General features: G+C 41.4%; 2 protein-coding genes, 1 long non-coding RNA gene and 1 pseudogene across 3 annotated transcripts; 1 reads left to right on the forward strand and 3 right to left on the reverse strand.

Annotated features, from left to right (window-relative positions):
* Positions 1-7,912: 7,912 nt before the first annotated feature.
* LOC101419975 (histone H2B 7-like) lies at positions 7,913-8,494 on the reverse strand. The gene has a single exon (XM_058291115.1). It carries the CDS (start codon positions 8,492-8,494, stop codon positions 7,913-7,915), a length of 582 nt encoding a protein of 193 aa, XP_058147098.1.
* A 10,054-nt stretch (positions 8,495-18,548) lies between these two features.
* Positions 18,549-19,220, reverse strand: LOC131277131 (rRNA-processing protein FCF1 homolog pseudogene; annotated as a pseudogene).
* A 4,622-nt stretch (positions 19,221-23,842) lies between these two features.
* On the forward strand, positions 23,843-24,424 carry LOC131277132 (histone H2B 7-like). Its single transcript, XM_058291116.1, has one exon. It carries the CDS (start codon positions 23,843-23,845, stop codon positions 24,422-24,424), a length of 582 nt encoding a protein of 193 aa, XP_058147099.1.
* A 22,810-nt stretch (positions 24,425-47,234) lies between these two features.
* On the reverse strand, positions 47,235-60,670 carry LOC139438202 (uncharacterized). Its single transcript, XR_011648013.1, has 3 exons — positions 60,643-60,670; positions 59,051-59,155; positions 47,235-47,358 (listed from the first exon to the last, which is right to left on the reverse strand). It is a non-coding gene; the product is annotated as an uncharacterized lncRNA (long non-coding RNA).
* Positions 60,671-60,948: the final 278 nt, after the last annotated feature.

Here is a 60,948-nt window from a genome sequence, read left to right on the forward strand (position 1 = left end):
TTCTATCATGCTAACAGTTGCTGCTTCAAATGGCCCCTGTTTAACAATATGCCAGTGAAATCTTTGCTCAAGGTTATTCTTACATGTTGGTGATCATATATTGTACTATGTGGGAAGTCATTTTAACATATCAAGGCCATTAGGACAGTTACAGTGTGAAGTGGTTGTTTGCATTTTCAAATTCAGAAAGCAAATAGAAGCATTAGTAAAACAAGAGTAACCAAGGTGAATGCATGAAAACTTCACTGTGGAATGAAGACTGTGCGTGCAAGGCATGTGAGACCTAAGAAAACTGGGCTGGACAGAGGACAGTTGGATCTTGATGTTGAAGACTAGAAAGGGAAATTAGTACTTCTGATTATTCACACAGCAGTGAATGAGAAAGACAGACAGTAAGTGAGCAGTACTGACCTAAATGGCGTGTTTGACAGAATAAGCAATATCACCGTTGTAAATGAAAAATTACAAGCAACACCAGCGAGGATTCAGAATGGAGAGAACAAACATACCTTAAACAAACTTCATCCAGTCTGATCCATATTAAGGAATTCGTGGATATATGTAACAGAGGACCCAACACACAGGACAGAAGTAGCTAAAACTGAAATGTCAATAAACCATATCTATCCACAGACTGTGAAAATACTATTCAAATTCATTTAAATTTAGGTAAGTGTACTCTTTTCCAGGCTATCACTTTTTGTATTTTTGGCGTGCAACCCTTCAGAAATGGCGATTATGTTTATCACTCGGATGCTGGGAACGACCAATGAGAGAAGGCCTTGCCCCTCTGGCTCAGCCAATGAAGGACCTGCAGCCAACATTCAACGCAATTGGACCAAAATGGGGAAAGGTATATCGGGCGGAGCCAATGAGGGCTGTTCTGTGCCATTCCGACTTGGAGCCAGAGAAGAAAGGTGGTTTGGGTCTTTGCCCGTTTTTTGTGGGGTTTTTTTCCAATCTGTTACTTTAAACTGTGGGGGTTTCAGGTTACAGATTCAGAGCTAGGAGTGGGCGTGTCGCTTGTCTCTTCCATCAAATTAAGAGTGTGGTGGTGATCTACTAAGAATAAAGTTAATTACCTGTGCATTTTGCTCAGCCTGTTTAGCTATTGATTTATTTTAGCTTTTCACATCCAAGCTCACGTGCCTGACAAAATGAAGCCGATCGCCCTTTCACCTGCCATAGCGATAACTCCGTCCCCTGTACAATGGCCAACAAAATGGGAAGGGACTTTTCTCCGTACCATCATCACACCCCTCCTCTTTGACCATGGATTGTCATCGGGCATAAGAGATGTTTAAAGGGTGTACAAGGAGAGGAAGCTTGGAAATGTGGCTATGTATTCTTTTTCCTTATTAGAAGGGATTTTGAAAAATACATAATTTTATTTAAAAAAAAAAGATATTTAGATTGCATAAATGTTACATAAAAATATAGGGGATTCCCATATGATAGAAGGGATTTTTTTTTTTTAATCTAGGAGCATGGGCGTGACACGATGGCCCCTGTGGCAGGCACTGGAGAAGCAGGAGGGTATCAGGACTCTTCTCCATGGGGTCATCAATACAGATTTTGCCTCTGCTGCCAAGCATCCCTCTGAGGGTTGTCACACGGGCAGTTCTGACACTCAAGACCTTTGCTGTTGCCACATGATTGCTCTGAAACCCTGAAACCTGCCCATGATTTTACTCAGCTTCAAGGTCTTCCTACACAGGGTTTATTGTGAATAACTTCGGCCTTTGTAAGTCGCAGTAAGGGAGGGACCGTATCTCCTTGGGAGGAAATCCCAATTGACCAGGTTTTCTGACCTGTACCACTGGGAACTTTGTTTAAGAATTAATAATATGGCTGGTTATCATGTTGTTGAGATAAGTAAACTGGCATCATGAATTCTATCCTTTCGAGAAACGGACAGAACTTTCCCAGAAGGGATCCAAGAGGTGACAGACCTTGTCCATGTCAGATCTGACATCCAGACCCAGGCAGGTCTACTGACTCTTGCTCATTTGTCTGGTCCATCAGTCGTGGTACTAGTCTTTGAGCTTGTGGGCCTGTCATTGGATGGAAAGCCCCATGTGTCTCTGCATTAAACTGCATGGTGAGAAATACGTTAAAATAAAAGGAACCACAGTGTTGATTTCTTTCCTGGACCTCAGTTTCCACTGGCCAAATTAATTCAAAGGAAAATGCATAAGCATGTTATTTACTTAACCAAACACTAACCGCTGGGGGTGGCCGATATGGTGGGGGCTGCTTCTCCTTTTCAACCTCGTAAATTCTTTCTGTGGCCTCAAGCCTTCCCCGTTTATTATGTTGCGGGTACAAACGTTTGTAGGTACGAGGGAGAGGGACGGTTGACAATTGAAGGCTTGGTGTAAGGGACCCTGAAAGAAGAGGACCGTGAGGAATAGGTGAAAGCTCAGTGGCCTTAATCAAGAAACTCAGATATGGGAGCAGGTCCTGGCCCAGTTCAGTCCCTACATTCTCCTTTCTGCCTACTGACGTGTCTGTTTGTCTGTGTCCAGAAACCGACCCCTGGGAGAAGATGACGGTAACGGTTAGAAATGTCATGCCACTTCAAGCTTGATGGCTCTGGTGTACAGAATAAGGACCATCGAAATGGAGGAGTCACCGTCCTAGGGATAAGGCAAGCCTAAAGCCGGTCCCCAAAATCTACCACTCCAGCCTAGAAAAGAAACGACTTGTCTGTCTGGATAAACCTTGCGCCTGGCACACAGCAGGATTTGCTGCAATGCACTTTGCAGTAGAATAAGGAAGGCTGTTCATTCTTGGGCCCTCCTCTGATCAAGGGATCGTGTCTGTTTCACCCACCGATTCATCTTGATTATTTTTGTTAGAGAAGTTGTGGGTCTGCAGAACAATCATGCATAAGATACAGGAATCCCGTATACCACCTTATTATTGACACCTTGCATTGGTGTGGAATTTTTGTAACAAAGGATGAAAGCTCATCTTTGTCATTGCACTCTTAACTATAGTCCATGGTTTAGCATTCGGATCGAGTTTGTGCAGTTCCGTGCATTTATATTTAAATTTTCTTCTATTACCGTTATACAACCTAATATTTCCCCTCTAACCACATTCTCCCCATTCTCTTTTTTTTTTTTTCTTAGTTTTTATTATTTTATTTTTTTCTTCTTTATTTTCTTTTAAATGTTATATTCAATACATATGAGGTCCCCATATACCCCCCACCCCCCTCACCCCACTCCTCCCACATCAACAACCTCTTCCATCATCGTGGCACATTCACGGCACCTGGTGAATAGATTTTGGAGCACTGCTGCACCACATGGACAGTGGTCTGCATTGTAGTCTACACTCTCCCCCAGTCCCCCAAGTGGGCCATGGCAGGACACACAATGTCCAGCATCTGTCCCTGCAGCACAACTCCAGGACAACTCCAGGGGGACTGGACATAACCATCCCCATTCTCTTAAATCCGAGCTGGTCTGTCACTCTTTGACCAATGGAGTATGGTGAATGTCACATTATGCCAATTCTGCACCTGATCTTGAAGAGGCCTGGTGCTTTCTGACTTGCTGCTGGAGATCCCTGAGATGCCTATCCTGCTGGAGAGACCATGTGGAGATGCTCTGAGACTTTTCAGGGAGGGAGAGTGGCCCATCTGAGCCCAGCCCTGCAATGAGCTCCCCCAAGGCACCTGGCCTGTGAATGGAAGTTGTCTGGGAGCTTCCTGAGTAAGCCCCAAGTCTGCTGGATACCACTGAATGACCCTAGACTGGTTTATATTTCTCAAGGGGCACTTACTACGCTTATTGGGAAGAGTAACCTGTGGAATAGATCATGTGAAAACTCTCCCTTTCCAATCATATGGAAAACAATGGCAAGAATACAATTAAGTATTTATTTAAATGTTTAGCTGAGCTTGGAACGTATCAGAAAATAATAGAGAACTGAGGCCTTTGTATACACCCTGGAAGGACCCTGGAAGGACGACTCCCTCAGTGAAAGGGAAGACCTTTCCCCTCTGGGACAGGGAGATGACAAGGAAACATGAATCCTTTGGCCTTGGCTCTGGATGGGGGACACAGTGAGGTCTCCCTGGAGAATTTATAGTCACAAGCCTGCCCACATGTGGCTTTGGAGTTCAAATGAACACTTTTCAGCATGGCCCAACGGAGAGCAAGTGTAGCTTAGTGGTTTGAGCATCTGCTTCCCATACACGAGGTCCAGGGTTCAATTCCCAGTACCTCCTTTGAAAAATAGAAAATAAAGTACCTCCAATTCCTGGTAGTAAACCCAGACTTGTGGGCAAAAGCAAACCTACTGAAAGCTAGAGGGTGAAACCTGGGGTCGTACGACATATAGTAATCCTCTTTTGGACGATGACTCTGGTTAATAGCACAAATCTAAGAACGTTTTTTCATGCACCGTGACAAATGTGAGTCACTCTTGCAAAGCGTTAATAATAGGGTGCTTTATGGTTTAAAAACAAATACACATAATGCAAACTATGGACTACTCTTAATAATAATACATATTTTTAGTTGGGCCAGTAGGTTATTGAGAAATGGGAGAAAAGAAGAGAATGGGAGGAAAGAACAGTTTATTGAGAAATGTGGGAAAAGAACAGAATTACAGATCTAAACTGTAGATGCTGGCTCCTCTAGGGAGAGAAAGCCACAATAATAGTTCAATATTCTTTCATCACTTGTAACAAAGGTACCACGCGAATGCTAAATGCCAACAATTAGGAGGGTACGTGGGAATGCTCCTAATTGTGGGGTATTTTCCCCACGAGTTTATGTAAACCTAAAACTTCCCCAAATTAAATAAACTTACAATAATTTTTTTAAAAACCCACAGTGCTAAATGGAAGAAAGACAATGTACTACCTGTGGTATGATTTCATTTGTACAAAAGGTAAATATATAAATCTATAAAGACAGATATAGATTCGTGGTTATGTAGGGCTGGGGAAAGATAAGAGGGATTGAGAGGTGCCTGCTCAGGAGCATGAGGTTTTACTTTCTGGAGAAATAAATAGTTCTAACATTGATTGTGGTGATGACGGCACAGCTCTGTGATCATACTACAAGCCGTTGATTGTACTCTTTGGATGGAAAGTATGGTATGTGAATATATCTCCATAAAACTGCTTAAAAGATAATGGAAAAAAAGCAAATATATGCCTTTCTGGGGGTCCTACCTCTAAATGAGGCTTAAGAAATATTCCCACAGATAAAGCCCGCCCAAGCACGCAAATAATCCCCAAACAAGCCACCGTCAGCACAAGCAACAAACCACAGCCACAGACCTTCAAAGACTGTCAGTTGCAAACTATTTAAAAATGTGTTGAACAGGTTTAAATGTATGAGCCAAAAAGTGCTGATTATTTTTAAAAGCAAATAGAATTTCTAGAAATAAACAACAGAAACTAAACAGATTAATACAATTTTAGAGAATTAGTGAACTGTAAGACAGATGAAAGAAATTGCACAGAATGCTTCAGAGAGATAACAAGAAAACGGGATAAAAGAGAGGGGAAGAGAAATAAGGAATGAAGTAAGAAGAAATAACGTACATCTCACAGATGCACCAGAAAGAGAAAATACCGTGGACTGGGGATAAATAATATTCGAAGAAAACGGCTGGTAATTTTCCAGAATTAAGGAAATATGTGAGTCCCTAGATTCAGAAAATACAACTAGGTATATCACAGCAGAGCTACAGAACAATGAAATCAAAGTGATCTGATAAGCAGACAAAAGGACCGGATTGCTTACAAAGAAACAACGAATAGATTGAGAGCAGTCCTCTCTCTGTCAACAAATGGAAGCCAAAAGCAAATATGAGAGACTGTAACTGTCAATTTCAAGTTGCATACCTAGCCAGGACCTCATTTAAGAATGAGGGAGGGATGGACATGAAGGTGGGACCCCTCCCACCTCCCCTGCCCCCCACCGACACAGATCCATCTGCTTCAGCTGTTGGGAGTGCAGTCAGCAGGCAGTAGGCAGCCCTTAGTCCCTTCAGGTATTACCTGAGCTGCAGAGAGCTGCCCGCCCAAGGTCACACACTTCCTGAGATGACCCACAACAGTCACTGATGGAGGAAGGCCTGTGAAGGTCTGGCTATTTTGCTCCAGTGTGCAATATCTCTGAGGGGGTCGTTTTACCTACAGAGCTCCCCATGGATGCCATCCAGGCTTTCACTGAGCCTGCATTACAGCTCACTGTCTCCCTTTTCCCACACCTCCCTCCTGCTCATCCCTTTCCACAGGTGTTGATCCTGAGTAAACGCCCTGAACACTAAATTCCATCTCAGAGTCAGTTTCCTGAAGAGCCTAATCTGAAGGTAAAAACATTTTCAGACAAACAAAAAACAGACAGCGTGTACTCCAATAGAAACCACTTTAGGGAACTTGTAAAATATATGCTTTAGGAAGATGGCAAATGATCACAGAAAGATGATCTGAGATGCAAGAAGGAGCGGTAATAGAAGAAAATACCAAGCATGGGCACATAAAGACAAATAATGATTGCATAATCACCTAAGAATGACGACGGTTACTTTGGGGTATAAAATAAGCAAGATAGAACTAAATACTGGACAATAATAATGCATAAGGTGGGGGTGGGTCAGCATTAAAATATTTTAAAGTCCCTGAAATGTTTGGGTGTAGAGCAGAGGTGCTGTTTGAACATAGATTTGTGTTAAGCATGCTTGTCAAAAGATTGATGATGTCCCGAAAAGAGAACAAATATAATTTCAGTGTCCAAACTGGCATGGCAGTGTGTGTGTGTGTGTGTGTGTGTGTGAGAGTGTATGTGTGTGTGCACGCACATGTGTTAGGGGACAGAAACTGAACAAAAGAATCAATGGATTCAAAAGAGTGTATGAAATGAGAACAGAGAAGACCCCCCAAAAAGTACAACAAGCAGGAAATGAAACATAAGAAGAGACAGGTTACACCCCAAAATAATACCGCCTTTAACAATTGCATTTGGCTTACACTCAACAAGTAAAAGGCAGATATTGTCAGGGGCCAAAACTGTGACAAGAAATCTGTCAATCAGCAAAGATTATATGACAGTCCTCACAAATATTAGGCAATGAATTTTTAATTAGAGTTTACCCACTGAAAACGAGGGTAATATCAGTTGATTTGATTCCACTGCAAATGAGTAAATTTCTAGACGGTTTTGGTTCAGGGCAACGTTATACTTTTATAAAGTTAATAGCAACTCAAAGGAACAGCTATCATGTGGGTAATATCTCAATATTTAGGGAATAAAATAGTAGAACAGAATTTCAAATATCTTAATTTTTTAATTCATTTTAAAATCACAGTACATATTTATTTCATCATGTTAACATGAGTTACAAATTCAAAGGAGAAACTTCTTTCCTACAAAAAGTAGGGAGGACGCTGGCACTGTTTCAGATATTTGAAAACCTCGTAATGAATACCTGGCCTAACAGAAGTCGGCTGAACTCGTCTACGTCTTTCCGCACGAGATCTCTTGCCAGAGCGCGTGTAATAAACGTCTGGAAAATCCCACCAGTCACACGTGAGAGCATGTGAGTGGAAAAGCATTTTTACCACAGGTTTTTGACCTTCCTGACCCCCATAAAGGCTGACGTAGAACAATAACTAACAGAAACGACCGTTTAGTAAAGTGGTGCAACGCCAGGTGCTTGAACAAAACCCACTGCTTTCTTTGGAACGAACTGCACTACAGCTATAGTAACGCCGAGCTGCTATTTAGTTCACGGTCAAAACACCTTAAAAGTCGGCAGAGTGCCGTGAGCCCTACGCTCAAGCAGCACAAACTTTAGCGGGCCACCGCTCTTTTAGTGAAAACTTCGGTGGCTCTGAAAAGAGCCTTTGGTTTCGATGCTCAGGTCCTCCTGAGGAAGCTCACTTGTGGCTGGTGTACCTGATGACGGCCTTGGTGCCCTCAGACACGGCATGCTTGCCTATCTCCCCCGGCAGCAGCAGGCGCACGGCGGTCTGGATCTCTCTGGAGGTGATGGTTGAGCGCCCGGTGTAACGAGCCAGGCGAGCGGCCTCGTCCGCGATGCGCTCGAAGATGTCGTTAACGAAAGAATCCATGACGCTCAAGGCCTGGCGTGAAATGGCCAGGTCATCGTGAACCTGCTTCAAAACCTTGCTGATGTAGACGGAGAAACTCTCTTGGCGGCATCGCTTTCGCCTCTTCTGCTTCTTGGTCTTAGCGTCGACTTTCTCAGGATGGGGATCGGCCTCCTCAGGATCAGGATCGGCCTCCTCAGAATCAGGATCGGCCTCCTCAGGAGCAGAATCAGCCTCCTCAGGATCCGGATCTGCCTCCTCAGGCTCGGTATCGGCCTCCTCAGGATCCGGGTCGGCCTGCCGAGCATCAGGATCGGCCTCCTGAGCTTCGGGAACAGCCATCTCGGGATCGGGATCCGCCTTCGCAGGGGTGTTTCGGCAGAGGTAAACCTCAGAAGGTTCAGCCATGGCAGAGGAAGACTCGCCGTGCCGTCGAACCAAAGAAAATGGCTGAATGCCACACACTGTTGGCCCCTTTTATACCCTGTGTTCGCTGCGGGCAAGGGTAACCTCGGTATCTGATTGGATATGATGCAATGCCGCAACGCCTGTCAAAAGCCGCAGCGCGTGAAATGTGATTGGGTGGTCCCATCAACCAATCAGAAAGCAATTATTTCAAGTCCTGAAAGCCGCCTGTGGCCTCACTATTTCAGGGACAAAACGATTCAGAAACCTGATGACATATGAAGATACACACAGGTAGGACAGATAGGCTTACATATACACACACACACCCTCCGCGCGTGCACACACACGCGCACACACACACACAGCCTGCCCCAAATATACCAAGCATTTGGTAAGAATGTATACTGAGAAAACGAAGAATTTCAGTTAAAAACTTCAGTAAGTCCGGAGCAGGCCCCCTTCCTTTGTATTTTAGTAAAACTCCATAGGTAAGTCTGATGTGCATCTGCAATGGAACACCACTGGTCTAAACAATACTAAATTAAAGAAGTATGGTGGTAGCAAAGTTAACATTTAAAATAATGACTGCAACTATGATTCAGAACTGCATACTTCATGCTTAATAGTCTCATGTAAAACTCCACCAGATTTCTGATAAGTGGGAACATCATGGGAGGGAGAGAATGGAGAAATCTCTAAGCACTTCCCATATAGTGAGCAATTTCTGACATATTTATATGAATAACATTTTGCCCATGCTCATTTAATCTAGGGAAGGCTGGCCATTCCTTTGAATTAAGTCTTACCTTGCAACTCCTTGATAGGAACATATCAAGTAAACCTAAGTTTTCTAGCACCTCTCTTTTTATAAGGTGAAGACTAATCTTTGTGATTTTATAGGGGGCTGTGTGGGAAACCTCATAGAGAGTTTTAGGGTCAAAGGATGTCCCTGGGGGAAGGAAAATGGCCTAATCCAGGAAAAGCACAGGATCTGTGGGTAGAGTGGAAGATAGGACACTAGAAGGGAGACCTGCCTCCCCTTCATACCACTACCAGTTCCCCAGCTCACCTCAATTTCTGTGTTGGCTAATACACATAATGGCTTTACAGGCCACATGTAAGTCAATGTGGTGTCCTTTTCCTGAGACCCACAATCACTAGCCTCCTCCTTTTGGATGTGTTTTCAGAATGAGTAGGAAGGAGATAGAGACCTGGTAAACTTAGGAAACAGCATTAGCTAAGACAGAGGCAGAATCAGCAGGAAGGCTAGTAAACTAGGTGACAAACCGTACCAGTTTGCCTAGGACTGAGGGTACTCCTGGAATGCAGGGCTTTCATATATAAAATCAGGCCTGTCTCTGTTTGCTTGGGACTAATGAAGTTTCCCAAGATTTGGGTATGTCTGTACTAAAACCAGAGAAGTCATAGGCAAACCAGGAGGGTTTCAGTTTCCTGTACAGTTCTCTCATTTGCTGGAACTTAAAATGTGAGGCAGGAAGCAATGGCAGATGAGACTGGGGAGAAAAGAAGGACTAGATCATGGAGGGCCTCGCATGCCAAAGTAAGGACTTCATACATTTTTCTGTAGGCACTGGGTTTTAAGCAGGGATGTAACACTGTCAGATTTAAATTTTTAGTTAGATCACTCAGACAGTAAGATACTGGCTGGACTTGAAGGGGTCAAGACCGGAGCCAGGAAGTGGTGGCTACAATTTGGGTAAAGATGATGAAGGCCTGGAATAAAATATAGGCAGTAATGATGGAGCGGAGGTAAAAAATTCAGGACCTACTGAGGAGGTAAAATTGGCAAAGTGATGGACTGAATGTGGGTAGTGAAGAGACAGCAGCATTCACAAGTATTGTTCCAATTTATAAAACATTATGCAATTATACAACGTTCAGTGGAAATTTAGGAGGAATGTAGTACATATATTTTACCTCCTTTCTTTCTTTGCAAGTGCTTAAACAGAAATATTTCAAAATATGAATAAAGAGCTGTGAGTGGATCTGTCATCTCATTTTTACATTAAATTAAGAGAAAGGGGAGTGGATGTAGCTCATGTAGTCGAGTGCCTACTTTCCATATACAAGGTGACAGGTGCGATTCCCGGTACCTCTATATATCTTTAAAAAAAAAGATGATTAAAAAATTGGGGAAAAATTTTTAATGTAACATTTTTTGTTATCTCTGTATCTTTAAAAAAAAAAGACAAGGCTGCACTCAACACTTCCATCATCTGAGTTATGTTTAAATGCGGGTAATGCAGTTTTGTGTTTAAAAAAACAATGATAGTCCAGAAAACAGTAGAATCTGATAAATTTGAATGAATTAAAATAGTATTTCAGAATCCAGGGAGATTTTTTTTCTTTAAAATACACTGTTGGGTTTTTATTCTTCACTTAATTCCTCATTCACCCACTGAGTGATTAATACAATGTACTCGTTTTCCCTTTCAGTCTTCAATATTAAGTCCCCATATTCTTCTGTCTATCCTGGACTTTATCTGTCTCAATCGCCCTGCATTCCCAGTCTTCATTCCATAGCTCAATTACTGTGAATTTAACTTGCTTGATTAATGGTTATATTTGCTTTCTGAATTTACAAATGCAAAAAAATACCAAAAAAAACCCCACTGAAAATATTCTCAGGAATTCCATATGTTAAAATAACTCCTCACACATTACAGTATGTAGGAGACTGACATGCAAGAATAACTTTGAAAATATATTTATATGGCATATTGACAAGCACTGGATATTTGAAGGAACAACAATTAGCAGAATATACATTGAGTACTGAAATACAGCTTTTTGGAGCTTGCGCACAGCTTTTTCTCTAAACTGGTCATGGCTCTGAAAAGATCTTTTGGCTTCCAAAAATGTTCTTCCAGATTTGTAAGAAAATCACATGGCACCCCACAGGTGGATTTACCTGTTGTTGACTTTGTAGTATGTTTTTTGGTTTCCTTGGTCAGCATATCATTCTTCTCAAATCCTTTTATAAGATTTTTCTTATTTTCCAGAATAGTAATGACTGATAATACTGATGATGAAGCTCCTTTCTCCTATATGCTGACTGTAATGATCCCGTGGTAGCCCTGGAGGCAAAATGGCCTATCAAAGCATTCTGCTTTGGACTGAAATAGCCAGACATTTACCCCCTCATTGATCAGTCATCCTCCTGGTATTCTTTCCTGCCCCAATCTTTCTCTTTAATTTGTGATGCCCTGCCAGAGGTGAAGCCCTCTGTGTGTTCAGGTTCTCCTAGAGCTGCTTTATACTTTTTTATGATACTGTGAAGAACAGTTATGATTTTTACAGATTGTCTAGCCAGTTTCTGATGGTTAGGCTAAGTGTCACATATTTACAGGTTTCTGCAAATTATTCAGTAAGGGAATTTCCAAATTATTTTAAACATTCACGGGAATCACCTAACACAATTTATAAAATATTGGGAATTAAAGTAAGTTTCTACAAATTTTCAAGTATTCAAATCACAGAGTTGGTGCTCTCCCCAGGAGGAAACTCTGGCTTGGAAATTAAGGAACCTATTTACAGGAAAACAAACAGAAAATTATTGAGCCTACAAAAACTATAGAGACATTAGAAATTATTAACATCAATATTAACATGAACCTTGAAATAACTTCACCAAATCGAAGGGGGGACGTCATCTTCATTTTCAGAATTTGTCACCATCCTTATTTTAATCCAAAAGAGAGAACACATACCCACTCTAACCTCTGTTTTCATATTTTGAAATCCCCACAATTAAAACAAGACAACAAAGAAAAAACACTCGGTGAAACACACCATAGTCCTCCTTGATATCCATGACTGAACATTCCAGAAAGGTTCTTATTGGCTCAGCCCAACATAACTTTGAATATGTTGGGCCAATGGATGTGGCTTAGGGACTGTAGGTACATGATTGGCTGAGAGAATGGCATGTGGAGCAGGGCCTGCTCTTATTGGTCGCACCCAGCATCCAAGTGATTAACATAATCACCAGTTTTGAAGGTTTGCATTTCAAAAACAAATGGCTCTTGCCTGGAAAAGAGTACAATCAGATAAATGTAAATGAATTAGAGTCCAAGGAGCTTGCATAGATATGGTTTATAACACTGTAGCTTTAGGTATTTCTGTCCTGTGTTTTGGGTCCTCACATATATCCACGAATTCCTTAATTTGGGTCATACTGAAGGAAGTTTGATTAGGCTGTGTTTGTTTCATTAATTCTGAATCACTGGGTGGTGCTTATAGTTTTTCATTTACAACACTACATCTCTTTCCCTTGTATTGCTTTTTCTGTCAAACACACCATTTAGATCAAGATTTCTCACTGCCTATCTTCCTCATTCACTGCTGTGTGAATAATCAGATGTACTAATTTCTCCTTTCAGTCTTCAACATCAAGCCCCAATTTCCTTCTGTTCCTCCCATATTTCACGACTCAATCATCCTTCATTCCAGTTCCTCATTCCACAGCCCAATTATCATGTATTTTACACAAACTCGTATTTGCCTTCCTGAATTTACAATTGCAAAACACCCCAAATCACTTAAATTCCCTAATGGATTTGATATGCTAAAATGTCTTTTCGTATCATATAATATGTATAAGACCAGCTTGCAAAATTAGCTTTGATAATATCTTTGTATTGTGTATTGACAAAAGCTGGTAATTTGAAGGGGCAGCAGTTATGATAGAAATTAAGCCAATGGTGAAATGCATTTCCCAGTCTTTCTCTTGAATATGTAGAATTTTGTAAATTTGAATATATGTCCATGGTTGGGTCTTTCCTGGGTCGGTCTTAATCTTCTTATGGTTGGATCAAGATGGTTATGATTGTTGTAGGTTTTCTACCCTTTGTCTGTTAAACTCACAATGGCTTATTTACAGATTTTTACAACCTAGTCAATAAAGGAATTCCTGAATTATTTTAAAAGTACAAATATAATACCTAACAAAATTGACCAAATACTGCATTTTTTAAAAAGAAAAATATTTCTGCCAATTCTTTATGGCTGTTTAAAAAGCTTCTGTGGGGAATGGAGTCCAGAACTTCTCACTACTCCATCTTGGTTGGGGTGGGCCTAGTCTGGTTAGGTTTTTAAAAAAATCAATTTTATCGAAACATAGTCATAAAGTATACAGTCCATTCAATGTGTACACTCAGTGGTATTTGGTATAATCACATAGTTGTGCATTCATCACTTTAATCATTATTAGAGCATTTTCATTACTCCACTAATAATAATAATAACAAAAAACAGGCAAACTACTCCTTAATAATCATCTCTCAATCTCTATCCTTCCCCTGCCATGCATAGCTGCTATTCGGTTTCCGTCTCTCTAATTTATTGTATTCGTATTTTGTATAGATGGAGTCAAACAATATGCATTGCCTTTTGTATAGTTTCTTTAACTTAGTATATTTCCTTTTTTTACTCTTAATGGAAAATTATTAGTATATTAATATACACTACTATCTATAGTTTGCTTTGGTTGTATTTTTGCCTGATGCTAACATCTTGTAACATTAATATACATTTGTTTGTTCTCAAAGAAAAACAGTCTTATATATGCAATATTACCCAAACTCATATTACACATGAGGTTTCACTATGCTATATAGTACCACGTTTCATTTTTTAGCTTTCCCTCTAGTAATATACATGACCTTAGATTTTCCCTTATAATCACCATCATACCCATAAATGAGCACAGCTAGTTACAAAAACCATGATGTGCTTTCACCATGTCTTAATAAATATCAAATGTTTGAAATGGAGAGTATTGTTCTCTCTCAACAGAGGAAGCTAGAAATCAAAAAGAAAAAATCAACTGGAAATCTTCAATATAACTGTAATATATTCAATATTCAATATAACCGAAATATTCAATATAACTAAATATTCAATTGGAAATTAAGCAATACACACTAGACAACATTAACAATTACATTCAAATTTGCATGTTCAAAATGAATGAAAAATCATCTGCATTCTCACTGATTATGATCCTTTTATTAATTTGATAGAATGAAAGGAGCGATGCCTACTGTCAGATCTAATTTCCTATTTTGAAATCTCCAGGATTAATACAAAACAATAAAGAAAGAACACACAATGAAACACAGCACATTTCTCCTTAATCTCCTTGTTTGAACATCCTAGAAACACTCTTACTGGTTCAGCCAGGTATACCATAGCATACATTTGACCGATAGTTGTAGCTCAGCATTGTAATACTTCATTGGCTGACCCAGTGGAGCATGTCACTGCTCTCTTTGGATGCTCCCAGCATCCAAGTGATACACAATTCCAGGTTTTGAAGGTTTGTGTTTTAAAACACAAAAGTTTATATCCTGGGAAAGAGGAGAATTTGGTAAGTCTGAGTGAATTAGAACAGCATTTTCAGAAACTAGGGAGCTTCAAAGATTGTTTTTTGAATTTTTTGTTTTAGCTATTTCTGTACTTTTGTTTCCTCTTTTTATTTCAGTGAATTTCTTGAATGGGTCATGTTGAAAGAAGTTTGTTTGTTCTATTAATACTGATTCTAGGGAAGTGAATGTGGCTCAAGCGATTGAGTTCCCGCCTAACACATGGTAGGTCTATTGTTCAGTTCCCAGTGCCTCCTACAGAAGACAGCAAGCTGGCATGATAGGCAGACACAGCAAGCTGACACAACAAGATGCACAACAAGAGACACAAGAAGAAAAAAGAATGTAATGAGAGACACAACAAAGCAGGGAGCAGAGGTTCCTGGTGCCTCCTAAAGAAGACGAGCAAGGACAGCGGACTTGGCCCAGTGGTTAGGGCATCCGTCTACCACATGGGAGGTCTGGGGTTCAAATCTGAGGCCTCCTTGACCCATGTGGAGCTGGCTCATGCGCAGTGCTGATGCGCACAAGGAATGCCATGCCACCCAGGGGTGCCCCCCCCGTAGGGGAGCCCCACACGCAAGCAGTGCGCCCCGTAAGGAGAGCCGCCCAGGGTGAAAGAAAGTGCAGCCTGCCCAGGAATGGTGCCGCACACATGGAGAACTGATACAACAAGATGACGCAACAAAAAAGAAACACAGATTCCCGTGCCGCTGACAAAAACAGAAGCAGACAAAGAAGATGCAGCAAATAGACACAGAGAACAGACAACCGGGGTGGGGAGGGAGAAATAAATAAATAAATAAATCTTTTAAAAAAAAAAGACGAACAAGACAGTGAGCTGATGTGACAAGCAGGTGCTGCAAGTTGATGCAGCAAGAGACACAAGAAGGAAAAACATAATGAGAGATACAACAAAGCAGGGAACAGAGGTGGCTCAAGCAATTAGGCGCTTCCCTCCCACATTGGATGTCCCAGGTTCAGTTCCCAGTGCCTTCTAAAGAAACAAAGACAGCAGACACAGCAAGTGCAAAACAACAAGGGGTGGGAAGAAACATATAAAATAAATCTTTTTTAAAAATACCGATTCCACTGATTTAGTGCGTATAATTTTTCCTTTATAGCAGTAAAACTGTTTCCCTTATATCACATTTTTTGTAAAGCACATTGAGATCAAGATTGCTCACTTACTCCGTTTTTATCATTCACCCACTGAGCGAATAATCAGATGTAATAATTCCCCTTCCAGACTTCAAAATCAAGCCCCAGTTTTACTCTCCCCATTCCAGAATTCATGTTTTCCTCTCCCTGCATAGCAGTTTGTTCTACAGCCCATTTATCCTATACTTTAATGTTGCTTTACTAATGCTTTTATTTGCTTTCCAAAATTACAATATAAAACACCCAAAGCACATTCTAGATGTCCAAATGTTTTCAACATATTAAAATGACTTCTCAGATAATACAATATGTTTGAGAACAGAATTCAACAATAACTTTGGTAAAAACATCTGTTTGGCATTTGATTAACACTGGCAACATGAATCAAGAACAAGTAGCAGGAGAGAAATTAATAGCAACATGTAGTTTTTTTGGTGTTTTTGCTTTTTTAAACTTGTCTACAGTTTGTTCTTTTCCTGAACAGGCTCAAGGCTCACAAATGAGGCTTCGTATTACAAAAAGTTTGGTCTGGATTTTTTTTTTAATTTTAAAATTTTTATTAGAGAAGTTGTGAGCTTAGAAAGCAATCATGGATAATATGCATAATCCCATACATTACCCCACCACCAGCACCTTGCATTGTTGTGAAATATTTGTTCTAAATTGTATAAGAACATGATCAAAATATTACTGATAACTATGGTCCAAAGCTTATATTTGGTGTATTTTTCCATAAACCACCCTATTAACATCATGTATTAGTATTGTACATTTGTCATAATTCATGAGAGAACACTCTCATATTTGTGCTTTTACCGGGGTCTATCATCCACCACATGGTTTACTGTGTTATACAGTCCCATGCCTTGAATACACCATCTAAAGTATACACTCCATGGCTCTCAGTTTCATCACAGAGTTGTGCTGTCATTGCTTCAGTCAATTTTAGAACATTTATCTTACTCCAATAGAAAAAATCCCATTCCCCCTATTACTGACCCTTAGCATTGATACAGTACTTTCTTTGCTATTGATGCAACAATATTACAATATTGCTGTTAACTATGTTATTTGCCCCATGTATCACTATATTCTTAACACCTTGTAATAGTGACATGCATTTGTTCCAGTTCATAAAAGAATATTCTTGTATTTGTACTATTAACTATAATCCTCATCCAACACAGAGTTCACTGTTATAAGTCCCTACATTATTTTCTAGCTTTCTTTCAGTTGACATTTACCTCCCTAGACTATCCCTTTCAGCTACAATCATATTTCTAAATCAGGAGTGTTACTTAGCCTCATTATAATGTGTTACCATCAACTCTATCCATTTCTACATATTTACAATCAATCTAATTAAAAATTCTACATACATTAAGCATCAGTGCCCCCCGAGTCCTCATTTTATCTTTTAAAAACCTATACTCTAGATTTTAACTCCATGTGTTTACTCATCATATTTAGATCATATTATTGAGACCATACATGTCATATGTGTCCCAATTTCATTACTTCTTATAGCAGTACAGTATTCCATCATACATATATACTACATTTCATTTATTCATACATCAGTTGATGGACAATTGGGTTGTTTCCATCTTTTGGTAAATGTAAATAATTCCACTATGAACATCAGTGTGCAAATGTTAGTTCATGGCCCTGTTTTCTGTTCTTTTGAATATATTCCTAATAGAAGGATTGTTGATCATACAGCAGTTCTAGATTTTACTTCCTGAGGAACTGCCAAACTTTCTTCCACAGAGGTTGCACCATTCTGCATTCCTACCAACAGTGAATGAGTGTTCCTATTTCTCCATAGCCTCTCCAGCACTTCTATTTTTCTGCTTTCAAAATAACGGCCATTCTATAAGGTGTGAAATGATATCTCATCATAGTTCTGATTTGCATTTCCCTAATAGCTAGTGATATTGAACATTTTTTCATGTGTTTTGTCGCCATTAGTATTGTCTCTTTGGCAAAATGTCTTTTTAAGTCTTTTGCTCATTTTCAAATTGGATTGCTTACCTTTTTTTTTTTACATTTTCATTTTGAAATAATTTTTTAACTTATAGGACCAGCCCCACACAGAAAATTCCAACATAGTACTGACTCATTATTTTAAAGATTAAGTCAATCACCAGCACCTCTAGTCTTTCTCCCCTCCTATTCCAACGAAGCAGGAAGAAATCATGCTTTCCGTGTTTACGTATCCATGAATCATACCCCTCCATACTTTTACCTGAGCACACTATTTTCTGTATTTATTTATTTATATGTTCCTCTTACCCAACATAATATTGAGTCTTGAGGGCAGGACCGTATCTTATTAAGCTCCTTGTATGGACTTAATAAATATTTGTTGAATAAACAAATATAAAACAAAGACCATCTAATGATCTGAGCAATCAAATGAGCTTCTGGTTTATAGAAAAGCAACATTTTTAAAAAAGATACAAAATACCACTTTCAAAACTATCAAAAAGTGAGCGCACTTAATATCACTCAATCAGCTCATAACAGAGCATATTGAATGAAGGAGTAACAGAGAAAGTCAGTAGAAGGAAGGTAGAGAAACTTTTTCTTGCAAGGACTAGAACCAAGGGGCCCCAAATATCATCTGGCATCCATTCGATGTACAAATGGTTAGAAATGTACATGATAGGAACTCCAAGGATCTTTCAGATTCTTCACTTAAGGTCCTGATCAACTGTGGCCACAATATAACACTTGTGCTGAGTTATTCTCTGTACTAAGTAGTCATCAGCATAGGTTCCTTTGTGCGTGCATGGTAATCATTCAGATCTTGGATTCTTGGCAATCCTTAGAGTCACTCGATACTTCTATCACGATTTTTCAATTTCAGCCATGACAGTGTCAGTTATACAAGGGATATACTTGGCATACAAACAGTCCGTCATCAACTGCACTAAATCCAGTTTAGCTTTAATGGAAAAGTTGATAAAGTTGGTATTAACCTGCATGTGGTAAGGTGGGTCCAGCTGTGTATTATATTGGAAGAATAAGCAGGAAGGGTGTTGGGGCATTTCTCTTTCCTTGAGTGCACTGGGATCTTTCTTTTCTTTCTTTTTAGATTTTAATCTACCCTTTTCTTTAAGCCTCTGATCTTTGAGACTAAGCATTTGCTTCATGGTCACATACTTCCTTGCTTTCTTTTGCTTACCTATGTTCATGCTGCCTGTTTACCTTTTTATAATTAAGTGATATGGTCTTTTTATATAGCATGAAAATGAAATCCTTATCTGATATGTGGTTCACAAATATTTGCTCCCATTTAGGAGGCGGCCTTTTCACCTTCTTGATAAAATCCTTTGAAGCACAAAAGTTGTTAATTTTGAGGAAGTCCCATTTATCCAGTTTTATTTCATTTCTTGTGCTTTAGGTATAAGGTTTAAGGAACCATCACATACCAACAGATCTTGGAGATGTTTCCCTACATTTTCTTTTAGTTTTATTTGTCTAGCTTTTATATTATGTCTTTGATCCATTTTGAGTTAATTTTTGTATGTGGTGTGATATAGAGGTGCTCTTTCTTTCTTTTGGATATGGATATCCAATTCTCCCAGCACCATCTCTTGAATAGACTGTTCGGACTCATCTGCTTTGGCTTGACGGCCTTGTCAAAAATCACTTGACCATAGATGCAGGGGTCTATTTCTGAGCACTCAAAATTTTTCCATTGTTCTATATATCTATCTTTACGATAGCACCACACTGTTTTTTTTTACCACTGTAGCTAGTTAATATGATTTAAAGCCAGGATGTGAGAGTCCTCCAAGTTCAATCTTCTTTTTAAAGATGTTTCTGGTTATTCAGGGCCATTTAACTTTCCAAATACATTTGATACTTGGCTTTTCCATGTCTCCAAAAAGGTGATTGGAATATTTTTTGAGATTAGATTGAATCTGTAAATCGATTTGAGTAAAATTGACTTACTAACCATATTTATTCTTCCAATCAATGAACATGGAATGTCCTCCCATTTATTTACATCTTCTTTGATTTTTTTTTAGCAAAGCATTATAGTTCTCTGAATACAAGTGCTTTACATCCTTGGTTAAATTTATTCCTAAATATTTTATTTCTTTAGTCATTATTGTAAATGGAATTTTTTCTGAGTTCCTTGTCAGACTGCTCATTGCTAGTGCACAGAAACACTACTGATTTTTGTGTATTAATCTTGTGTCCTGCCACTCTGCTGAACTCGTTTATTAGCTATATTAGTTTTGCTGTAGATTTTTGGGGACTTTCTAAGTATAGGACCATATCATCTGTGAATAGCAAAAGTTATACTTCTTTCTTTCCAATTTGGATGGCTTTTTATTTCTTTTTCTTGCCTGATTGCTCTAGCTAGAACCTTTAACACTATACTCAACAACAGTGGTGGCAGTGGAAATCCTTGTCTTGTTCCTGATCTCAATGGGAACTTTTCAGTGTTTCACCAGTAAGTACAATATTAGCTGTGGGTTTTTCATACAAGTTCTTTATCATGTTGAGAAAGGTTCCTTCTTTTCCTATATTTTGGAATTTTTTTATCAAGAAAGGATACTCTATTTTGTTAAATCCTCTTTCTGCCTCTATTGAAATGATCATGTGATTTTTCTTCTTTGGTTTTATTAACGTGATGTATTACATTGATTGATTTTCTTGTGTTGAACCACCCTTGCATACCTGGGATAAAAGTCACTTGATCGTGCTGTATAATTCTTTTAATGGGCTTCGTATAATTCCAGTATTTTGAAATTTGTTGAGATCTGTTTTGTGAGCCAAAATATAGTCTATCCTGGAAAAAGATCCAGGAGCACTTGCTGTTTGGGGGTACAATATTCTACATATGTCTGTTAGGTCTAGTTCATTTATCTTATTATTCAAGCTCTCGGTTTACTTATTGATCCTCTGTCCAGATGTTCTATCTAATGGTGACATGTATTGAAGTCTTCAGTTATTATTGTAGAGACATCTATTTCTCCCTTCACTTTTACCAGTGCTTGCCTCATGCATTTTGGGGAACCCTGGTTAGCTGCATAGATACTTATGATTGTTATTTCTTCTTGTTAGATTGTTCCTTTTATTAATATATAATGTCCTTTCTTGTATGTAATAAAAGACTTGCATTTAAAGTCTATTTCATCTGATATATGTGTAGCTACTCGAGGTTTTTTTTTTGTTTGGTTTGGTTTGGTTTGGTTTGGTTACTGCATGCATGGAATATCTTTTTCCAGTCTTTCACTTTCACCCTATTTGTATCCTTGGGTCTAAGGTGAGTCTCTTGTAGACAGCATATAGATGGCTCTTTCTTAAAAATCCATTTTGCCAGTCTGTGTCTTTTGATTGGGAAGGTTAATTCCATTAATATTCAATGTTATTACAGTAAAGGCAATACTGACTTCACCCATTTTGACCTTTAGGTTTTATCTGTCATATCTTCTTTTCACCAAACTTCTTACACTTTTAGTTACTTTTATTTATAATCATCATTCCTAGACTCTCCCTCCTGTCATTACTTTTCAGTCTGCTGCGTTCCTTTTAGTATTTCCTCCAAGACTGGTTTCTTGCTGACAACTGGCTCAGTTTCTGTTTCTGTGAATACTCTTAACTCACCTTCTGTTTTGAAAGACAATCTTGCTGGATATAAGATTCTTGGCAAGCAGATTTTGTCTTTCAGTGTCTTAAATATATCATACCATTGCCTTCTTGCTTCCCTCATTTTTAAAAACAAATCCACATTTGATCTTTTGGGAATCCCTTGTATGTGATAATTCATTTTTCTTTTGCTGCTCTCAGGATTCTCTGTCTTTGGCATTTGACATTCTGATTAGTATATGTCTTGGAGTAAGTCTGTTCAGATTTGTTCTGATTAGAGTATCCTGTGCTTTTTGACATGGATATCTATGTCCTTTAGAAGAGCTGGGAAATTTTCTGTTATTCCCTCAAATATCCCTTATGCCTCTTTTCCCTTCTCTTCTTCTTTTGGGACACCTATGACACATATGTTTGCATGCCTGTTGTCACCATTCAGTTCCCTGAGACCCTGCTTAATTTTTTTTGTTCTTTATTAATCTGTTCTTTTGTGTGTTTGCTTTCAGAAGCCCTACTCACTGATCCTTTCTTTTGCCTCTTCAAATCTGCTGTCATATGTCTCCAGTGTATTTTTTAAAATTTCATTTATTTTCCCTTTCATTCCCATAAGATCTGTTACTTTTCTGTGTATGTTTCAAATTATTTTTTGTATTCACCCAATGTCTTCCTAATATCCTTAATCTCTTTAGCTATTTCATTGAATTTATTAAGATTTGTCTGAACATCTATGATTAGTTGTCTCAACTCCTTTATTTCATCTGGAGGCTTAGTTTGTTCATTTGGGCTATATCTCTCTGTTTCTTAGTATGGCTTGTAATTTTTGTTAGTGTCTTGGCATCTGATTTTCTTTATGTATTTATTCTGGGCTCAATTTCTTCCTTTACTATAGGGCTTTCTTGTTGTTTGGGTTGGTGCTAAAGCCTTTCTTTGATATTTGGTTCAACTTATTTTGGAACATTATAATAGTTGTGTTTCAGCTAATCTGATTTTCTCAGCTCCTACTCATTCTGAAAACACATCCAAAAGGAGGAGGCTAGTGATTGTGGGTCTCAGGAAAAGGACACCACATTGACTTACATGTGGCCTGTAAAGCCATTATGTGTATTAGCCAACACAGAAATTGAGGTGAGCTGGGGAACTGGTAGTGGTATGAAGGGGAGGCAGGTCTCCCTTCTAGTGTCCTATCTTCCACTCTACCCACAGATCCTGTGCTTTTCCTGGATTAGGCCATTTTCCTTCCCCCAGGGACATCCTTTGACCCTAAAACTCTCTATGAGGTTTCCCACACAGCCCCCTATAAAATCACAAAGATTAGTCTTCACCTTATAAAAAGAGAGGTGCTAGAAAACTTAGGTTTACTTGATATGTTCCTATCAAGGAGTTGCAAGGTAAGACTTAATTCAAAGGAATGGCCAGCCTTCCCTAGATTAAATGAGCATGGGCAAAATGTTATTCATATAAATATGTCAGAAATTGCTCACTATATGGGAAGTGCTTAGAGATTTCTCCATTCTCTCCCTCCCATGATGTTCCCACTTATCAGAAATCTGGTGGAGTTTTACATGAGACTATTAAGCATGAAGTATGCAGTTCTGAATCATAGTTGCAGTCATTATTTTAAATGTTAACTTTGCTACCACCATACTTCTTTAATTTAGTATTGTTTAGACCAGTGGTGTTCCATTGCAGATGCACATCAGACTTACCTATGGAGTTTTACTAAAATACAAAGGAAGGGGGCCTGCTCCGGACTTACTGAAGTTTTTAACTGAAATTCTTCGTTTTCTCAGTATACATTCTTACCAAATGCTTGGTATATTTGGGGCAGGCTGTGTGTGTGTGTGCGCGTGTGTGTGCACGCGCGGAGGGTGTGTGTGTGTATATGTAAGCCTATCTGTCCTACCTGTGTGTATCTTCATATGTCATCAGGTTTCTGAATCGTTTTGTCCCTGAAATAGTGAGGCCACAGGCGGCTTTCAGGACTTGAAATAATTGCTTTCTGATTGGTTGATGGGACCACCCAATCACATTTCACGCGCTGCGGCTTTTGACAGGCGTTGCGGCATTGCATCATATCCAATCAGATACCGAGGTTACCCTTGCCCGCAGCGAACACAGGGTATAAAAGGGGCCAACAGTGTGTGGCATTCAGCCATTTTCTTTGGTTCGACGGCACGGCGAGTCTTCCTCTGCCATGGCTGAACCTTCTGAGGTTTACCTCTGCCGAAACACCCCTGCGAAGGCGGATCCCGATCCCGAGATGGCTGTTCCCGAAGCTCAGGAGGCCGATCCTGATGCTCGGCAGGCCGACCCGGATCCTGAGGAGGCCGATACCGAGCCTGAGGAGGCAGATCCGGATCCTGAGGAGGCTGATTCTGCTCCTGAGGAGGCCGATCCTGATTCTGAGGAGGCCGATCCTGATCCTGAGGAGGCCGATCCCCATCCTGAGAAAGTCGACGCTAAGACCAAGAAGCAGAAGAGGCGAAAGCGATGCCGCCAAGAGAGTTTCTCCGTCTACATCAGCAAGGTTTTGAAGCAGGTTCACGATGACCTGGCCATTTCACGCCAGGCCTTGAGCGTCATGGATTCTTTCGTTAACGACATCTTCGAGCGCATCGCGGACGAGGCCGCTCGCCTGGCTCGTTACACCGGGCGCTCAACCATCACCTCCAGAGAGATCCAGACCGCCGTGCGCCTGCTGCTGCCGGGGGAGATAGGCAAGCATGCCGTGTCTGAGGGCACCAAGGCCGTCATCAGGTACACCAGCCACAAGTGAGCTTCCTCAGGAGGACCTGAGCATCGAAACCAAAGGCTCTTTTCAGAGCCACCGAAGTTTTCACTAAAAGAGCGGTGGCCCGCTAAAGTTTGTGCTGCTTGAGCGTAGGGCTCACGGCACTCTGCCGACTTTTAAGGTGTTTTGACCGTGAACTAAATAGCAGCTCGGCGTTACTATAGCTGTAGTGCAGTTCGTTCCAAAGAAAGCAGTGGGTTTTGTTCAAGCACCTGGCGTTGCACCACTTTACTAAACGGTCGTTTCTGTTAGTTATTGTTCTACGTCAGCCTTTATGGGGGTCAGGAAGGTCAAAAACCTGTGGTAAAAATGCTTTTCCACTCACATGCTCTCACGTGTGACTGGTGGGATTTTCCAGACGTTTATTACACGCGCTCTGGCAAGAGATCTCGTGCGGAAAGACGTAGACGAGTTCAGCCGACTTCTGTTAGGCCAGGTATTCATTACGAGGTTTTCAAATATCTGAAACAGTGCCAGCGTCCTCCCTACTTTTTGTAGGAAAGAAGTTTCTCCTTTGAATTTGTAACTCATGTTAACATGATGAAATAAATATGTACTGTGATTTTAAAATGAATTAAAAAATTAAGATATTTGAAATTCTGTTCTACTATTTTATTCCCTAAATATTGAGATATTACCCACATGATAGCTGTTCCTTTGAGTTGCTATTAACTTTATAAAAGTATAACGTTGCCCTGAACCAAAACCGTCTAGAAATTTACTCATTTGCAGTGGAATCAAATCAACTGATATTACCCTCGTTTTCAGTGGGTAAACTCTAATTAAAAATTCATTGCCTAATATTTGTGAGGACTGTCATATAATCTTTGCTGATTGACAGATTTCTTGTCACAGTTTTGGCCCCTGACAATATCTGCCTTTTACTTGTTGAGTGTAAGCCAAATGCAATTGTTAAAGGCGGTATTATTTTGGGGTGTAACCTGTCTCTTCTTATGTTTCATTTCCTGCTTGTTGTACTTTTTGGGGGGTCTTCTCTGTTCTCATTTCATACACTCTTTTGAATCCATTGATTCTTTTGTTCAGTTTCTGTCCCCTAACACATGTGCGTGCACACACACATACACTCACACACACACACACACACACACACACACTGCCATGCCAGTTTGGACACTGAAATTATATTTGTTCTCTTTTCGGGACATCATCAATCTTTTGACAAGCATGCTTAACACAAATCTATGTTCAAACAGCACCTCTGCTCTACACCCAAACATTTCAGGGACTTTAAAATATTTTAATGCTGACCCACCCCCACCTTATGCATTATTATTGTCCAGTATTTAGTTCTATCTTGCTTATTTTATACCCCAAAGTAACCGTCGTCATTCTTAGGTGATTATGCAATCATTATTTGTCTTTATGTGCCCATGCTTGGTATTTTCTTCTATTACCGCTCCTTCTTGCATCTCAGATCATCTTTCTGTGATCATTTGCCATCTTCCTAAAGCATATATTTTACAAGTTCCCTAAAGTGGTTTCTATTGGAGTACACGCTGTCTGTTTTTTGTTTGTCTGAAAATGTTTTTACCTTCAGATTAGGCTCTTCAGGAAACTGACTCTGAGATGGAATTTAGTGTTCAGGGCGTTTACTCAGGATCAACACCTGTGGAAAGGGATGAGCAGGAGGGAGGTGTGGGAAAAGGGAGACAGTGAGCTGTAATGCAGGCTCAGTGAAAGCCTGGATGGCATCCATGGGGAGCTCTGTAGGTAAAACGACCCCCTCAGAGATATTGCACACTGGAGCAAAATAGCCAGACCTTCACAGGCCTTCCTCCATCAGTGACTGTTGTGGGTCATCTCAGGAAGTGTGTGACCTTGGGCGGGCAGCTCTCTGCAGCTCAGGTAATACCTGAAGGGACTAAGGGCTGCCTACTGCCTGCTGACTGCACTCCCAACAGCTGAAGCAGATGGATCTGTGTCGGTGGGGGGCAGGGGAGGTGGGAGGGGTCCCACCTTCATGTCCATCCCTCCCTCATTCTTAAATGAGGTCCTGGCTAGGTATGCAACTTGAAATTGACAGTTACAGTCTCTCATATTTGCTTTTGGCTTCCATTTGTTGACAGAGAGAGGACTGCTCTCAATCTATTCGTTGTTTCTTTGTAAGCAATCCGGTCCTTTTGTCTGCTTATCAGATCACTTTGATTTCATTGTTCTGTAGCTCTGCTGTGATATACCTAGTTGTATTTTCTGAATCTAGGGACTCACATATTTCCTTAATTCTGGAAAATTACCAGCCGTTTTCTTCGAATATTATTTATCCCCAGTCCACGGTATTTTCTCTTTCTGGTGCATCTGTGAGATGTACGTTATTTCTTCTTACTTCATTCCTTATTTCTCTTCCCCTCTCTTTTATCCCGTTTTCTTGTTATCTCTCTGAAGCATTCTGTGCAATTTCTTTCATCTGTCTTACAGTTCACTAATTCTCTAAAATTGTATTAATCTGTTTAGTTTCTGTTGTTTATTTCTAGAAATTCTATTTGCTTTTAAAAATAATCAGCACTTTTTGGCTCATACATTTAAACCTGTTCAACACATTTTTAAATAGTTTGCAACTGACAGTCTTTGAAGGTCTGTGGCTGTGGTTTGTTGCTTGTGCTGACGGTGGCTTGTTTGGGGATTATTTGCGTGCTTGGGCGGGCTTTATCTGTGGGAATATTTCTTAAGCCTCATTTAGAGGTAGGACCCCCAGAAAGGCATATATTTGCTTTTTTTCCATTATCTTTTAAGCAGTTTTATGGAGATATATTCACATACCATACTTTCCATCCAAAGAGTACAATCAACGGCTTGTAGTATGATCACAGAGCTGTGCCGTCATCACCACAATCAATGTTAGAACTATTTATTTCTCCAGAAAGTAAAACCTCATGCTCCTGAGCAGGCACCTCTCAATCCCTCTTATCTTTCCCCAGCCCTACGTAACCACGAATCTATATCTGTCTTTATAGATTTATATATTTACCTTTTGTACAAATGAAATCATACCACAGGTAGTACATTGTCTTTCTTCCATTTAGCACTGTGGGTTTTTAAAAAAATTATTGTAAGTTTATTTAATTTGGGGAAGTTTTAGGTTTACATAAACTCGTGGGGAAAATACCCCACAATTAGGAGCATTCCCACGTACCCTCCTAATTGTTGGCATTTAGCATTCGCGTGGTACCTTTGTTACAAGTGATGAAAGAATATTGAACTATTATTGTGGCTTTCTCTCCCTAGAGGAGCCAGCATCTACAGTTTAGATCTGTAATTCTGTTCTTTTCCCACATTTCTCAATAAACTGTTCTTTCCTCCCATTCTCTTCTTTTCTCCCATTTCTCAATAACCTACTGGCCCAACTAAAAATATGTATTATTATTAAGAGTAGTCCATAGTTTGCATTATGTGTATTTGTTTTTAAACCATAAAGCACCCTATTATTAACGCTTTGCAAGAGTGACTCACATTTGTCACGGTGCATGAAAAAACGTTCTTAGATTTGTGCTATTAACCAGAGTCATCGTCCAAAAGAGGATTACTATATGTCGTACGACCCCAGGTTTCACCCTCTAGCTTTCAGTAGGTTTGCTTTTGCCCACAAGTCTGGGTTTACTACCAGGAATTGGAGGTACTTTATTTTCTATTTTTCAAAGGAGGTACTGGGAATTGAACCCTGGACCTCGTGTATGGGAAGCAGATGCTCAAACCACTAAGCTACACTTGCTCTCCGTTGGGCCATGCTGAAAAGTGTTCATTTGAACTCCAAAGCCACATGTGGGCAGGCTTGTGACTATAAATTCTCCAGGGAGACCTCACTGTGTCCCCCATCCAGAGCCAAGGCCAAAGGATTCATGTTTCCTTGTCATCTCCCTGTCCCAGAGGGGAAAGGTCTTCCCTTTCACTGAGGGAGTCGTCCTTCCAGGGTCCTTCCAGGGTGTATACAAAGGCCTCAGTTCTCTATTATTTTCTGATACGTTCCAAGCTCAGCTAAACATTTAAATAAATACTTAATTGTATTCTTGCCATTGTTTTCCATATGATTGGAAAGGGAGAGTTTTCACATGATCTATTCCACAGGTTACTCTTCCCAATAAGCGTAGTAAGTGCCCCTTGAGAAATATAAACCAGTCTAGGGTCATTCAGTGGTATCCAGCAGACTTGGGGCTTACTCAGGAAGCTCCCAGACAACTTCCATTCACAGGCCAGGTGCCTTGGGGGAGCTCATTGCAGGGCTGGGCTCAGATGGGCCACTCTCCCTCCCTGAAAAGTCTCAGAGCATCTCCACATGGTCTCTCCAGCAGGATAGGCATCTCAGGGATCTCCAGCAGCAAGTCAGAAAGCACCAGGCCTCTTCAAGATCAGGTGCAGAATTGGCATAATGTGACATTCACCATACTCCATTGGTCAAAGAGTGACAGACCAGCTCGGATTTAAGAGAATGGGGATGGTTATGTCCAGTCCCCCTGGAGTTGTCCTGGAGTTGTGCTGCAGGGACAGATGCTGGACATTGTGTGTCCTGCCATGGCCCACTTGGGGGACTGGGGGAGAGTGTAGACTACAATGCAGACCACTGTCCATGTGGTGCAGCAGTGCTCCAAAATCTATTCACCAGGTGCCGTGAATGTGCCACGATGATGGAAGAGGTTGTTGATGTGGGAGGAGTGGGGTGAGGGGGGTGGGGGGTATATGGGGACCTCATATGTATTGAATATAACATTTAAAAGAAAATAAAGAAGAAAAAAATAAAATAATAAAAACTAAGAAAAAAAAAAAAAGAGAATGGGGAGAATGTGGTTAGAGGGGAAATATTAGGTTGTATAACGGTAATAGAAGAAAATTTAAATATAAATGCACGGAACTGCACAAACTCGATCCGAATGCTAAACCATGGACTATAGTTAAGAGTGCAATGACAAAGATGAGCTTTCATCCTTTGTTACAAAAATTCCACACCAATGCAAGGTGTCAATAATAAGGTGGTATACGGGATTCCTGTATCTTATGCATGATTGTTCTGCAGACCCACAACTTCTCTAACAAAAATAATCAAGATGAATCGGTGGGTGAAACAGACACGATCCCTTGATCAGAGGAGGGCCCAAGAATGAACAGCCTTCCTTATTCTACTGCAAAGTGCATTGCAGCAAATCCTGCTGTGTGCCAGGCGCAAGGTTTATCCAGACAGACAAGTCGTTTCTTTTCTAGGCTGGAGTGGTAGATTTTGGGGACCGGCTTTAGGCTTGCCTTATCCCTAGGACGGTGACTCCTCCATTTCGATGGTCCTTATTCTGTACACCAGAGCCATCAAGCTTGAAGTGGCATGACATTTCTAACCGTTACCGTCATCTTCTCCCAGGGGTCGGTTTCTGGACACAGACAAACAGACACGTCAGTAGGCAGAAAGGAGAATGTAGGGACTGAACTGGGCCAGGACCTGCTCCCATATCTGAGTTTCTTGATTAAGGCCACTGAGCTTTCACCTATTCCTCACGGTCCTCTTCTTTCAGGGTCCCTTACACCAAGCCTTCAATTGTCAACCGTCCCTCTCCCTCGTACCTACAAACGTTTGTACCCGCAACATAATAAACGGGGAAGGCTTGAGGCCACAGAAAGAATTTACGAGGTTGAAAAGGAGAAGCAGCCCCCACCATATCGGCCACCCCCAGCGGTTAGTGTTTGGTTAAGTAAATAACATGCTTATGCATTTTCCTTTGAATTAATTTGGCCAGTGGAAACTGAGGTCCAGGAAAGAAATCAACACTGTGGTTCCTTTTATTTTAACGTATTTCTCACCATGCAGTTTAATGCAGAGACACATGGGGCTTTCCATCCAATGACAGGCCCACAAGCTCAAAGACTAGTACCACGACTGATGGACCAGACAAATGAGCAAGAGTCAGTAGACCTGCCTGGGTCTGGATGTCAGATCTGACATGGACAAGGTCTGTCACCTCTTGGATCCCTTCTGGGAAAGTTCTGTCCGTTTCTCGAAAGGATAGAATTCATGATGCCAGTTTACTTATCTCAACAACATGATAACCAGCCATATTATTAATTCTTAAACAAAGTTCCCAGTGGTACAGGTCAGAAAACCTGGTCAATTGGGATTTCCTCCCAAGGAGATACGGTCCCTCCCTTACTGCGACTTACAAAGGCCGAAGTTATTCACAATAAACCCTGTGTAGGAAGACCTTGAAGCTGAGTAAAATCATGGGCAGGTTTCAGGGTTTCAGAGCAATCATGTGGCAACAGCAAAGGTCTTGAGTGTCAGAACTGCCCGTGTGACAACCCTCAGAGGGATGCTTGGCAGCAGAGGCAAAATCTGTATTGATGACCCCATGGAGAAGAGTCCTGATACCCTCCTGCTTCTCCAGTGCCTGCCACAGGGGCCATCGTGTCACGCCCATGCTCCTAGATTAAAAAAAAAAAATCCCTTCTATCATATGGGAATCCCCTATATTTTTATGTAACATTTATGCAATCTAAATATCTTTTTTTTTTAAATAAAATTATGTATTTTTCAAAATCCCTTCTAATAAGGAAAAAGAATACATAGCCACATTTCCAAGCTTCCTCTCCTTGTACACCCTTTAAACATCTCTTATGCCCGATGACAATCCATGGTCAAAGAGGAGGGGTGTGATGATGGTACGGAGAAAAGTCCCTTCCCATTTTGTTGGCCATTGTACAGGGGACGGAGTTATCGCTATGGCAGGTGAAAGGGCGATCGGCTTCATTTTGTCAGGCACGTGAGCTTGGATGTGAAAAGCTAAAATAAATCAATAGCTAAACAGGCTGAGCAAAATGCACAGGTAATTAACTTTATTCTTAGTAGATCACCACCACACTCTTAATTTGATGGAAGAGACAAGCGACACGCCCACTCCTAGCTCTGAATCTGTAACCTGAAACCCCCACAGTTTAAAGTAACAGATTGGAAAAAAACCCCACAAAAAACGGGCAAAGACCCAAACCACCTTTCTTCTCTGGCTCCAAGTCGGAATGGCACAGAACAGCCCTCATTGGCTCCGCCCGATATACCTTTCCCCATTTTGGTCCAATTGCGTTGAATGTTGGCTGCAGGTCCTTCATTGGCTGAGCCAGAGGGGCAAGGCCTTCTCTCATTGGTCGTTCCCAGCATCCGAGTGATAAACATAATCGCCATTTCTGAAGGGTTGCACGCCAAAAATACAAAAAGTGATAGCCTGGAAAAGAGTACACTTACCTAAATTTAAATGAATTTGAATAGTATTTTCACAGTCTGTGGATAGATATGGTTTATTGACATTTCAGTTTTAGCTACTTCTGTCCTGTGTGTTGGGTCCTCTGTTACATATATCCACGAATTCCTTAATATGGATCAGACTGGATGAAGTTTGTTTAAGGTATGTTTGTTCTCTCCATTCTGAATCCTCGCTGGTGTTGCTTGTAATTTTTCATTTACAACGGTGATATTGCTTATTCTGTCAAACACGCCATTTAGGTCAGTACTGCTCACTTACTGTCTGTCTTTCTCATTCACTGCTGTGTGAATAATCAGAAGTACTAATTTCCCTTTCTAGTCTTCAACATCAAGATCCAACTGTCCTCTGTCCAGCCCAGTTTTCTTAGGTCTCACATGCCTTGCACGCACAGTCTTCATTCCACAGTGAAGTTTTCATGCATTCACCTTGGTTACTCTTGTTTTACTAATGCTTCTATTTGCTTTCTGAATTTGAAAATGCAAACAACCACTTCACACTGTAACTGTCCTAATGGCCTTGATATGTTAAAATGACTTCCCACATAGTACAATATATGATCACCAACATGTAAGAATAACCTTGAGCAAAGATTTCACTGGCATATTGTTAAACAGGGGCCATTTGAAGCAGCAACTGTTAGCATGATAGAAATGAGGTAAATAGTGAAATGCTGGTTTGGAACTTGTCTACAACTCTGTTTTGCATAGGATGGAGGCTCTGAAAAGAGTCTTTTTCTTTCAAAACTGTTACTGAGGTTTTCTAAGAAAAAGTTTGTTTGCCCGTTGAGGATTTAGTTGTTGTTGATTTTGCCGTATTTTTCGAGGTTTCTTCTTCAAAAGCAAAGCCCTTTTTATTTTTTAATTTTTTTAAAGATCTATTTTTCATTTATTTCTCTCTCCTTCCCCACTCCCCTCCCCCAGTTGTCCGCTCTCTGTGTCCACTGGCTGTGTGTTCTGTGTCCGCTTGTATTCTTGTCAGCGGCAACGGCAATCTATGTCTCTCTTTGGTGCGTCATCTTGTTGTGTCAACTCTCCATGTGTGCGGTGCCACCCTGGGCAGGCTGCGCTTTTTTTCCCACTGGGCGGGTCTCCTTACAGGGCGCACTCCTTGCGCGTGGGGCTCCCCTACGCGAGGGACACCCCTGCGTGGCACGGCACTCCTTGCGCGCATCAGCACTGCACGTGGCCAGCTCATCACGCGGGTCAGGAGGCCCGGGGTTTGAACCTTGGTCCTCCCAGGTGGTAGGCGGACGCTCTATCCATTGAGCCAAATCCGCCTCCCCAAAGTCCTGTTTAAAAAGGCTTTTATAAGATATTTCTTATATATATGTATATAGATATTTCTAATATTTCAGAATATTAGTAAGTCACAATCCTAATTATTCGGCTCATGTCTACTCGATCCTGACTCTAATGATCTCTTTGAGGTTCTGGAAGCAAAGTCTTCCCTGGGAGATTTTTCTCTTGGACCCAAAATGATAGTCCTCCTTGTAATCACTCATGAGCCCTCCTCAAGCCTGTGCTTCCTATGGACAGTCTCACTAGGACCTGCCCTACCCCCGTCTTTCTCTTGAGCACATTAGATGTTCTGCAAAGTTGAAACAGTGTGCCTTGGGCATCTCATAGGAAACCCTTATCCCTATTCTAACGGCGTCAAGAATATTTTGGTTTTTCCTCAGTGTTAGGCTGAGTAACATCCTTAGCAGCTTTCCACATCCAAGTTAAATGAGAAATTTCTGAATTTCTTTAAAAGTGCAAATGAAAATCTTAACAAATTTACTAAATACTGGGCTAAAAGCAAGTCTCAAAGGATTGAATTAGAGTATTTCTGTGTCCACGGAGGTAGTGAGGTAGAAATCAGTAAGAAAGGAAGCAACTGGAAATTCACCAACTTGCTGTATAGCAAGCATTGCACTTATTTATAAACAGTGGAAAATCCAGTGGGCCTGTAAAGAAAATAGGACATTAGAGTATATTAACATTGACCTTAGTATCAGCATTCAAATTGCTTGAGGAAAACGAAGGGAAAAGTCATCATTTTTTCCCCCCGATGATCACTTTTTAATACGGTACAAAATAGCAAGAAGAATCTAGGTTTCCTCGGTAACCTAATGTTAACAAAACGCACTGTAGCTTGGTGGTAAGAGGAGGTGTTTGGGAAACAAGATCAAAGCAGAATCTGCTTCAACTGGAAACTGCATCCAGCTGGTAGTCAGAGGCCTATGATAACAGTGGCTTAACAAGACAGAGTTTATCTGTTCTCAAATAAAGGAGACAGGAGGTAGGCAATCAAAAGCTCCTATGGTTCCTCTAGTATCACCAGGGACTGAGGTTCCATCTACTTCACTGCCAACACCATTGTCAGTGCACAGCTTCCATCCTCAAGATTGCCTAATGGTGTAGAATGGCTGCTGGAGCTCCAGCTACCACATCCTTGTTCCTGCAACCGAGTGGTCCAAAAGTGCACAGTCCCCTGTGCTGCGGGGACCACAAACTCATGGCCCCCGTGCAGCTCTTCCCCCTCGTCCTCCTGCCGCCCGCAAGCCTTCAGTCATGGGTTTCACACCGCGTCACAGCCAGGGATACTGCGGGCCAGCTACAAGCCCCAGAGCCAGTTGCCGCAAGCACCCAGAACCCCACACCGAAGCGCCCCGAAGCAAGGAAGTGGTGGTAGCGGCTGCGGAAATGGCCAGCTCTGCGGACTCCACCTGCAGTCCCGGGAACAGTCACCTTTATTCTCCTAATTGTCCCCTTAATTCGATTCAGAAGGAAGAGTCTTGGCGATCTCAATTCTTTATTCATATTATGAAATCGAATTAAAACTGAGCAAAGAAATAGGAAAAGAATCAAAATACATTCCTCTTACTCTCCAAGCGTATGTATATCCCAAGAAGGTCCTTATTGGCTCAGCCCAGTATACCCTTATCATACTTTGGGCCAATGGCTGTGGCTCAGAGGCTGCAGTTCTCCATTGACAGAGCCAGTGGAGCCTGTGGTGTGGGCTGCTCTCACTGGACACTTCCATCATCTGAATTATGCTTGATTGCGGGTTAAGAAGTTTTGCTTTTAAAAAACTATGATAGTCCAGAAAACAGTAGAATCCGATAAATTTGAATGATTAAAATAATATTTCAGAGTCCAGGGAGCTTTTTTTTTTCTTTAAAATACACTGTTGGGTTTTGACTCGTCACTTAATTCCTCATTCTCCCACTGACTAATCTGATGTACTCGTTTGCCCTTTCAGTCTTCAATATTAAGTCCCCATATTCTTCCATCTGTCCTGGATTTCATCTGTCTCAATCACCCTGCATTCCCAGTCTTCATTCCACAGCTCAATTACTGTGTTATTTAACATACTTGATTAACGGTTATATCTGCTTTCTGAATTTACTAATGCAAAAAATACAAAAACAAAAACAAACAAAAAAAACCACCATAAATGTTCTCAGGGATTCCATATGTTAAAATGACTTTTCACACATTACACTATGTAGGAGACTGACATGCAAGAATAACTTGGAAAAAATATTTAAATGGCATATTGACAAGCACTCGATATTTGAAGGAACAACGATTAGCAGAATATACACTGAGTACTGGAATACTGCTTTTTGGAGCTTGCACACAGCTCTTTCTCCAAACAGTTCATGGCTCTGAAAAGATCTTTTGGCTTCCAAAAATGTTCTTCCGGATTTGTAAAAAAATCACATGGCACCCCACTGGAGGATTTACTTGCTATTTATTGGCTTTGTCGTATGGTTTTTGGTTTTCTTGGCCGGCACATTATTCTTTTCAAACCCTTTTATAAGATTTATCTAATTTTCCAGAGTGATAATGAGTAATAAGAAAAATCATGAGGCTCCTTTCTCCTATATGCTGACTCTAATGACTCCAGGGTAGCTCTGGGGGCAAAATGGCCTATCGAAGTATTAATATTGAAGCAGCAAAAGAGCATCATCTTACAGAGAGAGTGGCAGGCAGTTTCCTCCAGGAAGCTTCTGTGACCTGGGACCAGCCACCCATCCCTGTGCAAATAGCCCGACATTCACCCCCTCGTTGATAGGTCATCCTCCTGGTGTTCTTTCCTGTCCCAATCTTTCTCTTTACTACATGGTGCCCTGCCAGAGGCGAAGCCCTCTGCGTGTTCGGGTTCTCCTAGGACTGCTTTATCCTTCCTATGATATCAAGAAAAGTTATGATTTTTATATATTGTCTGGCTTCGTTCTGATTGTTAGGCTAAGAGTCGCATATTTTCAGGTTTCTGCAAATTAATAAGGGAATGTCCAAATTACTTTAAACATTCACATGAATCACCTGACACAGTTGACAAAATATCAGGAATTAAAGTAAGTCTCAACAAATTTTGTTTTATCTCCAGACGGAGGAAACTAGAAATCAGTAAGTAAAATATCAACTGGAAAATCCACAACTGCTTGGAAATTAAGCAACACATTTACATATATATATATATAAAACAGAAAACCATTGGACCTACAAACACTATAGAGTCATTAGAAATTATTAACATTAACGTTCAAATCACTTCAGCAAAACGAAGGGGAAAGTCATTTTCATTTTCAGAATTTGTCACCATCCTTATCTTGACGCAAAAGAGAGAAGCTATGTCCATTCTCAGCTGTGGTTTCACATTGTGAAGTCTCCATGATTTAAAGAAGACAACAAAGAAAAAACACGTGGCGAAACATTCCGTAGTCCCCCTCAATTTCTGCGGCTCTGCATCCCAGAAAGGCTCTTACTGGCTCAGCCCGACATAACTTTGACGACGGTGGCCCAATGGACGTGGCTTAGGGACTGTCGGTACATGATTGGCTGAGAGAATGGAGGGTGGAGCAGGGCCTGCTCTTATTGGTCGCCCCCAGCATCCGCGTAATTAACATATTCACCAGTTTTGAAGGTTTGCATTTTGAAAAACAAATGGCTCTTGCCTGGAAAAGAGTAAAATCAGAGAAATGTAAATGAATTAGAGTCCAAGGAGCTTGCATAGATACGGTTTATTGACATTGTAGTTTGAGGTAGTTCTGTCCTGTGTTTTGGGTCCTCACGTATATCCACGAATTCCTTAATTTGGGTCATATTGAAGGAGGTTTGATTAGGCTGTGTTTGTTTCATTAATTCTGAATCCCTGTGGGTGGTGCTTATAGTTTTTCATTTACAACACTACGTCTCCTTCTTCCCTTATATTGACTTTTCTAACACACTGTTTAGATCAAGACTTCTCATTTACTGCCTGTCTTCCTCATTCACTGCTGTGTATGAATAATCAGATGTACTAATTTCTTCTTCCATTCTTCAACATCAAGCCCAAATTTCCCTCTGTTCATCCCATGTTTCATGTCTCAAGCAACCTGCATTCCAGGTCCTCATTCCACAGCCCAATTTTCATGTACTTGAACAAGTTTTACACAAATTCTTATTTGCTGTCTTAATTTACAATTGCGAGACAGTCCAAAATCACTCAAATTTCCTAGTGGATTTGATATGTTAAAATGTCTTCTCCTGTAATACAACGTGAATGAGACCAGCTTGCAAAATTAACTTTGTTAATATCTGTGTATGGCTGATTGACAAACCCTGGTACTTTGAAGGAGCAGCAATTATCATGACAGAAATTAAGCCAATGGTGAAATGCATTTTTTAAAAAAATTTCTCCATAGCGCTTTCTATGTACGGGTGTATGAGTATGAAAAGAGCTTTTGCCTTCCAAAAATTTTGTTCTGCATGTGTAAGAAAATCATGTGGTAATGTCCTGGAGGATTTACTTCAGGTTGATTTCCTGGTAGTATTTGTAGGTCTCTTGGGCAGAAAATTCTTTTTGTATCATTTTATGTGTTTTTTTCCTATACAATTCCTAAATAATAATAAATAAAAATCCTGATGATGGGGCTCATTTGTCCTGAATTCTGCCTCTACTGGTCCTAAGGCAACTCTGGAGGCTAAATGGCCCATCAAAAGTATACTGCTTTGGATGGAAAATTCTAGACTTTTATACCTTCTCACTGGTCAGCCATCCTCATATATGATTGCACTCTGGTATTCAACTCTCTCTGGTATTCTTTTCTTTCCCCAGTCTTTCTCCTGAATACATGGTGTTCATATTGGGTCTTTCCAGGGACTGTCTTAATCCTCTGATGATTGCGTCAAGAGGGCTAGGATTATTGCAGATTTTCTAGCCTTTTTCTCATTATTAGACTCACAGTGGCTTATTTATAGATTTTTACAACCTAATCCGTAAGGGATTCCTGAATTATTGTAAAAGTACAAATAGAAAACCTAACAAAATTGACCAAATATTGTTTTTTTTTAAAGAAAAAAAAAGTTTCTGCTGTTTTTTTTTTTCTCTTTTAGAATTTTAACTTTATTTTTAAAGATACTTAGATTACATTAAAAATGTAGGGAATTCCCATATGCCCCACTCTCTACCCCTGCCACACTTTCCCACATTACCATCGTTCATTAGTGTGGTACATTTGTTACAACTGACGAACACATATTGGAGCATTGCCACTAAGTGTGGATTAGAGTTTACATTATAGTTTAAACTCTCTCCCACACAATTTTGTAAGGTGTGACAAGAGATATAATTGTCATTGCAATGTCCCCAGAATGCCCCCATATTACACCTATTTTTCCCTCTCTCTCCCCCTCAGAGCCTCTGGTGGCCAGTGCGAACACGCCCCATCTTGCCTGCCAGTTTTTAATGGCTGTTCAAAGCTTCTGTGGGGAACGGAGTCCAGAACTTCTCACTCCTCCATCTTAGTTGGGGTGGGCCTAGTCTGGTTAGGTTTTTTATTAATCAACTTTATTGATACATATTCATAAAGTATATAATCCATCGAATGCGTACAACCAATGGTATTTGATATAATCACATCGTTGTGCATTCATCACTCCAATCATTATTAGAGTATTTTCATTACTCCACTAAAAATAATCATAGTAAACCAAAAACAAATAAACCCTACCCCTTAATAATCACCTCTCAATCTCTATCCTTCCCTGCCATGTGTAGCTGCTATTTCATTTCCGTCTCTCTAATTTATTGTATGTATACTTTGTATAGACGGAACCAAACAATATGTATTACCTTTTGTATAGCTTCTTTCACTAAGTGTACGTCCTTTTTTTTTACCCTTAATGGAAGATTATTGATATAGTATACCCTACTGTCCATAGTTTGCTTTGGTTGTATTTTCGCTGATATTAACATCTCGTAACATTTACGTGCATTTGTTTAGTCGCAAAGAAAAACAGTCATATACGCAATATTACCCAAACTCCTATTTCACATGAGGTTTCACTATGCTATACAGTCCCATGTTGCATTTTTTAGCCTTCCTTCTAGTAATATACATGACCTTACATTTTTCCTTGAAACCACCGTCATACCAATATACGAACACTATTCGTTACAACCATGCTTTCACCACGTCTTAATAAATACCAAATGATTGAAACGACAGAGCATTGTTCTCTCTCTCAACAGAGGAACCTAGAAATCAAAAAGAAAAAAGCAATTGGAGAATATTCAACTGATTGGAAATTAAGCAATACACTGATTTTTAAAATACTGAGAGAAAAAAACATTGGTTCAAGAAGAAAACACAGAATATTAGATAATATTAATATTAACAATTACATTCAAATTGCCTACTCAAAAGGAAGGAAAAAGTCATCTGCATTCTAACTGATTATCATCCTTCTGTTAGTTTGATAGAAGTGAAAGGAGCGATGCACACTCTCCTCTCTAATTTTGTATTTTGAACTCTCCAAGATTTATATGAAACAATAAAGAAAGAACACACAATGAAACGCAACGTATTTCTCCTCAATCTCTTTGTTTGAATATCCCAGAAACACTCTTCTTGGCTCAGCCCGACAATACTTTAAATACGTTGTGCCAGCGGATGTGGTTTAGTGTCTGTAGGTACAACATTGGCTGAGAGAGTGGAGCATGGAGCAGGGCCTGCTCTCATTGGACACACCCAGCATCCAAGTAATTTGTAATTGTAGGTTATGTAGGTCTGACTTTTTAAACAACCAAGATCATAACCTGGAAGGGAATGCAATCGGATAAATCTGAATGAAATAGAATAGCATTTTCAGAACCCAAGGAGAATGGAAACATATTGTTTCTTTTTTTATTTTAAAAGATACAGAGATCACACAAAATGTTACATTAAAAAAATAAGAGGTTCCCATATACCCCCCTCCCCACACCCCCCACTCCCCCCCCACATCAACAACTTCTTTCATTTGTGTGGTACCTTCATTGCATTTGATGACTACATTTTGGAGCACTGCTACGCCGCATGGACTATAGTTTACGTTTTAGTTTACACTTTCTCACAGACCCTTCAGTGGGTTATGGCAGGATATATAATGTCCTGCATCTTTCCCTGCAGTATCATTCAGGACAACTCCAAGTCCTGAAAATGCCCCCATATCACACCTCTTCTTCCCTCTCCTGCTTTCAGCAACTCCGGTGGCCACAGTCTGCACATCAATGATGTAATATCTTCCATTGCTAGAGTCACAATAATTCTACAGTAGAATACCAGTAAGTCCAATCTAATCCATGTTGTATTCCTCCATCCTGAGGACCCTGGGATGGCGATGTCCACTCCACCTCTAAATCGAGAGGGGGCTTAGATCCTACGTGGCTGATGGATGGGATTCTCCTGCTTGCAGCTGTAGACTCTATCGGTTCCCTGGTGTGATGGCTGACCAACCTCACCTCCTTGTTAGCTGACCTGGGTAAGTCCGATGAACTGGAGAGTAGGTGTTGCAACTCTGCTGAGGCTCCGGGCCCAGCTAGGACATGGACAGTCCAGAGATTCAGGTCTCCTGAGCATACATCAACCCCGGTGCCAACCACAGCTTCAGTAAAAGTGACGGAAGTGGCATGTGTAGAGAAGTCACATCTGAGTCCAACTCCCTTCACATTCAGGTGCCCACATTCCAAAGTAGGGCCCACTGGCAAGGCACCGAACTCCAGAGCCATCTGCCATGACCGTAGGACCTGGGTGTCTCCATAGCCCTCAGGAGCACCACTAGCTGGGGTTGTATCTACTTTGCCTGTCTCTGAGGTCCTGCTGAGATGTGCGTGACCTCCCAATTGATTTTGAAGTCTCTTAGCCATATAAACTCATTTGCCTTTACAGTTGCCCCTTTTATTCAAGGTCTTTTTCTAGTTGCATCACCAGCTGGTGCTTGGTAGTAATCCCTCGGCACCAGGGAAGCTGATCCTATCCACAGGAGTCATGTCCCACACTGGGGGAAGGTAATGCTTTTATATGCTGAGTCTGGCTTAGAGAGTGGTCACATTTGAGCAACATGGAGGCTCTCAGGAGGTAACTCTTAGGCACCCTGCAGCTCTAGGCCTAGCTGGAATTTCAAGCACACAGGCTCATAAGCATAGTCATCAGTATCAAGGGCCCATCATTGGATCATCCTTCTTCACTGGTCTTTGCCCTTGCACTTGGGAGGTTGTTGCTGTTCCACTGGGGGATGTGACAGAGCTCCCCAGGATGGAAACTCAGCACTCCCTCAGTTGTTGTGTGAAATTCTACCCACTATGTCAATACCCAACAAATGTCCGAACATATCTATATACCCTATATGCATGCCCTGGCGAACTCCCGCCCACCCATGCATCTCCCGTCAATGACACCCCACACCAATGCTTGTCCCCTGCCATAGCTGAACCTGTCTGTGGTCCAAACCTTCTTCTAAGCTGTTTCTGTACTGTGTTTGGGTCCTCGGTCCTATATTTCACTGAATTCCTTATTATGGGTCAAATTGTAAGAAGTTTAGTGTATATTTCTTCAACACAATTTGTTTCTTTCTGGTTTGACGCTTATAATTTGTCATTTACAGCACTAAAACTGTTTCCCTTATATCACCTTCTCTGTAAAGCTCACCATGAACTCAAGATTGCTCACTTAGTCCTTCTCTTCCTCATTCACCCACTGAATGAATAATCATTTATACTAATTTCTCCATCCATTCTTCAGCATGCAGCCCTAATTTTTCCCTCTTCATCTCAGATTTCATCTTTTTCAATCACTCTGCTTTCCTCAAAGCTCAATTTTTAGTTATCCTGCATTTAAAAGAGTTTTACTGATGCTTCAGTTTGCTTTTTGAATTTACAGATGCAAATCACCCCACAAGCACAATAAGTGTCCTAGTGGATTTGATAGATTAAAATGACTTTTCACATAATACAATATGTATGAGACCAGCATGTAAGCATAACTTTGGTAATACTTTTCTATAGCATATTGACAAGCACTGGCAATTTGAAGCACAACAATTAGCATGATAGTTATTTAGTGAAATGTAGCTTTTTGGAGCTTGTCTACAGTTCTTTCTCTAAACAGTCTCTTTGATCTAAAAAAAGTCTTTGGTTTCCAAAACTTTTTTCTTCTAGATTTTTATGACAATTACGTGGCACCCTCCTGGATGGTTTACTTGCAGTTGACTTCTTGGTAGTTTTTCTAGGTCTGTTTGGGCCACACGTTCTTTTTTTCAAAGCCTTTAAAAACTTCTTTTTCCTAATATTCAAGTATTATAATAAGCAATAATCCTGATGACAGGTCTCTTTTATCCTAAATCCTGACTCTAATGAGGTAAAATGGACCATTTGAATTATTCGGCTTTGGACCAAAAAGTCAGGCCTTCATACGCATCAAGTGTCTTTATCTGTAGCATCTGACAGGTTGATTACAGTTTGCTATGGTGTGGGTCTCTTTCGGTTTACCCTTTTCGGAGGGACTGAGCATCTTGGATGAGTATATTTATGTCTTTCGGTAAATTTGTTAAGTTTTCAGACTTTATTTCTTTGAATATTCTTTCCCCCTTTTTTCTCTTTCTTCTCCTTCTGGGATTTCCACAATACGTATATTGGAATGCTTGATGGTATCCCACAGGATCCTCAGGCTCTGTTCACTTTTCTTCATTCCTTCTTTTTGCTCCTCAGAGTGAATGATTTCAACTGGCTTATCTTAAACTTCTCTGATTCTTTATTCTGCCAGCTCTAATCTGCTGTTGATCCCCTCTGAGGAATTTTTAATTTCTGTTACTGTGGCCTTCAGCTCTATTTGATTCCCTTTCATAATTCCCATCTCTTTCTTGATTTTCTGTTTGTGTTCACCTATCATTTTCTTGATTTCCATTATTGTTCCACGTTTTCCTTTAGCTCTCTGAGTGTATTTAAGTCCATTGTAAAAAAGACTTTGTCTGGTATATCCCAGGTGTGCTCCTCCTCATTGACGGCTTCTAATGTGTTAATCTTCTCCTTTGCCATGGCCACCATTTACTGTTTCTTTGTATGTTTGTAACCTTTTGTTGAGAATTTGACGGTTTGATATTTCAATATGTTATCCTTGGAATTTATTCCCTGAGGTGGCTTGTCCTTAAGTGTTTATAAGGATAGTCTTATGACACAATGTTCCTTGAAAGCCAGGAACTAACAGAAAGAAGAAAAAGGACGAAGAGGAGGAGGAGAAAACACCTTTCCCAGTCTTTGCAGATTGACCTGTGTTGAGTGTTCTCCTTCAGAGCTTATGCAGTCGATGAAAATAGCTTCACTTCAAAGCCCTGGGGCCTCCCTGGTCCTTTCTGCACCTGTCTTTTCTTCGTGTTGCATCCTGCTGAACCAGCAGCAGGACTCACCCCAAAAGAAGAAAAAGGGGACTATCTGGATGGGACTGTCCCAAACTGCCCTCAATGGGGCTGGTTGTGATTCCAGAGAAAGGGGCATTAAATGCCAGGGTGATCAGTCTAAAGCATTCATTAGGGGAACTTACTTACAGAGAGCTAGAGCTACCTTGCAATGGACAGAAGGATGGCAAGAAGTTCACTCCAGTAAGTCTGCTCCTACTGCAGCCTCTCTATAGGTTACATATGGCTGGGAAACAAACGTAGCTAAATGCCAGGGACTCCCACCTGCAATTTTTGGGAAAACACCTTGATATATGCCCTTTTCTCAAAATGAGATGTGCTTGGGGTAGGCAGTATTTAAGGTTGGAGCAGCTAAATCTCAGCACGCTTCCAGGGTGTCATAGGAAAGGATGTCTTAGGAGGAAGAGGGCAGGAGGGAGGCCAATTCTTGGTCAGGTAGAAGTTGCTACGTGTATCACACACTTGAGTGTGGCATGTAGCCCTAGGAATTTCCAGTCTGCATGGCTCTAAACAGTTTCCTCATGGTCCTGGGCACTGCACTCTACATCCTACAGGCAGCAATTCCTTGGGCTCTAGTCAACGCACTTGTCTGAGTTCACCAAGAATTTTGTAGGAGAATTCCGTGAGCTTCCTTCTACATGCAGGGCAAGTCCTTTGGGACACCACCGGACAGATTGGGCCAGACATACAAGCTCCCAGTACGTGCACGACGGTTACTCTGCTCCCTCCGGGATCAGGATCAGCGATTCACACTGGGGAGCATGAGCCAACTCCCTCCATGCCAAGCCAAAGCTGGGTGGGGGAGGGGCCAGCCAGGGCACCCCAGGATCCTACTGCTTTAAAAAAATTATTTAGAGAAGTTGTAGGTTAACAGAAAAGTGTTCCCATGTCCTCCCCTTTTGTTAACACTTTGCATTGAAGTCTCGTCTTTGTTACAACTGATGAAAGAATATTAAAATTGTACTCTTAACTATGGTCCATAGTTTACATGAGGATGTATTTTTCCCGTTTATCTCCCTACTATTAATACCTTGCATTAGCGTGATACATATTTTATACTTCATGAAGGAACAATTTTATAATTGTACTACTAACTGTAGTCCATCATTTACACTAGGGTTCACGACATTGTAGAGTGCTATGTTTCATCCTTTAATTTTTATTCTAGGAACATATATAGGACCTAAAACTTGCCTTTTTTTTTTTACCACATTCATATACACAATTCAGTGCTATTAATTAACTAACAATATTATGCTATCATCACCACCATCCATTTCCAAAATTTTACAATAGACCTAAATAGAAATTCTGTACTAATTAAGCAAGACATTCCCATTCCCTGCCTCCCACCCAGGCCCTGGTAGTGTATATTCTGGTTTCTGACTCTATCACCTTGCTTATTCTGATTATTTCATACCAGTGAGATATCCAGTATTTGTACTTTTATGTCTGGCTTATTTCACTCAGCATAATGGCGTCAAGATTCATCCATGTTGCCCCATGCATCAGAAGCTCATTACTTTTTCCAGCTTGAGTAGGTTATCTTTTCACTCTCCTGTCCAAGTCCTTCGAGGCACAGACATTTATCATTTTGAGGAGGTCCCATTATCTATTTTTTCTTTTGTTGCTTGTGCTTTCAGTGTAAAGCTGAAGAAAACATTGCCTATCACAATATGCTGAAGATGCTCCCCTACATTTTCTTCTGGTAGTTTTATAGTCTGCTGCTTATATTTAGGCTTTGGTTTTTGAGCTAATTTTTGTATATGGTGTGAGGTAGGAGTTCCACTTCATTCTTTTCCACATGGATATCCAGCTCTACCGGCACCATTTGTTGAAGAGAGTATTCTTTCCCAAGTGAGTGGACTTGGCGGCCTTCTCAAAATTCAGTTGGCTATAAATGTGTGGGTCAATTTCTGAACTCTCAGTTTGATTCCTTTGGTCTCTATAGCTGTCCTTGTGCCAGTATCATGCTGTGCTGACCACCGTATTCTCTGTAATGAGCTTTTAAACTCAGGAAATTTCATTCTTCTTTTTCAAGGTGTTTTTGGTTATTTGAGGCTTATTGAAAATCCTTTGAATGTGCAAAACCACCTTTCTCTTGCTGCTTTCAGAATTCTCTCTTTATCTTTGTCATTTGACATTCTGATTTATATGTGTCTCAGAGTAGGTCTATTAGGATTTATTCTGTTTGGAGTACATTGCACTTTTTGGACATTATATTTGTGTCTTTCAAAAGAGTTGGGAAATTTTTAGCCTTTCTTTCCTCAGATATTCTTTCCGCCCCTTTTCCCTTCTCATGATGCGTATGCTTATGTACTTTATGCCGTTTCTCAAATCCCTGAGCACTGCTCAGTTTTTCTCTTCTTTTCTCTATCTGTTCTTCTGAATGTATGATTTAGATTGTCCTTTCTTCTAGTTCACTGACTTTTTCTTCTGCCTGTTCAAATTTGCTGTTGCATGCCTTTAGTGTGATTTTAATATCCAGTATTGTGCCTTTCATCCCCATAATTTCTGTTGTTTATTTTTATACTTTCAAATTCTTCTTTATGTTCACACATTGCCTTCTTAATATCCTTTAGCTCTCTATCGATATTTTCATTAATCTCCTTGATTTGATTTAGAGTTTGTTTGAAGTACTTTGATTAGTTGTTCTAAATTCTGTGTCTCTTCGGAAGTTTTGTTTTTTCCCTTGTCTGAGTCATATCTTCTTGTTTCTTAGTAGGGCTTGCAAGTTTTGGATGCTGTCTAGGCATCTGAGTATCTTGATGAGTTAACTCTGACGGTGCATTTCTCCCCCTTGTCTAAGGTTGGTTTTTTTTATGGGCTTTGTGTTAAGGCTCCTTTTTGAGGCTCGGTCCAACTTATTCTAGACTCTTAGAATAACCCATGTTTAACTTTTCAGATTTTCATAGCTCTTCTTCACCTGATTTTTGCCCTGGATATGTTTATCATTTTTAAGAGTGCACTTCTTTTGGAATTGTTTCCCCAGAGGAAGCTGCCTTTCCTCTATTCCTTCTCCAGGAATCTTGATTTGTGTAGAATTTTCTCTCCAGGTCCTATGATTTCTTTAAATTCTCTCCCTCACTCAGTGCCCCATTTTTCTTACACTTCTCAGTTCTGGGACCTGTCTTGTCCTAAAGCAGTTCAATCCGCGCCCCCCCCCCCCCCCGCCTTTTCTTCTGTGAGGTTTTTCTGCCTCTGGTTTCTTCCCCTTCAGGGTATACCATTGCAGGGACCAGGTGGTCACTCCAGAAAGGTGGGTCAATCCAGAGAAATCTGTTTTGCATGCATGCATGTATTTATTCATTTATTATGTTCAATATAAAACTCAGAGTAAGAATTTATTGAGTCATTTAATTCCCACTGTTTTCACATAGATCAAATGCCTTTGATTCCTACAGAGGTTTATAAAACCTACTAAATAACTAGCAATGCTTCTTCACATCTCATAATACACAATATGTTCTTTTTTTCCCCTATTTTTTTAGATGGTATTCAAAAAATATAAGAGGTCCCCATATATCCCCCACCCCCCTCACCGCACTCCTCCCACATCGACAACCAGAAACTGGATTGAGTGTACATAGCTCTTGCCCACAGTTCAGCTGCAGTCTCCCTCTCTCTGTTCTGTAACCTCCATGGGCCTTTTTGTACACAGCATACCTTATCAGCTAGAGCTCAGCCCCGGGTCTCTGTGGACTTGGGTCCTTGTGCCTGGATATGCGTGGGGTTCTAATTCACTGTTGTTAGCGGCTCTACAGTCTGCATGTGCAGCAGGACACATATCCGGGCTGTGCTGCCTCTGTGCGACTCCCAACCTGCACTGGGCCAAGTGAGGGGGATGGGACCAGACTGCCGGGGCCAGGACACACATTTCCTACCTGATCTTGGAGATTCTTTTTCTTTTTCTTTTTCTTCTTTTCAGCAACTGCAGAGTCTTTCTCCAGTTCTGTCATCTCCCGGAGTTCTAAGAAAGTGGGATTTGTCCTTTTATTTGTTGATCCTTAGGGGAAACTTTTCCAGGGGATGTCTTATGTCGCCATTTTAATGGCGTCACTCCCTAGGAGGCCCTGAGCATCAAAATCAAAGGCTCTAGAGCCACCAAAGTTTTCACTGAAAGAGCTGTCTCCTGCTATAGTTAGAGCTACTTTAGTTTTAGGTCTTGTGGCACTCTGCTGATTTTAGGAGCATTTTTACCATGAACTAAATATCAACTCTATCTGTAGTGTAGTTTGTTCAAAGGAAAATAGATTTTGTTTACCATTTAACTGCTTTACTCAACAGTCACTTCTGTTCTTTTTCTAGGACAGCCTGATTCACCACGCTGTACTTATCTGGGTAACCAAATCAGGTAGATAATTGTAGCTAGTCACTCTCAGATCTTTGCTGAATGGACAGATGAGTGTGAATTGATGAATGTGTATTGGCTAGGACAGTGACCCCATGATGCCCTAGGAGAATACTGTTGTATTGCATGGCTGATCTGTATGATCTTTTTCTGGGCCCTCTTGGAGGTGTTTGTCTTCCTCCCCTGCACTGCATTTTTCTTTCCTCTCTCACTCTACAAAGTTGTCGGTTCTCCAGTGCTGTGCCCCTGAGAATGGGAGCATGTGATTCCTCTGCGGTCTGCTTGTCTCATTGACTCTTCCCAATAACCCTTTGTGGTATAGACTCCTTTTACCCTCAAGTTTTGGGCAAGGAAGCATACAAGTCACAGAGAGACGAAATAACTTGTCCAAAGGTTGTATAGCTAGTAAAATGGTAGAGCAGGGATTCAAATGCAGGTCCCTCTTGAGTCCAGAGCCCAAGCACTTGAACATTCCCCTCTGCCATCCTCTCTCTCAGACTGTGGTGATGGCGCATCCAAGGCCTGGATACTCAGGAAGACAGTCTCAGGTAGTCCCTTTCCAGCAAACATTTTCATACTTTGGTCTTTTTCTTGAAGGCAATGTGATCAGCTCAGAGAGGTAAAAGCAAATGCATCAAGTCATCCTTCCTGCAAAGGAATATAATGAACCTGATTTGCTTGTGCAACCACAGAAGTTTTTTCGAGTAGCAGTTAGCAAGTTCATCACTTCTTGTGCTCAATTCCAAGTTTCAATAGCTGTCTCAAAAATTTGCACAGCCATTCCTTGTTCTTCAACTGTGGCCCAAATACTGTGTTGTAAGTTGGTGCGGGAAAGGGCGTGAATCTTGGAGTGGGGAAAGAATTCAGGCTGGAGTAAAACAGCCATTATTTGATGATCCATTTAACTCTCTATACCTCAACATTGCTGCAGAGACCTGAATGCTGTTCCCACCTCTAGAATATCCAGCTATATATCTGATGTGTTGAAAATCCCCTCAATCGATTGTCTTGTTTTTAATTGATGGCCACACAGTTATGTCGGCATCCTTACCTGGCTCTTTAGAGATGTTTCCTTACCATTTGAAACGACTGAGGAGAGCAAAATATGCAGCGAAATAGTAGTAATGCTAAGGGCTTAATTACAATTATTATTATAATAATTGCTCAAATATTGCAATTCCCCAAATATTGGTAGTTAATATGGCACTTCTCTGTTGGCCAGAATATTGAATGTACCAGAACTTATTTTTCCTCTGACCTTGTGAGTTTATTGCATCCCCCTTTCCTTTCCTTATTACCCTTACATCTGACACTCATGCCAATTTGGTGGTGTTTGGACCAGGCATTGCTACAGTATTAAGGAAACTCATCATTGATTAACAGCAACTGTACTCTGTGCTAAGCACTTTACATGGCATACCTCAATTACCTTTCATGACATCCTTGTGATGTAAATAGTGTTATTATTTCCATTCTTATGGATGAAGAAACTGAACCACAAAATATTAAGTCACTTACCCATGATCATACAGACACAAAGTTGCCAAGCCGGGAATCAAACACAATTCAACACTTTTAAGAAATCAGGGTCAAAATATTTGTATTAGAATATGTATTAAATTCTATTAAATTCTAAGGAGTTTATAAAACTCACTTGCCTGTGCCATTTTGTAAGGATATTAAGTCATGATACTAAATGATATATATATATATATATATATTCAAAGATTTATTTATTTAGTTATTCTCCTCCCTTCCCCTCCTCCCGCCCTGCTGTTTTTGCTGTGTTGTCTTCTCTTCTCATTTTCTCTCCTGTACGGTTCACTGGGATTCAATTCTGGAGACCTCTGATGGGGAGAGAGGTTCCCCGTCAATTGCGCCACCTCAGTTCCTGGTTTCTGCTGCGCTTCACCTTGACTCTCCCCTTGTCTCTCTTTTTTTTTTTTTTTTTTTTTTATTTATTTATTTATTTTTTTTATTGACTTTGTAATAATATTACATTAAAAATATATATGTGAGGTCCCATTCAACCCCACCCCCCCACCCCACCTCTCCCCCCCCCCCCCCCCCCCAGCAACACTCGTTCCCATCATCATGACACATCCATTGGATTTGGTAAGTACATCTTTGGGCACCTCTGCACCTCATAGTCAATGGTCCACATCATGGCCCACACTCTCCTCCATTCCATCCAGTGGGCCCTGTGAGGATTTACAATGTCCGGTGATTGCCTCTGAAGCACCATCCAGGGCAGCTCCATGTCCCGAAGACGCCTCCACCTCTCATCTCTTCCTGCCTTTCCCCATACCCATCAGCCACCATGTCCACTTTTCCCAATCCAATGCCACCTCTTCTATGTGGACATTGGATTGGTTGTGTCCATTGCACCTCTATGTCAAGAGGAGGCTCAGATTCCACATGGATGCTGGATGCAATCCTCCCACTTTCAGTTGTAATCACTCTAGGCTCCATGGTGTGGTGGTTGTCCTTCTTCAACTCCATCTTAGCTGAGTGTGGTAAGTCCAATCCTTGTCTCTCTTTTGATGCGTCATCGTCTTGCAGCGTGACTCGCTTGCGCGGGGCACTGGCTCACCACACAGGCACTCGCGTGGGCACTGGCTTGCCACGCAGGCACACTTTCTTGTCTTCTTTTTCACCAGGGGGCCCCAGGGATCGAACCCAGGTCCTCCCATACGGTAGGTGGAAGCCCTTTCACTTGAGCCGCATCTGCTTCCCATAAATGATATTTTTGACCTTTTGCAAAGATGAAGTGGGCATGAAATTCCATTTCATGTTTTCTCTTTTGATTAAGTTCCATCATATTACTTCTTTCTGACATTTTGCCCTTTTCTATCCTCAATACACACTGGCAGGACAAATGTGTAAAGTCACTGCCTAGTGATTTTGCTATCTTTGCAAAGGTTGTAGATGAGAAGACAACCACTTGGCCTGTGGGAGTTGCTATTACAAAGGCAGACCACAGGAACATGAGCTGAGCCACAACCTGGCTAACTCACCATGTGCAGACACAGTCAGAGCTGGGGCTGAGGGAAGGAGACTCTGGATTCCATGATTGTTCCAACGCTGTTTCTAGGATCACAGAAAAGTAGACCTAAACTGCCATGTGTGCAATGACGGCTACTGGACCACTGTGAATTATGTTCAGGGCTCTGGGAAGTCATGTGCCAAGAAGAAGTCTCCACATCCATGGGCAGTCCTCATCTAGCAAAACCTACCGAAGCAGGTGGAAAGCTCAGGGCTTGATTCAAAAGACAGAACTACATCATTTCCCCTGATGCAAAGCAGGGACCAGAAGAGGGGCCTTTTGCATTCTCTTTGTCTACATGGCAATAATAAAAATATTAATATTAATAATAATTTTGCACTCACTTCCTATTCTCCCCCACACTTATCCCTGCCCCACTAGTTCTTTGCTTACCAATTATTTTTCTCCTTATAGATCCAGCCTCTGTGAAATTACATCTGGGCGGCAGACTTGGCACACTGGTTAGGGTGTCTGTCTACCACATGGGAGGTCCGCGGTTCAAACCCCGGGCCTCCTTGACCCGTGTGGAGCTGGCCCATGTGCAGTGCTGATGCGCTCAAGGAGTGCCGTGCCATGCAGGAGTGTCCCCTGTGTAGGGGAGCCCCATGCGCAAGGAGTGTGCCCCATGAGGAGAGCCGCCCAGTGTGAAAGAAAGTGCAGCCTGCCCAGGAATGGTGCCGCACACGTGGAGAGCTGACACAACAAGATGACACAACAAAAAATGAAACACAGATTCCCGTGCCACTGACAACAACAGAAGTGGACAAAAAAGATGCAGCAAATAGACACAGAGAACAGACAACTGGGGTGGGGGGGGGAGGGGAGAGAAATAAATAAATATTTAAGAAAAAAAGAAATTACATCTGATCTTCAAAATCTAACTGCATAAAACTGCATGATGGCCGAAGGGTATGCAATACACATGTTCTCTCCTATGACATACTAAGCAGAGTTTATTATTTTTTACTTCAATTTCCAACTCTAACAAGGCTGCTCTGCCCATGGATCTTGTAGGTCAGTGCACCTTGCAAGAGGAGGAGACTGTTACACACAACAGCCTGCAAAGGCTAAAGGCACACCCCCAGACATGGCTCTCCCTCCTTTGTATCCACCTTTTTGCTTTAGGAGGTACCAGAGATTGAACCCAGGACCTCGTACGTGGGAAGCAGGCGATCCAGTACTGAGCTATATCCGCTCCCCAATGACAGTTTTTTGCTTTTTTATTAGGAGGTGCTAGGGATTGAACCTGGGACCTTGTACATGGGAAGCAGACTCTCAACACTTGAGCTACATCCACTTCCCAGTATCCACTTTTCTTGGGACACGTCCCATAGTCTATTTGGTCACAGAGTCAACCATCTGCATTCTGTAAGTCCCTGGAGGAAAAGTACTCTCTCTTACTGATCTCCATATTCCCTCTACAGCCGCTTAGACATAACAGGCTCTGGACAAATGCCTGCTGAATTGAGGAAATGCCTTTCACTTCCCCCAAGTGTCTATCTTGGCTAGCTATTACAGCTGAGTCCTGAAAATATTTTCAGTGGTGAACTACTTATCCAAAGCAGTGGTTCTTATACTTGAGTATGCATCAGAATCGCTGGGATGGCACACTAAAACACAGACTACTGGGCCTTACATCCAGTGTCAGACTCCTTAGGTCTGGAGTGGGGCTTAAGGATATGCATTTCTAATAAGTTCTTAGATGATGCTGATGCTGCTGGTCCAGGAACCACAGTTGGAGAACCAGTGATCTAAAATTAAAGTCCCCTGCTGAGGCTCAGGGCCCAGCTGGCACATAGCCAGTCCAGAGATTCAAGGCTCCTGAGCATACACCAACCCCAGTACCAACCAAGGTTCAGTAAACGTGATAGAACAAGCATGTGCAGAGAGGTCACATCTGGGTCCAACTCCATCACACTCAGGAGCACAAATTCCAAAGTAGGGCCCAGTGACAAGGCAATGAACTCCAGAGCCATCTGCCATGACCATAGGACCTGGGTGTCTCTGTAGCCCTCAGGAGCACCATTACCTGGGGTTGTATCTTCTTTGGCTGTGTCTGAGATCCTGCTGAGACGTGCATAAGCACGACCCCTCTGATGACCTCCCAATTCATTTTGAAATCTCTTAGCCATATAAACTCATTTGCCTTTACCATTTTCCCCTTTTATTCAAGGTCTTTTTCTAGTTGCATCACCAGCTGGTGCTTGGTACAAATCCCTCGGCACCAGGGGCTCATCCCCAGGAGTCATGTCCCATGCTGGGGGAAGGTAATGCATTTACATGCTGAGTTTGGCTTAGAGAGTGGCCACGTTTGAGCACCTTGAGGCTCTCAGGAGATAAGTCTTAGGCACACTGCAGCTCTAGGCCTAGTTCAAATTTCAAGCGTACAGTCTCATAAGCATAGTCATCAGTATCAAGGGGTCATCATTAGCCATGCTTCTTCACTGTCTTTGCCCTAGTACTTAGGGGATTTTTGCTGCTACATTGGGGAGTTTGACAGAGTTTCCCAGAACTCTCTGTTTTGTTGGGCTTACCCAGGTCAGCTACAGGGAGGCGAGGATGTTCAAACACCACATGACGGAACTGAGAGTGTCTAAAGCTGCAAGCAGGTGAATCCCATTCATCAGCCACGTGGGATCTAAGCCCCCTCTCTATTTAGAGGTGGAGTGGACATTGCCACCCCCAGGTCTTCTGGATAGAAAAATAAAATATGGATTAGAGTGAATTTAGTGTTATTCTAGTATAGAATTATTGTGACTCTAGCAAACTAAAATTATATCATTGATGTGGAGACAGTGGCCTCAGGAGTTGATGAAGGCAGGGAGGGGGAAAAAGAGTTACGATATTGTGTCATTTTTGGGACTTGGAGTTGTCCTCAGTGATATTGTAGGGGAAATGCAGGACATTATATATCCTGCCATAACCCACTGAATGGACTGGGAGAGAGTGTAAACTACAACATAAACTATAAAGCATGCTGTGTAGCAGTGCTCCAAAATGTACTCATCAAATGCAATGAATGTGCCACACTAATGAAAGAAGTTGTTGATGTGGGAGGAGTGGGGGGTGTGGGGTATATGGGAATCTCTTACATTTTTTAATGTTACATTTTATATGATTTATGTATCTTTGGAAAAAGATAATAATTTTAAAAATAGCAAAAAAAAAATCCTGTGGACCCATTACACCATCTGTTTCTAATCACAACATCAGTAATACTTAACCAAGTTCCAGGAAAGAAGCATTCTAAATGAGAGAAACCCAGAAGGTAGATCATAGAAACAAATGATTAAGTAACACATCATAAAAGGAGAGAAGTATTAATATATACACCATCACTTTGTAAGACTATGACAGGAGAACATCTCTTGGTTGACTGAATTGGAATCTCTGCGGCTGAAACCCAGGAATACACACTAATCACCTGGAATGATTCTAATTCTCGCAGCTCAGGGACTGTACTTGTACATGTTCTCCTAGATATAGTCACAAATAATTTTTGACACCTAAGTGAAGTCCTGTGCAATGTCCTAAGCTACTCCCTTTACTAAATGAGTGTCAACTTCTCCCTTGTATCCTCGAAAACATATCCCTCTCTGGTCTTCAGTTTATTTACTTACTAAATTCTGTTCTGCCATGCAGTATGTTCTAGTTCTGCCCTAGGCTCTGCCATCAAACTTCCTTTATCTTTTCCCCATAAATGTAGCTGCTACAACAGGGACTTAGTGCTGTCAGTCGTGTAATTAAGAAATAGATTCAGGGTCCTAACTCAAAATCCCTGCTTAGAGTGGGCTTATTGGAAATAAAAAACTCACCTAGGTTGAAAAGTGAACCTAGTGACTAGAAGAACACCCCCACATTACATATTTAAGAAATGTACAGTGATGGCGGCGGATTGGCCCAGTGGTTAGGGCGTCCGTCTACCACACGGGAGGTCCGCGGTTCAAACCCCGGGCCTCCTTGACCCGTGTGGAGCTGGCCCAGGCGCAGTGCTGATGCGTGCAGGGAGTGCCCTGCCACGCAGGGGTGTCCCTCGCGTAGGGGAGCCCCACGCTCAAGGAGTGCATCCGTGAGGAGAACCGCCCAGCACTAAAATAAAGTGCAGCCTGCCCAGGAATGGTGCCGCACACATGGAGAACTGACACAAGATGATGCAACAAAAAGAAACACAGATTCCCATGCTGCTGACAACAGAAGCGGACAAAGACAGACACAGCAAATAGACACAGAGAACAGACAACCGGGGTGGGGGGGAAGGGGAGAGAAATAAATAAATGAATCTTTAAAAAATAATAATTCTTAAAAAAAAAAGAAATGTACAGTGAAAGTACTCCAGGAGAGCAATTATTTTTACCATCTCCTATCTGTATATTCACTTAGGGGAAACGGATGTGGTTCAACCAATTGGGCTCCTGTCTACCATATAGGAGGTCAAGTGTTCAATCCCCAGGGCCTCCTGGTGAGGGCAAGCTGGCCCGCATCGCGAGCTGGCCCCCTCAGGAATGCAGCCCTGTGCAGGAGTGCCACCCTGCGTGGGAATGTCACCCCACGTGGGAAAGCTGCCTGACATGGAGAGCTGGCGCAGTAAGATGATGCAACAAGAGACACAGAGGAGAGAAAATAGGAAGATATAGCATAACAGGGGAGCTGAGGTGGCGCAAGAGAGTAATTGCCTCTCCTCCAGTCCAGAAGGTCCCAGGATTGGTTCCCAGAGTTGCCTAATGAGAATACAAGCAGACACAGAAGAACACACTGCTAATGGACAAAGAGAACAGACAATAGGGGGAACGGGGAGGCAGAATAAAAAATAAATCTTAAAAAATATTTAATTAAAAAAAAGAATAAAGACAAAATAAATAAATAAATAAATAATTTTAAAATAGTCACTTAGTAGCTACGTAACTTTCACCTTCCAATTCTCATTTGCTCCCATTCAGTTTAACACTTACATGGCCGAGGGTGGAATCAATACTTTAATGAAAAGGATAGTTACCAGATGTACTTAATCACTGGAGTTTAACTGTTCACTCCCAGCTCACCTGACATTTACCCTGTTCTTTAGGCCCATTTAAATGGACCTCATCTTGTCTGGATTATGTCTGAAATAAAGTGCAAAGGCAGAGATTGGTGAATCTATCATAAAGGTAGAGCAACTTTATCAAACTTTTGAATGGCAACCCTGAAAGGGCAGCAACTGTGTTGGATGAAGAGTCCGGATCCAAAAAGATCCAATAGTGAGCAAACTTAAGCACATCCAGAATACAAACAGATGGTTCCCCATCCATGTAACTTGGGTTCAAAGAATCTGAGAAGTTTCAGCTGGAGAAGACTTGGAGGTACAGGAATTAGGCATATAAATTACTTCAAATACTAGGTAACAGATTAAGTACACTGTGCGGGGCTCCAGCATGCAGTCCTAGGACAATTGGATAGAAGCTATGGGGGGGAGGTTTGGGCACAACGTAAACAGCATGCCAGTGAAAGTGGCTGAGTGACTTTGCAGGACAGTGGTTTCAGGCAGGTAGTAAGGTATTGGTGACCAACATGATCACTTCCAAGACTGAACTAAGCCTTGTGATTGTGTCACTTCATTGCCACTTGATGAGTCTGGACTCACCTACTGTTTTGCTTGTGGAGGTTTATGTCAGAGGATATAGCAGGAAACTTCCACTTCTGTAACCTTAGTGGGTATTTAAAGATGTCAGCCCTTAGAACGGGGAGGCCAATAATACCTGAACTTGCAAATATGTATGGACAACATAATCCCTTCTTTGTAGGAAAAGATACGTAGATTAAAACATCAGACTCAGGGTGCTAATACAACCAAATGCTAACACTTCTAATTGGTTGGATTATAGGTGATCTATAAAGCAAATTTAAAGTGATAAAAACATTAAGAGCCAGGATTAGAACATGTCCATTTTTTTTAATTTATTTTTTATTTCTCTCCCCTTCCCCATTGCGCCCTGCCACAAGTTGTCTGCTCTCTGTCCATTTGCCATGTGTTCCTCTGTGTCTGCCTGTATTCTTGTTAGTGGCACAGGGAATCTGTGTCTTTTTTTATTGTGTCATCTTGCTGCGCCAGCTCTCCATGTGTGGGGAGCCATTCCTGGGCATGCCGCACTTTTTCATGCTGGGCGGCTCTCCTTATGGGGTGCACTCCTTGTGAGTGGGGCTCCCCCATGTGGGGGACACCCCTGCATGGTACGGCACTCCTTGCGTGCATCAGCACCACACATGGGCCAACTCATCACACGGGTCAGGAGGCCCTGGGTATGAACCCTGAACCTCCTGTGTGGTAGGCGGACTCCCCATCCATTGGGCCAAATCCACTTTCTAGACATGTCCACTTAGATGTACTCCCTGTGCTATGAACAACAAACATGCTTAGTTCATAAAAATGCTAAGTTCTGTTCAGTACAAGAACCAGACCAGAGGTTTCAAGCTATGGGTCATTAGATATATGAGGATCTTAGCTTAGGCTGAACAGAATACGTGAGGTGCTTAACACAGTGCATGTTACCAAATGCCTCCTGTCTTACTCCCCATCCAACCCTGAAAAATACTTTCCAGGAGGAAAAAGAGCCCAGTTTGAATTTCTATCCCTTATTCACCTTGAGCAGGTCACTTAAAATCCTACATTTTCATTTCACCTCTTCTCTTCAATAAGGGGATTCATCTACATGACCTCCTCTCCAAAGATTCCCTAAATCTGATTCCAACTCTATGGAAAAAGCACCTAGCATATCCAAGTCAGAACACAATGGACCTGGACAGAGGACAGCATTTCTGATGTGAATAATCTGCTAAAGCAGCTTTCCCTAAACTATTTTGTTTGGTTGGAAAGAATATCCTTGTGTACGTTCATTCCTTAGAAGACCACCAAGAATAAACAAGAGACTCAAAATAATTATTATATTATTTTATTGCTACATTTGAAAGGAAAATAAATTGAGAGGTTGCTAGGGCATGCAACTTCCTGAAAACTATGGAATAATGGAGGCAACCATTGGAGGATGTTAAAAGTGACCTAACTTGTAGGGAGTACAAGGACTACATACACAGAGATCATCAATGGTGAGATTACTGATAGCATCAGCTATCTGGAATTTATACACCAATGGGAGTTTTAAAATCAGGATAATGGAACATTGGCTACCCCATACCCTTTAACTAGTGAGTATGGATGAGAAGATTGAAGAAGATGCCTAAATTCTCTACAAACGCATTAGTTTACAAAAAACAATCCTATTACAAAGACATCCAGACAATGCTGAAATTTGCTCTTGCAAGGAGATCCCCATTTTATGATGTTTGGACACATTCTTTCTCCTGCTGGATAGCTAGGGGGGAAAAACAGTCATTAAAAGAGTGTTTTTCTAAGATTAAGTTCAGTTTCCTCAAAAAGAACTCTTTGCCAAGACACAGAAGGCTAGCATACATGCTTTACAGTTAATGTGTCAAGGCACTGATCACAAATCCTCACAGTGAGGTATATATGTGCACGTGTGTATTTGTGTACATGTTTACCACCTGAACATTCATTAGAATCTGTATCAACCATTTTCTTATTTTTCACAATGAGAGGTCGATTTATGCTGTTGCCGTTTTTTCCATAGATTTTTCTGAGACTGAAGAGAAAGTGAAGCATTTTCCTTTAGGATTTATCTATCACTATACAATTAGGAAATTACATTCTTTCAGGCAAATTTTAAGTAACTTTGGAGCCCTCAAATAACGGTGACATGAAAAAAAGTGCCCCTTAGCTTTTGTGAATAAACTGTCTCCACCAGGCTGTAACTCCTTGAGTCTGGGAGTCTTGAGCATATTCAAGATCTAAACTTGTTCTTCCATCTTATGTTATTGTCAGGCAGAGGATGCCAAAACTAGAGAGTTTACCTCATTCTTTAGGGATCAGATCATGAACCCAATTCGCCAGATGTAGAAAAATGACAATCATAAAGTGGACAAAACTGAGATTTTTCTAGATCCAAATCCAATTCAAAATTGGTTTTAGTGTGGTTTTCAGTAATTTTCCAAAAGAAACTATTTTTTATTCTTCTATTACTACTAGGGTCTATTATGTGAGAATCACTTATATAACCTAAGTAAAAAGACAATTTGATATTTTTAACTATTTCATTAAACACAAGTGGACTCTAATTATTGCTTATATTGTGGCAAAGTTTACTTAAAAGTGTTTATTTACTGAACTTGTAAACTTTCACCAGTGTTTGTATTCATTAGGAAACCCCCCTGACTTACTTTCCTTTGATGGGAGAGTGTTTTTTTCTTCAGTGTTAGTTTTCTTTAGTTTTGACCTGTCGAACTTCTCCACTTCGGACAAGTCTGGTTTATCACTCATCTTGTCTAAAAGAAAAAAAAAAAATTTTTTAAAAAGCTTACCTGGCATAACTATTACCAGACAGCCAAAAATCCTCACATTTACTATCACTTTGTATTTTACCCACTGATTTTTAATACGAAAGCAGCAACAGATCTTAGAAAAGTCAGGTTTTAATTAGAATATTTCCAATTCCATATCATCACTCTACTTCTTATACAGGCCTTTGCATAAGGATACAAAAGAAACTAACACATTCTAGAAACCAGAGGTCAATCTGACTCTGAAAATCACAGCAAAGGTAAAATGGAGGTGATAAAAGTACAAAAGCAGATAGGGACAGAAAAGAAAAATAAGGTCTGTGTTTAACCAGTTATGGGAAACAGCTCTATTTGAGCACATTCACTTTGTATTCAATTACTTTTTGGTATTTTTTACTTGGGGGTAGGGAGCAGCACACAAAAAGTGTAAGTTGTGCCAGTTTCTTTTCATTTTACCTATTCAAAGATAGATTAAAAGAACTACAATACGATAGTAAGAGAGGGAAGGGATTTAGTCAGGGCATAACTAATCTCACAACAGCTCCTAGTGGCACATGGTTTGTAAACACTATAAGGAATGGACAGCTAATCAGGAGCAGACAGACCCAGTTCATGTGCTGCAGCGGTTCTCCAGAATGTATTCACCGGGTGCAGTGGATGTGCCACAATGATGGAAGAGTTTGTTGATGGGGGAGGGGTGGGCGTGGGTGGGGTGGGGGGTATATGGGGACCTCCTATTTTTTTAATGTAACATTTAAAAGAAAATAAAGAAAAAAATTAAAAAAACAAAGGGAGAGGCAAGTTGATGAGGCTCAGAGATGCGTGGCCGTGGACCTGATGAAATGCCTGGTGCCCTGAGCACATTCGGGTTAGTCCTGAAGAGACAATAGGAGACCCAGAAACCGGAAAGCACGCCTTCCCAGCGCGTGCTTGGCCCCACCCTGGCCGGGTAAGACGAGTCCAGGCCCCAGTGTAGAGTGGAGGCCCCCAGTCAGCCAGAGCCCTGACTGCTTCAACCCAGTCAAGGTCGCCCTAAAACCCTCCTCTACCGAGCAGATCAGTCGCCAAGCTCCATAGCCAAGGAAACCAGGACTAACCGTTAATTCCTAACAGAGCTGGTGCACAGGCTCTCAAGAGCAGTTTGCTGATATCTTCTCCTGACTATCGCTGTCGGCGCTCAGTCTAATGCCACCGAGGAGGAGAGGGCGAGGGGCGGCCCCCAAACTCCTGGTCCTCGCAGCCTCGGAGCTGCAGCTACGGCTGCCGGGTCCCGTCCTCGGCCTTCCGCGGCCGGCACCCGGGGGGTTCGGCTTCCGGCCGAAGGCGCCGCGGGAAGACAAAGGCGCAGACTCGCCCCGCGGAGGCGCAGATTCGCGACGCCACCCCGACCGAAGTGTGAAGGCGCGACACGCCCCGCCCGCAGCACCGCGCCGTCGCGTCCCCCGGCTCCCGGCGGGACCGCTCGTGCTCACCTGAAAGCTTGAAGACCTGTTAAGAGACAACTACTGGGCGCCGACAGCTCCTCACCGTGAGCGAGGTTAGCGTTCCCGCGCAGAGCCCCGCCGCTCTATCCCCGGGGCGGGCCCCGCCCAGGGCGCCGCCCAGTCCTCTCTGATTGGCCGAGGAACGCGGGCTCGCCTCCCCGGCGAACTCCGCTTTAGCCTTGCGGGCCTCCTCCCACAGTATCCCCTCTACTTAAGACGAACCCCCAACAGTGCTTGATGAAGTCTGTCGGGTCCCGCCTCCTGGGTCCCGCTCCAGCCTTCTGAATGGCCGAG

This window comes from Dasypus novemcinctus, chromosome X (assembly GCF_030445035.2).
Source record: "Dasypus novemcinctus isolate mDasNov1 chromosome X, mDasNov1.1.hap2, whole genome shotgun sequence".
Lineage (NCBI taxonomy): Eukaryota > Metazoa > Chordata > Mammalia > Cingulata > Dasypodidae > Dasypus > Dasypus novemcinctus.

Coding starts and splice junctions, on each gene's coding strand:
- LOC101419975 (XM_058291115.1), bottom strand. CDS start 8,494: ATGGCTGAACCTTCTGAGGTTTACCTCTGCCGAAACACCCCTGCGAAG.
- LOC131277132 (XM_058291116.1), top strand. CDS start 23,843: ATGGCTGAACCTTCTGAGGTTTACCTCTGCCGAAACACCCCTGCGAAG.